Source organism: Sarcophilus harrisii, chromosome 3, assembly GCF_902635505.1.
Source record: "Sarcophilus harrisii chromosome 3, mSarHar1.11, whole genome shotgun sequence".
Classification (NCBI taxonomy): Eukaryota; Metazoa; Chordata; class Mammalia; order Dasyuromorphia; family Dasyuridae; genus Sarcophilus; species Sarcophilus harrisii.
In genome coordinates, this window is record NC_045428.1 from 281,260,436 (window position 1) to 281,332,524 (window position 72,089).

The following is a 72,089-nucleotide window of genomic DNA, read 5'->3' on the forward strand; positions in this document are numbered from 1 at the left end:
ACACATTTTGTAAATCTGTACATTTTTTCAAATATTGAATGCCTTATTTTTGAATTCTTTAGATTTTTAAATTGGAGAAAAGCACTTAAAAGTTTTTTATATATAAATATTACATGTAAAACTGTTAAATACATAACTTCAAAAAAAAATTTCTTCAGCAAAAAGTGTATGGCAGACATTCCATAATGGTGATTATTTTGATTTTTCTTAAACACATAGAGACATACACACATGGTTTTTTTGTCAGAAAATCTTCACCCTTACAATTTGGAATATCAACATATTTAAAAAAATAGCCAGTCTAGTGTAGGATTAAAATTTCCTTCTTTGTCAGTTGAGATTTTAAAGTAAACATCCATAATATCCTTGATTCTTTTTTAAAACAATGTTTTCTATTGTTGGTTGTTTGGTCAAAAGAGAGACTATTTAGAGTTCAAGTTTGATAAAAATGAAGTCCCTCATGTAATTCTATTAAAAGTTCGGCTTAATATAACCAGCTACACCCAGCAAAAGAACCCTAGGAGATGACTATTAACCACTACATAGAATTCCCAATCCCTCTGTTTTTGTCCTCCTGAATTTTTGATTTCCTTCACAGGCTAATTGTACACTATTTCAAAGTCCGATTCTTTTTGTACAGCAAAATAACTGTTTGGACATGTATACTTATATTATATTATTTATACTTTAACATATTTAACATGTATTGGTCAACCTGGCATTGGGGGGAGCAGATGGGAGGAAGGAGGGGAAAAATTGGAGCAAAAGGTTTGGCAATTGTCAACGCTGTAAAATCACCCAGGCATATAACTTGTAAATAAAAAGCTATAATAAAAAAGAAAGAAAGAAAAAAAAAAAAAAAAGAATGAATGGGTGAAACAACAAATCAAAGACACAATCAAAAATTTCATTCAAGAGAATGAATGTAATGAGACAACATACCAAAATTTGTGAAATGCAGCCAAAGTGGTAATAAGGGGAAATTTTATATCTCTAGATGCTTACTTGCATAAAATAGAGAAAGACCATATCAATAAATTGGGCTTGGACTAAAAATCTAGAAAAAGAAGAAATTAAAAAAACCCAATTAAATACCAAACTTGAACATCTAAAAATAAAAACAGAGAAAACAAAATTGAAACTAAAAAAAAAAAAAAAGAAAACTATTGCATTAATAAATAAAACTAAGAGTTAGTTTTATGAAAAAAAACCCAAAATAAATAAATCTTTATTTAATTTGATTAGAAAAAGGGAAGAGGACAATAAAATTGTTAGTCTGAAAAATGAAAAGGGAGAACTATGCACCAATGAATAGGAAACTAGAGCAATGATCAGGAGTTACTTTGCCCAAGTTTATGCCAATAAATTTGACAATCTAAGAGAAATGGAGGAATACCTACAAAAAATATAGACTGCCCAGATTAATAGAAGAGGAAATAAATTATTTAAATAGTCACATGTTAGAAAAAAAGAATTAATACAAGCTATTAATCAACTACCTAAGAAAAAATCTTCCAGAACAGATGGATTTACATGTGAATTCTACCAAATATTTAAAGAACAATTAACTCCAATAATATGTAAACTATTGGGAAAAATAGGGAATGAAGGATTCCTACCAAAGTCCTTTTAGGACACAGACATGCTACTGATATTATGAAGAAAACAGAGAAAGAAAATTATAGACCAATCTCCCTAATAAATATTGATGCAAAAATCTTGAATAAAATATTAGCAAAGAGATTACATATAATGGGCTGAAGCTCATGTTGATGCACTAAGGTCCCAAGCATATGAGGCTAAACAGCAATTGGACCATACTCTATTAATAAATACTTGGAGAAAGAATGGCCCTGCCCACTCTCTGTGCAAGTTTTGATGTGTTGTATAGAAAATGACATAGAGACAATTTTGGTGGGTGGAGAGAGAGGCAGAGAGACAGCTGGTCAAGCCATTCCCCCTTCACCTTCACAAAGAATAAAGATTGAGGATTTTCCCTTAGCCTGAATTCCTGACTCCAGCTGATTTTAAAATACTCAGTCATCACATTTGGTCCCCAATGTGGGAAGCAAGGACCCTACTTTCACTGAAGAAGTCTCTGGTAACCAGGAAATTAGGTGAGTATTTTAACAGACAAACAGGGAACTCACTTTGTTAAGGGCTAAACTAGTAACCTTTTCTGGCTGAAATGGGACAGATGTTAGGAAAAGATTCTCCTCCATCCCCACCCTGGAGTGGCTCTACAGAAAGCATGCTTAAGTTGATTGAAGGACAAGGGTTAATCATAACTTGGGAACAGATAGCGAGACTTCTGGGTACATTAAAATGTACCTCCCCTTGGTTCTTAGAGGAAGAGGAAATTTCTCCAGAAAACTGGACATTGGTAGGGCAACAGCTCTGTGCATACTACAATGAGAGAGGTCTTCGTTCAATTTCCATTGAAGCATTCTATGTATACAATATAATACAATTAGCATTTTAAAAATGCTATAAGTTATAGAAAAAAGAAAAGTTCTAGGAATAGCCAGATGAGGAAGCCTGAGGAAAAGGAGGAAGACAATGAACAGATTAATGACCATATCCCCACAGGATATGGAGATTTAAGTGAGGTTCAAGGGTGTGGTGACTTTCAGTCCCATGAGGCAAGTTCAATGCTGCCTGAGAAGCAATTAATTGACTCTCCTCCATCAACTCCAACTTCTGAGATGGAGGTAAGAGGGGCAGTGGGGGGGGGGGGGGGGGGAGGAGTGACAGCACCAGCACCTCCCCTTCAGCATGCAACCGCTCCTATGAGTAGATTACAAAAAGCACTACTAAAAGCCATGGTGGAAGGGAAAAATGTAAATGAGCTATGACCACACATTTTTCCTGTGATTCAACAGTTTAACTCTTCAGGTCAAGAAAGTAGAAAATTCGCTCCTTTTGATATAGAAATCCTCAAAGATCTGAAAAAGGATTGCACTCTTTATGGGGTTACATCAGATTATGTTAAGATGTTATTACAGAATTTGGTTTTTGAAATCTTAACCCCTAATGACTGGAAATCTATAGCAAGGGTATGCTTATAACCTGGACAAAACTTGTTGTGACTTTCTGAATATAGTGAGCTCTGTAGGATACAAAACCAACAAAATAGTCAAAGTGGAGTTCATACTGCAATCACCTGTGACCAATTAACAGGTGTAGGCTCTTATGCACATGTTGCAATACAGATTAATTACTCCATAGCAGCATAGGAGCAAATTGCTGCTAATGCTATCAAAGCGTGGGCTTCCTCCATAATAAAGACAAGAGTGAGGCCTTCACAAAGTTAACACAAGGGCCAAAAGAACCCTTTGCGGACTTTGTGGGACGTTTGCAGACAGCTATCACAAGAACTAATGGTGAAAATGCAGTAAAAGACATTTTGTTAAGGCAACTTGCTGAGGAAAATGCTAATGAGGTTTGCAGAAGAATTATAATAGGACTGTGCAAGGATACTCCTTTACAGGAGTTCATAAGATGCTGTGCCACAGTAGGCACAGATGCCTTTTATAGCAAAGGTATGATGCAGACTTCCCAAGATCCCAACAAGGGAAGACAGGTCCCTTCTGGCAAGAGACTTCCAGAGAGACTGGTCAATGCTTTCAGTGTGATAAAGTAGGGCATCTGAAAGCCCAATGTTGGTATAGAGACAGAATGAGAAAACAGGGTGGGAGAATAAGGCCCAATACCCCATGTCCAAAATGCAACAGAGGCTTCCTTTGGGCCTCAGAATGTAGACAGGTTCAGGGAAATGGGATGAGGGGCCCAGCCCCAGGGTCCCAGGCAAAAAACACTTGGGGCATGATGGCAGCCAATGGTGCACCTAGAGAGTACCTAGAAGTCCAATACCCCAATAGGATCAATCAGCCAGGAAGCCATATGATAGGAGAAAGGGATTTCACAATCAATCATACAGGAAGCAACCTGATGGGAAAAAGGGATTACAATGAGGGAGAATAGAGTTGTATGCAGCTGAGACAACTGAGATACCTCCTGGAGAGGTGAAATCTGTTCCTCTCCAGCCTATGGATCCCTTGCCTCCAGGCACAGTAAGCTTGACCATTTCATCTCTTTTTTGTACATACAAACAGTGTCCATCTAGACACAGATGTCAGAAACTGGGGAATGTATAGATAATATCCCAGTCACCAATACAGGCAGACAATGTGTGACTTATCACCCAGGAGAAATATTAGCATCAGGTTTACTCATACAGAATCCTAATAAGCAACTTGGTGATAGTCGCCAGATTCTGATTCCAGATCACAAAATCCAGCAATATACTGGACAGCAGTTGTGACAGCTGACTGACCTAAGTTCATGATCTATATAAATGGCCTACCATTGGAAGGATTGGTAGAAACAGGTGCAGATCATACAGTCATTAAAGGTGTCAATTGGCCCAGACACCTACATGTCTGGCATAGGAGGATCAATAGCAGCTGAAGTTAGTGCTACTCCTATGAGGTGGACTTTTGAAGGCAAAACAGGAGTTTTTATTTCTTTTATAGTTGAAAAAGTCCCCGTCAGTCTGTGGGGAAGAAACATTTTACAAAAATTAGGGTTAAAAATGAGTACTTTAGTTTTTTTAGGCAGGGTTGCTGTTGAAGGCCTGCCAACACTTTCACCTGTTCCTATCCAATGGAAAACTGATACACCAGAATGGATAGAAAAGTGGCTCTTAGGTAGTGATAAAACTCAGGCCTTATTAGATATAATACAGGAGCAACTTGACCAAGGACACTTACAATCTTCTCTAAGTCCTTGGAATTCCCCAGTATTTGTTGTAAAAAAAGAAATCTGGAAAATAGAGGATGTTGACTTATTTAAGAAAGGAAAATGAACAGATGGAAACTATGGGAATTCTTTAGCCTGGACTTCCATCTCCTACTCAGTTGCCTAGAGAATGGCTTCCTTGGGTTATAGACATTAAGGATTGTTTCTATTCTATCCCTCTGGATAAGGAGGATACACAAATGATTTGCCTTTTCAGTAGCCAGCATTAACTTAGCTGAGCCTTATAAAAGATATGAATGGACAGTTTTGCCACAGGGAATGGAAAACAGCCCTACTATGTGTCAAATGTATGTTGCTGCTGCTCTTGTTCCAGTAAGAAAAACATTTCCAAAAGTGATGTTATTACATTATTACATTACATTACATTACATCACTTGGGATGTGCACCCGAGGAACAAATGTTAGAAGCACATCTCTAAAAGGCCATAGAAACACTAAGGAATTACAAATTATACATAGCTCCAGAAAAAATTCAGACATGATCCTTTTCAATATTTAGGATATGAAGTATACCCTAAGGTAAGCGCTTACAGTACAAAAACTGACTTTAAGAACAGAGAAGCTAAACACCTTAAATGATTTTCAGAAATTGATAGGAGATATCCAATGGATGCGACCAGTGTTAGGTTTGACTACCTATGAAGTGCAACCATGATATGACATTTTAAGAGGAGACAGTGCTTTAAATTCACCACGTCAACTTACAAAAGAAGCTCAAAAGCCTTTGAGAGAAGTTGAACTGACTTTATCCAGTGTGGTTGAAAGAGTCACTCAAAAACTCTTGTCAAATGTATGTTGCTGCTGCTCTTGTTCCAGTAAGAAAAACATTTCCAAAAGTGATGTTATTACATTATTACATTACATTACATTACATCACTTGGGATGTGCACCCGAGGAACAAATGTTAGAAGCACATCTCTAAAAGGCCATAGAAACACTAAGGAATTACAAATTATACATAGCTCCAGAAAAAATTCAGACATGATCCTTTTCAATATTTAGGATATGAAGTATACCCTAAGGTAAGCGCTTACAGTACAAAAACTGACTTTAAGAACAGAGAAGCTAAACACCTTAAATGATTTTCAGAAATTGATAGGAGATATCCAATGGATGCGACCAGTGTTAGGTTTGACTACCTATGAAGTGCAACCATGATATGACATTTTAAGAGGAGACAGTGCTTTAAATTCACCACGTCAACTTACAAAAGAAGCTCAAAAGCCTTTGAGAGAAGTTGAACTGACTTTATCCAGTGTGGTTGAAAGAGTCACTCAAAAACTCTTGGAAATATCAGTTTTTGCTACAGAAGAAGCACCCACAGCCGTCTTTCATCAAGGAGACAGTGTGATAGAGTGGGTAAACCTCCTGGCACAACCAGAACAAATCCTTACTCTTACCCAGTGCTTGTGGCTAGAATTTTATTAAAGGCCATTAAGTGAACAGTATAATTATCTGGGATAAGACCTGAGAAGATATACACCTTTTATACTAATACATAAATTAATGTGAGCTGTGAGACCATCCCAGAGTGGCAAATTTTATTAGCCATGGCTCCAAATTTTACACATGGGTCTCCATTAAAGATAACCAGACTATTACATAATTGGTGATGGTTTCTTGAAGAAAAAGTTTCTAAAGTTCCTCTTAAAGGAGCAACTATCTTTATAGATGTATCCAAGCATAATATTTGTTCTGTATACTCTCATGACTTAACTATAAAGAGAGTAGGCAGAACTCCTTTTCAGTCCACTCAGCAGAATGAATTGTATGCAATCATTCTAGTTCTTACTTATTATCCAGGAGATATAAATATAATATCTGATTTGGCCTATTCAGTAGATGTGGTACAAAGAATTGCCACAGCGCAAATAAAATTTGTAACCTCTAATATATATCAGTTCTTTAAGAAACTTCAAGAGCAAGTGAGAAACCATCCAGGTAAGATTTATATTTTGCATGTCCACTCTCATAGTGGACTACCAGGTCCTACTTTTGATGGTGTTTCAAAGGGAGATAGCCTTCTAACTATGTTGGTTTTATTCACTCCTTTATTCCAAGAAGCCCAGCAATCTCATTTTAAATATCAGGCTGCTCAAGCTTTACATTTACAATTTGGAATAACAAGAGAAGAAACTAGGAGCATAGTGAAAGCCTGTACAGCTTGCCTTCCTTTCCACACTCCTACACTGCCTCCAGGGAAGAATGCTCTTGTTTTGATACCCAATGAAATTTGGCAAATGGATGTGACCCATTATAAAACTTTTGCTCACCTGTCTTTTATCCACGTTGTGGTAGACACCTTTTTGGGATTCACTTTTGCAATACCAGTAGCAAAAGAGACAGCCCAAGTGGTCACTGAATTCCTCATACAAGCATTTGCAATTATAGGTGTGCCACAAGCCATAAAAACAGATAATGGACCTGCATATACTTCTAAACATTTTCCACACTTTTGTGCACAGTATAAGATTTTACACACCACTGGCATACCTTTTAATCCTTAAGGACAGGCAATAGTAGAGAGGAGAAACAGAGACATTAAAACGCTCCTCCCAAAACAAAAGAAAGAGGAAGCCACAAGTAACCCTAGAGAACTTCTAAATCTAGCCCTTTATACTATTAACTTCTTGATTTTTGACAAAAATGCACTGGCCCCATCAGACAAGTTTTATAATCCACCAGAAGGGCAGTGTCCAGTGCAACCGGCTCCACTGTCTTTAGATAATTGCCAGGTGATGTGGAGAGACCCAGAAGTAGTGAATGGAAGGGACCAGATAGATTAACTGCTTGAAGGAGAGGGTTTGCTTGTACCTCTACAGGTGGAGAAGGAATCAGATGGGTGCCAACGAGCTGTATTTACCTTCTCCATCATAGAGAGACGGAGAAGACCTTTGAAATGAAGGAGAAGACCCAAGAAATATTGGGTGGTTCCATTGCTGATTGTGCCCATCACTGAAAGAGCATGGCAGTTATGGCATTTGACTCATGAACATCAAAAATTGTTGTACTTCAAAACCCTCAGGAATCTTTGAATTCTCTGAGACATAAGACATGAAATCCCTCAGGAATCATTGGCTTTTCTGAGAAATGATAAGACTGTTGCAGGACTTCAAAATCTGCTGGAATCATTGGATTCCCTAACACATTAAAGGACTTTTGCAGGATTTCAAAAACTTGGGGGGATCATTGGATTCCCTGACATGTGAAGAATGGACAATAGATTGGTTGGACTATCTCTTGGCTGCTGAAGATGGTGTATGTGTGACTGTTTTTTACATACCCTCCTTCTATGATTTCTGGAAATCTTTTACAACACCATGTTGATTTATATTGTTTGTTATACTGCTACTTGCATGTACAATTCATATTTGTTACAACACATCGAACCTGAACTGATTGTAGGGAGAGCCATCACTAATAGCCTTTTCATTATTGCTACATGCTTGTATAATACCTCTCATGCTAATGGGTTTATGCATACCGGTTTCTAATAAGAGCCTTCAGCCCAGAAACCCACTAGCAATCCCTATTTACCTTTGGTGCTTTTCATCTCTCTTTGTGAGATGTCAGGAAGGTCTTGATCATCTCCTTTTTAGTGCTTTCACCTCCCTGTCTGAGAAGTCAGGAGGAGAGTGATCACTTCCTTTTCGGTGCTTTCACCTCCTTTCCTGAGAAGTTAGGGAGGGTGTGATCACCTCCCCTTGGGGGCTCTGACCTCCCTGAGAAGTCAGGGATGGCATGACCACCTGTGCTCTAAAACAAAAGAAAGCAGGAGATATAATGGGCTGAAGCTTGAGTTGATGTGCTGAGGTCCCAAGCATGTGAGGCTAAATAGCAATTGGACTATACTCTATTAATATATGCCTGGAGAAAAAATGGTCCATCACACTCTCTGTGCACGTTTTGATGTGTTGTATAGGAAATGATGTAGAGATGATTTTGGTGGGTGGAGAGAGAGAGAATCAGAGAGATGGCTGGTCAGGTTCATGTCACAACTGCTCTCACTTCTTATCGCCATTTCTCCCTTTACCTCCGCAAAGAATAAAGATGGAGGATTTTCCCTTAACCTGAATTCCTGACCCAGGCTGATTTTAAAATACGCAGTCATCATAATTACAGACAATCTTCCCCAGGATAATACACCATAAACAAGTAAGATTTATACCAGGAATGCAGGGGTGGTTCAATATTAGGAAAACTATTAGGATAATTAACTATATACCAAATTAGCAAAAACTATATGATTATTTCAGTAAGTGCAGAAAAAGCATTTAGTATAATCCAACACCCATTCCTATTAAAATCATTTGGGAGTATAGGAATAAATGTACTTTTCCTTAAAATAGTGAGAAGCAACTATTTCACATCATCTGCAAGCATCATATGTAATGTGGATAAACTAGAAATATTCTCAATAAAATGAGTGGTGAAACAAGTCTGCCCACTATCAAAATTGCCATTTAATATTGTATATTGTATTACAAATGTTAGCTTTGGCAATGACAAAATAAAAAAAAGATTAAAGGAATTAGAGTAGGTAATGAGGAAAGCAAATTATCACTTTTTTCTGATGATATGATGGTTTACTTAGAGAAACCCAGAGAATCAACTAAAAAGCTATTAGAAATAATGCACAACTTTAGCAAAGTTGCAGGATATAAAATAAATCCACATAAATCATCAGCATTTTTATACAAAATCAAATAGCAACAGATACAAAGAGAAATTCAATTTAAAATAACTGTTGATAATATAAAATATTTGGGAATTTATCTACCAAGGGAAAGTAAGAAACTATATAAGGAAAACTACAAAACACTTTTGACACAAATAAAGTCAGATCTAAGCAATTGGAAATATATCAAGTGTTTGTTGACTGATAGAGTGAATATTATAAAAATTACAATATTCCCTAAACTAATCTATTTATTTAATGCTATACCAATCACACTCCCAAGGAATTATTTTTATTGAATTAGAAAAAATAACAACAAATTGCATCTGGAAGAACAAAAGGCCAATAATTTCAAGGGAATTAATGAAAAGAAAAGCAAATGAAGTTGCCCTAACTGTACCAGATATAAAACTATATTTTAAGGCAGTGGTCAATCAAAACCATTTGGTAGTGGCTAAGAAATAGAGAAGCTGTTCAGTAGAAACAGTGAATTAGGTTCATAGAGGAAATTAGCCAATGATTATAACAATTTAGTATTTGACAAATCCAAAGGCCCTACCTTTTGGGACAAGAATTCACTATTTGCCAAAAACTGCTGGGAAAAGTGGAAACTAGTATGGCATAAAGAAGGCATAGGACCACATCTAACACTGTATACCAAGATAAAGTCAAAATGGTTTCACGATCTAGCTATAAAGATGGAGACTATAAACAAATTAGAAGAACATAAGATAGTTTACCTCTCAAATTTGTGGAGGAAGAAGGAATTTGTGACCAAAGAACTAGAAATCATGAATGATCATAAAATTAGTAAGTTTGACTATATTAAGTTAAAATATTTTTCTACAAACAAAAGTAATGTAGACAAGATTAGAAGGGAAGCAATAATGTGGGAAAACATTTTTATATAGAAAGGATCTGATAAAGGAACTATTAATAAAATATATAGATAATTGACTCAAATTTATAATAGTTCAAGCCATTCTGCAAATGGTAAATAGTCAAAGGATAGGGAAAGACAATTTTCAGAGGAAGAAATTGAAACTATTTGTAGCCACATGAAAAGGTTCTCCAAATCACTATTGATTAGAGAAACTGCAAAATAAGACAACTGAGATACCAATATACACCTATCACATTGGTTAAGACGTCAGGAAAAGATAATGATCAATATTGGAGAGGATGCAGGAAAACTGGGACACTGATACCTTGTTGGTGGAATTGTAAATGGATCCAACTATTCTGGAGAGAAATTTGAAACTATTCTCAAAAAGTAATCAAACCATGTATACCCTTTGATTCAGCAGTGCTTCTACTGGGATTGTATCCCAAAGAGAACTATTTCTTTCTTTTTAATTTTTTTTATTATAGCTTTTTATTTAAAAGATATATGCATGGGTAATGTTTCTGCATTTTCAACTGCAAAACCTTTTGTCTCAATTTTCCCCCTCCTTCTCATCACCCCCTTCCGACGATGGCAGGTAGAACAATACATGTTAAATATGTTAAAGTATATGTTAAATACCATATATGTATACATATCTATATAAGTATATTGTGACACAAGAAGAATCAGACTTTGAAATAATGTAAAAATTAATCTGAGAAACAAATCAAAAATGCAAGGAGACAAAAACAGAGGGATTAGAAATGCTATGTAGTGGTTCACATTCATTTCCCATAGTTCTTTTGCTTGGTGTAGTTGGTTTTATTCATTATTGAACAAATGGAACTGATTTGGTTCATCTTATTGTTGAAGACAGCCACATCCATCAGAATTGATCATCATATAGTATTGTTGAAGTATATAATGATCTCCTGGTCCTGCTCATTTTAGCCAACATCAGTTCATGTAAGTCTCTCCAGGCTTTCTGAAATCATCCTGCTTGTCATTTCTTACAGAAAAATAATATTCCTTAACATTCATATACCACAATTTATTCAGTGACTTTTCAATTTCCAGTTTCTAGCCACTACAAAGAGGACAGCCACAAACATTCTTTCACATACAGGTCCCTTTCCCTTCTTTAAGATCTCTTTGGGATATAAGCCCAGTAATAACATTGCTAGATCAAAGGGTATACACAGTTTGATAATTTTTTGAGCATGGTTCCAAATGACTCTCCAGAATGCCTGGATGCATTCACAATTCCACCAACAATGTATCAGTGTCCCAGTTTTCCCACATCCCCTCCAGCATTCAGCAGTATCTTTTCCTGTCATCTCAGCCAATCTGACAGGTATGGAGGGGTATTACAGAGTTGTCTTAATTTGCATTTCTCTGATTAATAATGACTTGGAGCATCTTTTCATATGGCTAGAAATAGTTTCAATTTATTTGTCTGAGAATTGTCTGCTCATATCCATTGACCATTTATTAATTGGAGAAATAAATTCATTTCTTATAAATTAGATTCAATTCTCTATGTATTTTGGAATTGAGAACTCTATTAGAACCTTTGACTGTAAAAATGTTTTCCCATTTTATTGTTTCCCTTCTAATATTGTCTGCATTAGTTTTGTTTGTACAAAAGCTTTTCAATTTGATATAATCAAAACTTTCTATTTTGTCATAAATAATGATCTCTAGTTCTTCTTTGGTCACAAATTCATTCCTCCTTCACAGGTCTGAGAGGTAAACTATCCTATGTTCTTTTAACATATTTGTAATCTCATTCTTTATGCCTAGATCATGAACCCATTTTGACCTTATCTTGGTGAACGGTGTTAAGTGTGGGTCAATTTGTGCCATAATAAATTTCCAATTTTCCCAGCAGTTTTTGTCAAACAGTAAATCCTTATCCCAAAAGCTGGGGTCCTTGTGTTTGTCAAACCTAGATTTTAAATGTTATTGACTATTTTTTCTTGTGAACCTAACCTATTCCAGTGATCATTTAGTCTATTTCTTAGCCAATATCAAATGGTGTTGATGGTGGTGACCACTGCTTTATCATATAGTTTTAGGTCTGGTACAGCTAGGCCACCTTCATTTGATTTTTTTTTTCATTATTTCCCTTGAAAGTCTTGACCTTTTGTTCTTCCAGATGAATTTTGTTGTTATTTTTTTCTATGTCATTTAAATAGTTTTTTGGGAGTCTGATTGGTATAGCACTAAATAAATATATTAGTTTAGGTAGTATTGTCATCTTTATTATACTTGCTTGACCTATCCAAGAGCACTTAATATTTTTCCAGTTGGTTAGATCTGACTTTATTTCTATGGAAAGTGTTTTGTAGTTTTGCTCATATAGTTCCTGACTTACCATTGGCAAGTAGATTCCCAAATATTTTATACTATCAGCAATTACTTTAAATGGAATTTCACTTTTTAACTCTTAACTGTTGGAGTTTATTAGTGATATATAAGAATGCTGATTACTTATGTGGGTTTATTTTGAATCCTGCAAATTTGCTAAAAGTGTGGATTATTTCTAATACTTTTTTAGTAGAATCTCTGGGGTTCTCTAAGTATAGCATCATATCATCAGTAAAGAGTGATAATTTGGTTTCCTTATTACCTACTCTTATTCCCTCAATCTGTTTTTCAACTCTTATTGCTGAAGCTAGCATTTCTAATGCAATATTGAGTAGTAATGGTGATAGTGGGCAATCTTGTTTCACTCCTGATCATATTGGGGAGGGTTACTATTTATCCCCATTACATATGATGCTTACTCATAGTTTTATTTTTTTTATTTAATAGCCTTTTATTTACAGGATATATGCATGGGTAACTTTACAGCATTAACAACTGCCAAACCTATTGTTCAATTTTTTACCTCTTACCCCCCCACCCCCTCCCCTAGATGGCAGGATGACCAGTAGATGTTAAATATATTAAAATATAAATTAGATACACAATAAGTATACCTGACCAAAACGTTATTTTGCTGTACAAAAAGAATCAGACTCTGAAATATTGTACAATTAGCTTGTGAAGGAAATCAAAAATGCAGGTGTGCATAAATATAGGGATTGGGAATTCAATGTAATGGTTTTTAGTCATCTCCCAGAGTTCTTTTTCTGGGCATAGCTGGTTCAGTTCATTACTGCTCCATTGGAAATGATTTGGTTGATCTCGTTGCTGAGGATGGCCTGGTCCATCAGAACTGGTCATCATCTAGTATTGTTGTTGAAGTATATAATGATCTCCTGGTCCTGCCCATTTCACTCAGCATCAGTTCATGTAAATCTCTTCAGGTCTTTCTGAAATCATCCTGTTGGTCATTTCTTACAGAACAGTAATATTCCATAATATTCATATAACCACAATTTATTCAGCCATTCTCCAAATGATGGACATCCATTCAGTTTCCAGTTTTTAGCCACTACAAAAGGGCTGCCACAAACATTCGTGCCCATACAGGTCCCTTTCCGTTCTTTATAATCTCTTTGGGATATAATCCCAGTAGTAACACTGCTGGATCAAAGGGTATGCACAGTTTGATAACTTTTTTAGCATAGTTCCAAACTACTCTCCAAAATGGTTGGATTGGTCCACAACTCCACCAACAATGCATCAATGTCCCAGTTTTCCCGCATCCCCTCCAACAATCATCATTTTTTTTCCTGTCATCTTAGCCAATCTGACAGGTGTGTAATGGTATCTTAGAGTTGTCTTAATTTGCATTTCTCTGATTAATAATGACTTGGAGCATCTTTTCATATGACTAGAAATAGTTTCAATTTCTTCATCTGAGAATTGTCTGTTCATATCCTTTGACCATTTTCAATTGGAGAATGGCTTGATTTTTATAAATTAGAGTTAATTCTCTATATATTTTGGAAATGAGGTCTTTATCAGAACCTTTGACTGTAAAATATTTTCCCAGTTTATTGCTTCCTTCTAATCTTGTCTGCATTAGTTTTGTTTGTACAAAAACTTTTCAGTTTGGTATAATCGAAATTTTCTATTTTGTAATCAGTAATGATCTCTAGTTCTTCTTTGGTCATAAAGACCTTCCCCTTCCACAGGTCTGAGAGGTAAACTATCCTGTTTTCCTCTAATTTATTAATAATTTCATTCTTTATGCCTAGGTCATGAACCCATTTTGACCTTATCTTAGTGTATGGTGTTAAGTGTGGATCAATGCCTAGTTTCTGCCATATTAGTTTCCAATTTTCCCAGGAATTTTTATCAAACAGTAAGTTTTTATCCCAAAAGCTGGGATCTTTGGGTTTGTCAAAGACTAGGTTGCTATATTTGTTGATTGTTTTATCCCTTGAACCTAATCTATTCCACTGATCAAGTAATCTATTCCTTATCCAATACCAAATACTTTTGGTAACTGCTGCTCTATAATATAATTTTAGATCTGGTATAGCTAAGCCACCTTCATTTGATTTTTTTTTCATTAATTCCCTTGCAATTCTTGACCTTTTGCTTTTCCATATGAACTTTGTTGTTATTTTTTCTAGGTAATTAAAATAGTTTTTTGGGAGTCTGATTGGTATAGCCCTAAATAAATAGATTACTTTAGGTAATATTGTCATCTTTATTATATTTGCACGCCCTATCCAAGAGCATTTAATATTTTTCCAATTGGTTAGATCAGACTTAATTTGTGTGAAAAGTGGTCTGTAATTTTGCTCATAAAGTTTCTGATTTTCCCTTGGCAGATAGATTCCTAAATATTTTATATTATCAGTAGTTACTTAAAATGGAATTTCTCTTTGTATCTCTGACTGTTGGATTTTGTTAGTGATATATAAGAATGCTGATGACTTATGTGGGTTTATTTTATAACCAGCAACTTTGCTAAAGTTGTGGATTATTTCTAATAACTTTTTAGTAGAATCTCTGGGGTTCTCTAAGTATACCATCATATGATCAGCAAAGAGTGATAATTTGGTTTCCTCATTGCCTATTCTTATCCATTTAATCTCTTTCTTAGCTCTTATTGCTAAAGCTAGCGTTTCTAATACAATATTAAGTAGTAACGGTGATAGTGGGCAACCTTGTTTCACTCCAGATCTTATTGGGAATGGTTGCAGTTTGTCTCCATTACATATGATGCTTACTGATGGTTTTAAATAGATGCTGCTGATTATTTTAAGGAAAAGTCCATTTATTCCTATACTCTCAAGTGTTTTTAATAGGAATGGATGTTGGATTTTATCAAATGCTTTTTCTGCATCTATTGAGATGATCATATGGTTTTTGTTAATTTGGTTATTAATGTGGCCAATTATATTGATAGTTTTCCTATATTGAACCAGCCCTGCATTCCTGGTATAAATCCTACCTGATCATAGTGTATTATCTTGGAGATGATTTTCTGTAGTCTTTTTGCTAATATCTTATTTAAGATTTTAGCATCAATATTCATTAGGGAGATTGGTCTACAATTTTCTTTCTCTGTTTTCAGCCTACTTGGTTTAGGTATCAGTACCATGTCTGTGTCATAGAAGGAATGTGGTAGGACTCCTTCATTCCCTATTTTATCACATAATTTATATAGCATTGGGGCCAATTGTTCTTTAAATGTTTGGTAAAATTCACATGTAAATCCACCTGGTCCTGGTGATTTTTTCTTAGGGAGTTGTTTAATTGCCTGTTCTATTTCTTTTTCTGAAATGGGACTATTAAAGCAATTTACTTCCTCTTCTGTTAGTCTGATAAGTCTATATTTTTGGAGGTATTCATCCATTTCACTTAGGTTATCAGATTTATTGGCATAAAGTTGAGCAAAATAACTCCTTATTATTGCTCTAATTTCCTCTTCATTGGTGGAAAGTTTTCCCTTTTCATTTTTAAGACTACTAATTTCATTTTCCTCCCTCCTTTTTCTAATCAGATTTACCAAAGGCTTATCTATTTTATTGGCTTTTCATAGAACCAACTCTTAGTTTTATTAATTAGTTCGATAGTTTTTTACTTTCAATATTTTTAATTTCTCCTTTTAATTTTAGAATTTCCAATTTAGTATTTGATTGGGGGTTTTTAATTTGGTCTTTTTTTAGTTTTTTTAGTTGCAAGCCCAATTCATTAATCTTTTCTTTCTCTGTTTTATTCAAGTAAGCCTCTAAGGATATATAATTCCCTCTTATTACCGCTTTGGCTGCATCCCACAAATTTTGGTATAATGTCCCATCATTGTTATTATCTTGAGTGAAATTATTAATTGTATCTATAATTTGCTGCTTCACCCAATCACTCTTTAAGATGAGATTGTTTAGTTTCCAATTACTTTTTGGTCTATTTCCCCCTAACTTTTTGTTGAATGTAGTTTTTATTGCATCATGATATGAAAAGAAAGCATTTACTATTTCTGCTTTCTTGCATTTAATTTTGAGGTCTTTATGTCCTAATACATGGTCAATTTTTGAATACGTTCCATGAACTGCTGAGAAGAAAGTATATTCCTTCTATCTCCATTCAATTTTCTCCAAAGATCCAACATACCTAATTTTTCTAATATTCTATTTACTTCTTTAATTTCTTTCTTATTTGTTTTGTGGTTTAATTTGTCTAATTCTGAGAGTGCAAGGTTGAGATCTCCACTATTACAGTTTTGTTGTCTATTTCTTCTTGCAACTCTCTTAACTTCTCCTTTAGGAAGTTGGATGCCATACCACTTGGTGCATATATGTTTAATATTGATATTGCTTTGTTGTTTATGCTACCCTTTAGCAGGATGTAGTTTCCTTCCTTATCTCTTTTAATTAGATCAATTTTACTTTAGCTTGATCTGAGATAAGAATAGCTACCCTGCTTTTTGACTTCACCTGAAGCATAATAGATTTTGCTCCAGCCTTTTACCTTTACTCTATATGTATCTCCTGCTTTTAAATGTGTTTCTTGTAAACAACATATTGTAGGGTTCTGACTTTTGATCCAGTCTGCTATCTGCCTCCTCTTTATGGGGGAGTTCATCCCATTCACATTTACAGTTAGAATTACTAAATCTGTATTTCCTACCATCTTAATAACCCCAGATTATGCTTTACTTATTCTTGCCTCCCCCAACCCTCTTTCCCCCTTTTAAACGTATGTACCCCTCTTGTATCACGATGCTTACCCTCTTTATAATCCCTCCCTCCCCCCTTTGAGTCTTTTCCCTTCCTTCCCTTATTACTCTTTTTCTTTTCCCTTTTCCTCTCCGCGTTTTTAATGAGGCGAGAGAATTTTCTCTAAAACAAATGTCAATTATTTTTTCTTTGTGCCAACTCTGATGAGAGTAAGATTCACACAATGTTCCTCCCCCTCTCTAAATTCCCTTAGATATGATAAGTTTCCTTTCCCTCTTTGTGGGATGTGGTTTCCCTCATTTTATCCCTCCTTCCCACCTTATTCTGCCATCATCCCTTTTCCATATCTACTTCCCTTTTTTATGTTATATCAGTACAATCAAATTATACATGTATTCTTTTTGTATATCCACAACAGAAATACAGTTCTCTCTCAAGAGTTATTTTTACCTTTTCTGCATCTCTTGAGTTCTATGGTTGCAGATCAAATTTTTTGTTTAGTTCTGGTTTTTTCTTCAGAAACAAATGGAATTCATTTGTTTCATTAAATGTCCATCTTCTTCCCTGGAAGAAAATGCTCAGCTTAGCTGGGTATTTTATTCTTGGCTGCATCCCAAGTTCTTGTGACTTTCGGAATATCATATTCCAGGCCCTTCGTTCCTTTAATGTAGAGGCAGCCAGATCTTGGGTGATCTTTATTGTGGCACCTCGGTATTTAAATGGCTTTTTTTGGCTGCTTGTAAAATTTTTTCCTTAATCTGATAGTTCTGAAATTTGGCCACAATATTCCTTGGGGTTTTTATTTTAGGGTTTCTTTCAGAAGGTGTTCGATGAATTCTTTCAATGCCTATTTTACCTTCTGATTCTATTGCATCTGGGCAGTTCTCTTTGAGGATTTTTTGTAAAATAGTATCTAGGCTCTTTTTTTTCATCATAGTTTTCAGAAAGTCCAATAATCCTCAGATTATCTCTCCTAGATCTATTTTCCAAGTCTGTCGTTTTTGCAAGTAGATAATTCATGGTTTTTCCAGTTTGTCATTTTTTTGTTTTTGCTTGACTGATTCTTGCTGTCTCAATGAATCATTAGTTTCTATTTGTTCAGTTCTAATTTTTAAAAAATTATTTTCTTCATTAGCTTTTTTTACTTCTTTCTGTATATGTCCAATTGAGTTTTTAAATGTATTGTTTTGGTCTGTGGATAATTTTTCCATTTCACTAATTTTATTTTTTAGTGAATTATTTTCTTTTTCCAATTCGCAAATCCTACTTTCTAGTGAATTCTTTATTTTTTCTATTTCACCAATTTTATTTCCCTGCACTTCCTGGGAATTTTTTAACTTTTCCAATTCGTATTTCAGGAAGTTGTTGCTCTCTTGTAAGTCTTCTCTTTCCTTTCCCCAATTATCTTCTAACTCTCTTTTGAGACTTTTAATGGTCTCTTCTATGAGAGCATCATGTAAAGGAGGACAGTCTGATGCATTTTTGCTGTTTGCTGTCTCTTCAGGTTTGCTGACCTGCTCTTTTTCTCCATAGAAGCTGTTAATCGTTCTTTTCATCTTTTTATTCATGTTTTAAAGCCTTTAGTGTATGTCTCCTAGGCAAGGGGGTTACCAGCTTCCTCTGTAGAGCAGGGAAAAATGTAAACAGATTTCAGGCTCTGAGGTATGGGAGTGCTCTGAGTGAGAGTTTTCCCTTCCTCCAACAGGAAGTGGATTCAGCACTGGCTGAGCTATCAAACTGCTTAGTCGGGCTGAGTGGATTATCGATTGCCCTAGGCTAGAGACTAAGGGGTGAAAGTGTCACTGCCCCAGGCGGGAGCCTCTTGTGGGACTGTGAGTATTAGCAGCTGACTGCAGACTGCTGCAAACTCTGCCCCAGCGTCTCTGCCTGATGCAAATCGGCCCTGAAAAAGCTCTATGGCCCCAAGCCAAGCCCCGCACTGTGCAGATTGGAGGCTAACTCGGGCTGTGTCCTCCTGCCATGCAGGATCACAACTGCCCTAAGGAAAAGCCCCGTACTGTGGGTTGGGACTTCGAGCTTCTGCTGAGATCTGTGCTTTCACTTTCGGTTTGAGGCTCTCCTCAGAACCTAATTTCTCTCCCAGTCTGTGCTGATCTCCCCCCTGGCCCTGGAACAAACCTTTTTTTTTGGCGAGACTGCAGATTTTCTTCGGCTGGTGAGTTGTTCTACTTCTTATCTTTACGAATTGTAGCAGTCAAGACTATTTTTGAGGCTTGATATAATATTGATAAAGAGGGTAAGAGAAGAGCTTAGAAAGTAATGTGTGTCTTTTCCGCCATCTTGGCTCCGCCCCCTACTCATAGTTTTAAATAGATACTGCTGATAATTTTAAGGAAAAGTCAACTTATTCCCATATTCTCAACTGTTTTTAATAGGAATGTATGTTGGATTTTATCAAATGCTTTTAATGCATCTATTGAGATGATCATTCCTTTTTGTTAATTTGGTTTATAGTTAATTATACTTATTAGTTTTCCTAATATTGAACCAGCCCTTTATTCCTGGTATATATCCTACTTGGTCGTGGTGTATTATCCTCAGGAAGATTGTCTGTAATCTCTTTGCTAATATTTTATTCAAGATTTTTGCATCAATATTTATTAGAGAGATTGCTCTATAATTCTCTTTCTCTGTTTTCAACCTACTTGGCTTAGGTAAAAAGGACTATGTCTGTGTCATAAAAGGACTTTGGTAGGACTCTTTCATTCCCTATTTTTTCAAATAGTTTATATAACATTGGAGTTAATTGTTCTTTAAATCACTGGTAGAATCCACATGTAAAACTATCTGGTCCTAGGGATTTTTTCTTAGGGAGTTCATTAATAACTTGTTCTACTTCTTTTTCTAAAATGATACTATTTAACAATTTACTTCCTCCTCCTTTATCTGGGAAGCCTATATTTTTGAAGGTAGTCATCCATTTCAATTAGGTTATCAAATTTATTGGCATAAAGTTGGGCAAAGTAACTCCTAATTATTATTCTAATTTCCTCTTCATTGGTGGAAAGTTGTCCCTTTTCATTTTTAAGACTAACATTTTGATTTTCCTCTTTCCTTTTTCTAATCAGATTTACCAAAACTTTATTTTATTTTTTTCATAAGACCAACTCTTAGTTTTATTTATTAATTCAATAGTTTTTTTTTAATTTTCAATTTTATCAATAGTTAGTGTATGCTTGATTTTTATACTCATTTTTTTTAAGCCCTCATGGTCTGCCTTCAGGGCAAGGAAGTCACCAGCTTCCTCTGCAGAGCAGGGATAGATATATGGATAATAGCTGTTCTGCAAATGGGCTGCTAAGAGCAGCCAAGCTGTGGAGATGCACTGGGAATAGTCCCACACAGTGGAAGTGTCTCTGTCCTGGGAATAGCCTAGCTATGTGGATCAGTGGCTGTCCTTGGGCTAGTGGCTAAACAGTGAAAGTATGACTGACCCTGGCAGAATTCCTCTGTGTGTGATTAGTGGCTGCCCTGAGAAAAGCCCTACACAAGAAGTGTTTCTGAAAATGTCACTTTCAGTACTGTGAAGGTGTAGCCAGATCCTGTTAGATTCTGGAATTTCTAGCGTATACTCTATCTTTGGCCTTTTTGTATCTTTTCTGCTGATCTACTGCTTTACAACCAAAGCAGAGCAGCAAACTTGTGGTAGAGTCCTCCCTGTAAAATCTCCACAAGTGTGGAGACCACCCATGCCCCATCTGCTCAATGTACTAACCTCTGATTCTGCCTCCCTGCCTGCACTGGCCTGCTCCTGTCTATCAGGACACACCTTTTCTGGTGATTTCTCAGATTATCTTCTTCTGGTAAGCTATAGTACATCCAATATTTGTGTATTTTCCATTCAAACACTATTTTTGAGGCTGAATTTGGTAATTAGTAGTGAGGGTATGAGAAGAGCTTAGAATGCCACGTGTGTTTTCTCTGCCATCTTGGCTCCTCCCCAAAGAAATCTTAATAGAGGGGAAGGGATCCACATATGCAAAAATGTTTGTGACAGCCATCTTTGTAGTGACTTGAAACTGGAAACTGAATAGATGCCCATAAATTGGAGAATGGTTGAATAAATGATGATATATTACATTCCTTTGTGACAAACTTGATCTATTTGGGCACCATTCTCCCCTCTCTGAAATTATCCTGCTGGACATTTCTTACAAAATAATACACAACATATATAATATATATATATATATATATATATAATATATAATATATATATTATATATATATAAATATAATATAAATATAATTCATTGTTATTAAAGGAGATAATATAGACAAAGAAAGCTGTCAGTCTTGAATTATTCTATATGTCCTATAACTAAATAATAAATTTCTCTTGAATCTCAATTGCATGGGAAAGAGGATAAAAAACATTACAAAACAAATCAGAATAACAGCAGCTAATAAAAACTTTGATAATCTCCTGCATTTATATTTCTCACTGGGGAGAATGGTGCCCAAATAGATCAAGTTTGTCACAAAGGAATGTAAAGAAATATTATATTTTGATTTGTTTTGTATCTGATCTGTGGCAGAGCATTCCAAGCTAGCATTGTTCTGATCAGCAACAGATACACATAACAGACATAGAGTGATGGCATTTCTGTGTGTGTGTGTGTTTGTGCACTTTTCATATATACATAAATAGATGGTAGATATAGATATGCATATATATGTTGTATATTTACATACACATGTATACATACAGAGGCAGAGGGAGTTTATAAGACAGTTAAGTTGAATTAGGTTAGTATAAAACCACCAATAAGAGCATAGAAGGATACAGCTTGAAGTAGTAAGGAAGATATAATTCATATAGATACTGACTACCTTACAAATGAAGGAGTAGTGAAATAGCAACCATAATTCTTGAAAGTGAATTCAGTCTTGCTCTATTCCTTACTCATTCAATCTGTGTTATTATTGTATAATCTAACCTCTAATTCCTTCCAGCTACAAGTGTTTTTTACATTTGTTGCATATTTACAGAGCATACTGATTGTCCATCATGAAAAAAAGATACTTTTTTTTTTCATACCAGGAATGGTACTTCAGAAATGCATTAGTTTGCACTGCCAAAAAGTAATTAAGTAATGAGATCATTATAACAACTACAGGAACCAAGTTAATGTTTGTGAAGCTAGAGGAAGTAATTGGAGGATAGGAAATGAGAAAGAAGACTCCCCAAAATAATTTTAAATGAAAGTTAGAAAAATAGCCTTAAACTGATTGACTATGAAAATATCAGATTTACGAGTCTTAATCTAAAGGACAGCAATAAAACTGGAAAAAATGTTGACATATCAAGGAAAAGCCAAACATCTAGGATATTTCACTTGTGAATAAGTAGTGAATATAATTCAGTCACATTGGGCAAATTCATTAATGTTTCCAGTTAACCAAAAACTAAATATCATAAATAGCAATTGAATCTGCATATCTTTTCTCTGCTGTAGTGCTAATGAAAAAACACAATTAATAACTATGTCTTATTCCTCTATCTTTCTGCAAATTGTGTCATTTTTCTTGTATAACAGACAGTGTTTATTTATTTATTTGAAGAAAAATAGTATCAATAAAAACTCTCAGCCTGTATTTTATTTTTCTTTGTTGAAAACAACAAGATAAGTAGACAGCCTTAAAGGATTCATCCAAAGTCCTCTCAAATGCTATTTTCTCCATGAAGCCTTCCTGATTTTCTCTCTTAAATATGTAATAACCTATTCTCCCTCAAATCACACAAAGCCTTTTTATTAGATACTTTTCTGTGGAACTTAATTATTATCATGTATTATAGTTATTAACAGGATTCTGGCCATAGAGTTCTATACTCAAGTAGGAAGTGAAATTCTGGGGAACTTGCTTCTGGCAAGTCAGGAGTAAATGAATGGAAGCTTCCTGATACTCAGTTTGATATATACCCAAACAATCTGTAACTAACTAACTTGTTCAAATTAGGATTTTTGAGCATGCACTCGACTGGCAGGAGGAAGACTGTAGACAGTGGTAGCATCATAAACTTCAAACGAACAAAATATCAAAAGCACCAAAATGAAACTGTGACTTGACACTGGTAAGTGGTAAAGTTCCAGGAGACTTGTTTGACTCAGAATAGGTAAGGCAGTGCTATAATCAATCATGCCAGAAGTATAAAAATTCCAGAAGTAAATGATAACAAAGTTTTCTGTAGAAATTAATTTAAATTGGGGCCCACTTCTCCCAGGGGCTGAGGTGGTATAGGAGAGAGTGTGTATTTCCAGGTGGTGAGAGTAAATTTGCTTTTTGTTCTTTCTACATCTTCAAAGTAAAAACCCCTTTGTAATTTAGTATACATTTATGTTAATTTGCTTAAATGAAATTGTATTGCTAATTATTGACAATATTAGTGGGGTTATTCCAACATGGGGATATAAACTCATAGAATTACTAAAAATGACCCCTTACTTGAGGCTATCTATATAATCCCTAGAAAGAAATATAACTGATATCACTCCGAAAATGTGAGTCCAGAGTCCAATTACAAAGTCATGTATGTGCCTATCATTCCTTATTAATCAAAGCTCCATGACCTAAGGTTTAAATCTTCCCTAATAAAGATTATAGTGCTCTATAAATAGTAGATAATAGGATTGTTAAAATTACTAATATTTTCCATTATAAATTCTTGAATAAAATTCATATTCTTTTTTTAATCACCAGCTCTTCTACTAGTATTCCTTCTACAAAGCCAGACCAGAAAACAACTTTAAAGAAAAAAATAAGAAACGAAAAAAATAGAAAAATCAATGAACCTGAAAAAGTGAAAATATAAGTAGTCATATCCTTCACCATTTTAACAAATAATTCAAATGGGAATGACTTCTCATTTCTAGTTTTTTTTTTTTTTGTAATTTTATAACATTCATTTTTGATTGCAGTTTTTCTTTCTCTTTGCATTATTATACTCATTCAGTATGTTCTTTTCTTGTTTGCCATATACATCTTCCTGCAATTTCCTGCAACCATAATATTCCTCATTTCTTATAACACAGTGATAATTCCTTTATATACCTATATTTTAAATTACGGAATTAAAACAGCTCACATTTTATATGAAAGAATAGAGTTACAAACAAACACCTTAGATTGTAGATAGTACCAAAAATGTCATAGCATTTTATAGATAAACAATTTTGGGCTGATTGTTAAGTAAATTAACTGTCACACTAAAAAGTGGCAGAGCTGGGAATTAAACCTATGTCTTCAGACTCTGAGCTCAGTACTTTTAACCTTGAATTGCTTATATTTATACTGTGCTTTATATAACTCACTTTACAAACTTTATGAAGTGAAATTAAATTAGCTTACCTTATTAATTAATATTAAATTACCTAACATTATCTCATTAATTAGATAGAGTAGTAAGACATTAATAAATAGATTAGTTAGATATACATATAAATACCTATAAGGAAAACAAAGTAGAAATAAAAAAAAAAAGAATTAATACTCTAAGAACCTCTTATTACTTGACTATACCACTTTCCTGAACATGACATCTTAGCCTCAGAGACTGTCATATAGGAAATATACCATATACCAATAATTCTCTCTCCTGGGGGAGATCTTTTTAGTATTTAATTTCCTATATTTTAGGATATAATAAACATAAATTGATTTAATTTATTGTGCTTATTGATGACAAGGTTTATGGATTGAGAGAAAAGAAGAAAATAAAGATAATAATAGTGAAACAGGGAAAAAAGTATGATAAAAGTATTGATAATTATTTTCTAAGTATATTGAAAAGAATGAAAAAAAGTACATAGAGAAACAAAACTTTGGAACTACTTAACTATTATATATGTAATATACATGAGAAATGTATGTCTACATGGATAGCTTAAACGTATGAATAAAATGGATTGTATAGAAGTAAAAACAAGTAGCTCACAAATAATAATGATGAATGATTTTGGAATTTTACTAATCCCTCTTCAAGAAAATGTTAATTTCATTTTAGGGAGCAGAAAAACAGACAGAATCAGATTCCTTCCCAGAAATGTATTGACTTAGATTTATATTAGTCCCCTCAAACATCACTGATCAAGGGGTATGAGTTTTGAGGGAAATTTAGAAGGAAGGCAATCCAAAATTTTTGCCTATAATAGTGTGGCTTTTTCCCAGTAAAAATATTAGTTAAATATAAAGTCCACTGCAAATATCTAATAGCAAGTAAACTCATTTATAAAATCAAATAGAAAGAGGTAGATTATAAAAATTATAATATACTAAAATACATAAGAATAAATTAACTTTGTAGATGAAAGTAAGATGCAATGTCCCCTCAGATTAATAGAAATGCCCCAGTCTCAGTCAAAAGGAGAGTCACCCTAATCTGTAACGAGGCAAACTAGAAATCAGGGCCAAGTTAAAGAGTCAATTATTTTTTTACCTGTCTCCAGCTTTTAAGTATCTTTTTTTCAAGTCTTACCCCAAAAATGTCTTGAACTAATGAACATCTCTATCTCTAAAGAAGCTGTGGGGGGATCAACTACATGATGCAGTGGATAGAGCATCAGCCCTGAAGGGAGGAGTACCCGAGTTCAAATCTGGTCTCAGACACTTAACACTTCCTAGCTGTGTGACCCTGGGCAAGTCACTTAACCCAAATTGCCTCAGAAAAAATAAAATTAGGACACACTTCTATTGTGTCCTTCACAAAAGAATTCTGCATTGTATTATGGGAAAAGCTTCATCATATTGATTGGACAACAACAATTATTATACTAATTAAATCTTACTTTATGACTAGAAATTGTATGAATTGGACCGGATTGAAATTTAAGTCTTCCTGATTAAGTCCAATGCTCTATGCATACTCTTCCACCTAGATGGAAACACTTCCTCCTCCAAAGGTAAACAGCATTACAGGAGTTGAAGAGAAGGTGGACAGTCTGGATGACTCCAGATTAAAGGATAAGTGGGAACAGAAATGGAAGAAGAAAGTTTCACAAACTTATAATTATAGCAGAAATTTCCCCTGAAATAAATAATGCATAGTTATTTACACCAATGAGTTTATAGATCAAGGCAAAAACAAACTATTAAATTTTCCTCAAAGAAAACTAGGTAGAAATGAAATTATGATTCTTGCTAACTTTTCTTTCAAAATATGTTATATGTTGTGTGACAGAAGTTCTGTATTAGATAAGTGCTCCAATTATTCATACAAGAATAAATGTATTTAGAACAAGTAGTCTAAAAACCATTACATTAAACTCCCAATCCCTATATTTATGCCCACCTGCATTTTTGATTTCTTTCACAAGCTAATTGTACAATATTTCAGAGTCTGATTCTTTTTGTACAGCAAAATAACGGTTTGGTCATGTATACTTATTGTGTATCTAATTTATATTTTAATATATTTAATATCTACTGGTCATCCTGCCATCTGGGGGAGGGGATAGGGGGTAAGAGATGAAAAATTGGAACAAGAGGTTTGGCAATTGTTAATGCTGCAAAGTTACCCATGCATATAACCTGTAAATAAAAGGCTATTAAATAAATAAATTTAATAATAAAAAAGAAAAAAATGAAAATTAAAACAGATTCTGAGATATCATCTCACAACTATCTGATTGACTAAGATGACAGTAAAAGACAATGATATATGCTGAATGGTTTGGGGGAAAACTGGGACACTAATGCATTGTTGGTGAAGTTCTGAAATGATCAAACTATTCTGAAGAGCAATTTGGTACTATGTTCAAAGGGCTATAAAACAGTGCATAATCTTTTTTTTTTATAGTCCAAAGTTTTTATTATCTCTTTTTTTTTTTTAATTTAATATACTCCAACTGATGGTCCATTCTCCAACTGATGGACATCCATTCAGTTTCCAGTTTTTAGCCACTACAAAAAGGGCTGCCACAAACATTCGTGCCCATACAGGTCCCTTTCCCTTCTTTATAATCTCTTTGGGATATAATCCCAGTAGTAACACTGCTGGATCAAAGGGTATGCACAGTTTGATAACTTTTTGAGCATAGTTCCAAACTACTCTCCAAAATGGTTGGATTGGTCCACAACTCCACCAACAATGCATCAATGTCCCAGTTTTCCCGCATCCCCTCCAACAATCATCATTTTTTTTTCCTGTCATCTTAGCCAATCTGACAGGTGTGTAATGGTATCTTAGAGTTGTCTTAATTTGCATTTCTCTGATTAATAATGACTTGGAGCATCTTTTCATATGACTAGAAATAGTTTCAATTTCTTCATCTGAGAATTGTCTGTTCATATCCTTTGACCATTTTTCAATTGGAGAATGGCTTGATTTTTTATAAATTAGAGTTAATTCTCTATATATTTTGGAAATGAGGCCTTTATCAGAACCTTTGACTGTAAAAATATTTTCCCAGTTTATTGCTTCCCTTCTAATCTTGTCTGCAGTAATTTTGTTTATACAAAAACTTTTCAGTTTGGTATAATCGAAATTTTCTATTTTGTGATCAGTAATGATCTCTAGTTCTGCTTTGGTCATAAAGCCCTTTCCCTTCCACAGGTCTGAGAGGTAAACTATCCTATGTTCCTCTAATTTATTAATAATTTCATTCTTTATGCCTTGGTCATGAACCCATTTTGATCTTATCTTTGTGTACAGTGTTAAGTGTGAGTCAATGCCTCATTTCTGCCATACTAATTTCCAATTTTCCCAGCAATTTTTATTAAACAGTGAGTTCTTGTCCCAAAAGCTGGGTTTTTTTGGGTTTGTCAAATACTAGATTATTAAAGTTATTGGCTGTTTTGTCCTTTGAACTTAACCTATTCCACTGATCAATTAGTCTGTTTCTTAGCCAGTACCAAATGGTTTTGGTAACTGCTGCTTTATAATTAATTTTAGATCTGGTACAGGTAGGCCACCTTTATTTGATTTTTTTCATTAATTCCCATGAAATTCTTGACTTATTGTTTTTCCATATGCACTTTGTTGTTGTTTTTTTCTAGCTGAATAAAACAGTTTTTTGGGAGTCAGATCGGTATAGTATTAAATAAACATTAGGTAGTACTGTCATCTTTATTATATTTGCTCACCCAATCCAAGAGCATTTAATATTTTTCCAATTGATTAGATCTAATGTTATTTCTGTGGAAAAAGTTTTGTGGTTTTGCTCATATAGTTTCTGATTTTCCCTTGGCAGATAGATTCCTAAATATTTTATACTGTCAGTAGTTACTTTAAATGGAATTTCTCTTTTTAACTCTAACTGTTGGATTTTGTTAGTGATATATAAGAATGCTGGTGACTTATGTGAGTTTATTTTGTATCCTGCAAATTTTCTAAAGTTGTGGATTATTTCTAATAGCTTTTCCATAGAATCTCTGGGGTACTCTAAGTATAGCATCAGCAAAGAGTGATAATTTGGTTTCCTCATTACCTACTCTAATTCCTTTAATTTCCTTCTCAGTTCTTATTGCCAAAGCTAGCATTTCTAATACAATATTGAATAGTAATGTTGATAGAGAGCAACCTTGTTTCACTCCTGATCTGACTGGGAATGGTTCCAGTTTATCCCCATTACGTATACCTATACATAAAACTGATAGTTTTAAATAGATGCTACTCTTTATTTTAAGGAAAAGACCATTTATTCCTATACTCTCAAGTATTTTTAAAAGAAATGGATGTTGGATTTTATCAAATGCTTTTTATGCATCTATTGAGATGATCATATGGTTTTTGTTAATTTGGTTATTAATATGGACAAGTATACTAATATTTTTCCTAATATTGAAGCAGCCCTGCATTCCTATTATAAATCTTACTTGATTATGGTATATTATGCTGGGGATATTTTCTTTAGTCTTTTTGCTAATATTTTGTTTAAGATTTTAGCATCAATATCCATTAGGGAAATTGGCCTATAATTTCTTTTCTCTGTTTTCAACCTATCTGGTTTAGGTAGTGCCATGTCTGTGTCATGAAAGGAATTTGGTAGGACTCCGTCATTCCCTACTTTTTCAATAGTTTATATACCATTGAGGTTAATTGTTTTTGAAATGTTTGGTAGAATTCTCATGTAAATTTGTCTGGTCCTGGGAATTTTTTCTTAGGGAGTTCATTAATATCTTTTTCTATTTCTTTTTCTGTGTTGGGACTATTTGTGCGATTTACTTTCCTCCTTTGTTAATCTGGGACACTTATATTTTTGGAAATAGTCATCCATTTCACTTAGATTATCAAATGTATTGGCATAAAGTTGGGCAAAGTAACTCCTTATTATTACTCTAATTCCATTTTCATTGGTGGAAACTTCCCCCTTTTTATCATAAAGACTAACAATTGATTTTCTTCTTGCCTTTTTCTGATCAGATTTACCAAAGGTTTATCTATTTTATTGTTTTGTTCATAAAACAAACTCTTAGTTTTATTTATTAATTAGTTTTTTTTTTACTTTTCATAATAATTCATTTCTCCTTTTAATTTTAGAATTTCAAGTTTAGTATTTGATTGGGGATTTTTAATTTGGTCTTTTTCTAGCTTTTTAAGTTGCAAGCCCAATTCATTGATCTTCTCTTTCACTATTTTATTCAAGTAAGCCTCTAAAGATATAAAATTTCCCTTTATTACCACTTTGGCTGCATCCCACAAATTTTGGTATGATGTCTCATCATTGTCATTATCCTGAGTGAAATTATTAATTGTGTCTATAATTTGCTGTTTCACCCAATCATTCTTTAAGATGTGCTTATTTAGTTTCCAATTACTTTTTGGTCTATTTATCCCTAACTTTTTGTTGAATGTAGTTTTTATTGCATTATGATCTGAAAAGAAAGCATTTACTATTTCTGCCTTTCTGCATTTAATTTTGAAGTCTTTATGTCCGAATATGTGGTCAAGTTTTGTATAGCTTCCATGAACTTCTGAGAAAAAAGTATACTCCTTTCTGTCACCATTCATTTTTCTCCAAAGATCTATCATATTTATTTTTTCTAATATTCTATTTACTTATTTAATTTCCTTCTTATTTGTTTTATGGTTTGATTTATCTAATTCTGAGAGTGCAAGACTGAAATTTCCCATTATTATAGTTTTGTTGTCTATTACTTTTTGCAACTCCCTTAACTTCTCCTTTAGGAAGTTAGATATACCACTTGGTGAATATGTGTTTATTATTGATATTGCTTCATTGTCTATAGTACCCTTTAGGAAGATATAGTTTCCTTCCTTATCTCTTTTAATTAAATCTATTTTTGCTTTTGCTTGATCTGAAATAAGGATGGCTACCCCTGCTTTTTTTTACTTTACCTGAAGCATAATAGAATCTGCTCCAGACTGTTACCTTTACTCTGTATGTATCTTCCTGCTTTAAATGTGTTTCTCATAAATAACATATGGTAGGGTTATGACTTTTGATACATTTAGCCATCTGTCTCCGCTTTATTGTAGAGTTCATCCCATTCCCATTTACAGTTAAAAATGACTAATTCTGTATTTCCTACCATTATAATATCCCTGGATTGTGCCTTTCTTTTTTTTTTTTATTTTTGCCTTCCCTCCCCCATCCCCTTCCCTAGTATTAAACTCATGGGCCCTACTTGCATCACACAGCTCTCCCTCTTTATGATCCCTCCCATTTACCTTTAAATCCCTTCCCCTTTCTTATACCCTTTCCTTATTACTCTTTTTTCCTTTTCCCTTTTCCCCTCCCACTTTTTTAATGAGGTAAGAGAAGATTCTCTGTGAAATAAATATGCCAATTATTTTCTATTTGAGTTAACTCTGATGAGAGTAAGATTCACAAAATGTTCCTCACCCTCTATAAGTTCCCTCAGGTTTGATAGGTTTCCTTTGCCTCATCATGGTATGTAGTTTTTTCTTTTTATCTCCCCTTTTCCCTTTTTCTGACAGTGTCCCCTTTCCATTTCTACGTCCCTTTTTATGTTATATCAGTAAAATCAAATTATACATGTAGTTTTTATGTATAACCACAACAGAAATACAATTCTCAAGAGTTCCTTTTACCTTTTTTTGCTTCTCTTTAGTCCTATGGTTGGAGATCAAATTTTTTTGTTTAAATTTTTTTTTTTCCTTAGAAACCAATGGAATTCATAGGTTTCATTAAATGTCCATCTTCCATGGGGAAAAAATGCTCAGTTTAGTTGGGTAGTTTATTCTTGGCTGCATTCCAAGTTGTTTTGCCTTTTGGAATATCAAATTCCAAACCCTTGGATAATTTAATACTGAGGCAGCCAGATCTTGAGTGACCCTAATTGTGGCACCTTGGTATTTGAATTGTTTTTTCCTCGTTGCTTGTAATATTTTTTTTTCTTTAGTCAGATAGTTCTGAAATTTGGCCACAATATTCCTTTGAATTTTTGTTTTAGCGTCTTTTTCAGAAGATGTTCGATGAATTCTTTCAACTCCCATTTTATCTTCTGGTTCTATTACTTCTGGGTAGTTCTCTTTGATGATTTCCTATAATATAGTATGTAGGCTCTTTTTTTCATCATAATTTTTGGGAAGTTCAATGATCCTCAGGTTATCTCTCCTAGATCTATTTTCTAGGTCTATTGTTTTTCCAAGAAAATATTTGACATTTTTCCCTAATCTTTCATATTTTTGGTTTTGCTTGACTGATTCTTGATGTCTCAATGAATTAGTCATTTCTATTTGTTCAGTTCTGATGTTTATTGAGTTATTTTCTTCATTAGCTTTTTTTTACTTCTTTTTTTCTATGTCCAATTGAATTTTTTAATGAGTTGTTTTGCTCTATGTATTTTTTTCCATTTCACTAATTTTTTAGTGAGTTATTTTCTTTTTCCAAGTCACAAATGCTACTTTCTTGGCTATTCTTTACCTTTTCCAACTCATAAATTGTGTTTCCCTGAACTTTTTGGGAATTTTTTACCTTTTCCAATTCACATTTCTGGAAGTTGTTGCTCTCTTGCATAGTTTCTCTTTCCTTTCCCCATTTTTCTTCTAGTTTTATTTTAAGGTTTTTAATAGTCTCTTCTAGGAGAGCCTTTTGTGTTGGGAACCAACAATTATCTGGGGACTGTCTGCTATTCATCTTCTTGGGGTTGAAAACCTGCTCTCTTTCTGTGTAGAAGCTATCAATTGTCCTTTTGATTTTTTTACTCATTTTGTTAAAGCCTTTCGGGTCAGCCTTCAGGGTCTGCCTTGAAGGCTAAGAGGTTACCAGGTTTCTCTGCAGAGCAAGGATAGGTGTATGGAAAGGTAGCTGTCCTGCCAATGGGGCTACAAAGAGCAGTGAGATATGGGAGTGCTCTGGGAAAGAGTTCCCCCACTGGAAGTAATTCAAACCTGCAGGGCCAAGGTGGGAAAGTGCCCTGAAAAGAATCCAGCTGTGCAAGTTAAGGACTGCCCTGGGGCTAGAAGTTGGGCAGTAAAAGTGTCACTACCCCAGGCCAAAGCCTGCTGTGGGACTGTGAGTATTAGGGGCTGACCAGTGAATAGTCCCACAGGGACCAGAAATTTCCCTGCCCAGGGAAGCAAGGTAGCTCTGAAAAAGTTCTATTGCCCCGGGCTGAGCCCCACACTGTGCAGATTAGAGACTGCCCCAGGCTGTTCCCCACTGCTGTGCAAATTTGTAACTGCCCTCCACAAGAGCCCTGTACTGTAGGATGTGGCTGTAGGGCTGTGTTACGGTCTGTGCTGAGTCACTTCCGGTTTTGGGTTGGTATAGCCAGATCTTGTTAGGATCTGGCATTTTTTAGAGAATACCCTCTGTCTTTGGCTTTAATTTCTCTGCCCATTTACTGCTTTATAATTAAGGCAGGGCAGTTAGCCTAAGGGAGAGTCATCTCTAGCCACAAAGGTCACCCCTGCCCGTGGTATGCTTCAGACTCTAATCTCTCCCTGACTCTGCTGGTCTGTTCCTGGCCCCTCAGGACAAACCTTTGCTAGTTATCTTCCAGATTATATTCAGCTGGTAAGATGTTGTGCATCTAAACTTCATTGGTTTTACCAATCAATGCTATTTTTGAGGCTGAATTCAATAGTTGGTCATGAGGGCATGAAAGGAGCTTAGAAAGTTGCATGTGCCTTCTCCAGCATCTTGGCTCTGCCCCTATTTGTCTTTTTTATTAAAATTAACCAAAGTCATCTATTTTATTCTGATTTTCATAAACCAACTCTTAGTTTGTTTATTATTTCAATAGTTTTCTTATTTTCATTTTTATTATGATCTTTGAATTTCAGAATTTCTAATTTGATACTTAAAAGGGGAAGGTATTTTTCCCCTTGCTTTTTTAGTTGCATACCCTATTCATTGATTTCCTATTTATTTATTTTATTCATGTAAATATTTAGTATAGAAAATTTCCCCAAATAACTGCATTGGCTGCATCCCCTATGTTTTGATATATTATTTCATTATTGTCATTCTTTTGGATAAAATTATTGATTGTTTATAAGATGTTTTGTTGTTTGAATCACTCATTATTTAGGATTAGATTATTTAATTTCCAATAAATGTTTGGTTTATTTTTCCATGGACCTGTATTACATGTAATTTTTCATTGCATCATCATCTGTAAAAGTGTTATTTACTATTGCTGCCTTTCTGCATTTGATTAGGAGGTTTTTGTACCCTATTATATGGTCATTTTTGTTGTTGTTTTTGTTGTTGTTGTTGTTTCCGTGTACCACAAAGAAAATTTTCCTTTCTACTTCCATTCAAAACTCCCCAGATCCATATCTTTTCTATGATTTTATTCATATCAACTTTTTCTTGTTTATTTTGTGGTTAGATTTATGTGATTCTGAGATATGAAGGTTGATATCCCTGCTAGTATATTTTTGCTCTTACTTCCTGTAACTCATTAAATTCTCCCTTAAGGATATATATGCTATACAATTTGTTGCATATATGTTTAGTATTCATATTACTGCATTCTCAATGATACATTTTTGCAAGGTATAATTTCCTCCCTTATCTCTTTCATTAATCCCATTTTTGATTTTGCTTTATCTAAGATGAAGATGGTTGCCCCTGCTTGATTTTTTTCCTTTTTTTTTTTTTAACTTTAGATCAAGCATAATAGATCCTGTTTCCAACCTTTACTTTTATTCTGCATGTATCTCTCTTCTTCAAATGCTTTTCTTGGAAACAACATAGTGCACGTTTCTGGTTTTTAATCTACTCTGACATCTATTTCTGGATTTTTTGGAGATTACATCCCCTTCACATTCGGTCATGAGTACCAATTGTGTATTTCTTTGCACCCTATTTCCCCTGCACATTTATACTTTTTCTCTTTAGTCTCAATCTCTCTTCCCCCGTAAAATAATGAGTTTATACTCAATGACATCCGTGAAAGTATAAGGGGTATAGTTTAATTATTTTTGTAATTTTTCTGCGTCAAGAAATTGCCATGATGAGGGGAAACAATTATTTGGTATAAAAGCAATAGAATGAATGAGAAAGGAAGAAAAGAAGCAACTTTCCTGCTTACGAAATATTTTTCCCAAAGAGATCTGGATTTAAAATCGTAGACTTTGTGGGTTTTTCCCTTAACATCCTAGTGTAAGGCTCACATAATACTGTGACTAGAGTAATGGACTTGAAGCTCTGATCTTGTAGTAATAGGGCCTGAATTTGAGAGCTGATTCAACTGCAAAGTAGTTACTATTTAATTGCCTGGAGTACCATTTAAAATGCTCTTAGGTTCATACTTTTAATTGCAGAAAGATTTTTTAAAGAGAGTTAAAATTAAAAGGATTAATAATAATACATATAACTTGCTATCATAATTTAGAACTGCAAAAATGGAATGCAATGATTTGTTTTAACAACAAATCAGATAATTAAATGCATTGACCCAAAACAAAGATAATGCTTTATTCTGTTGGCAATCATAGGACACAATTTTCTAAATGAAATTTTGAAATGTATAAATGGTGAGATCAAAAACACTGGATTATACATATCAAATAAACTTGGTGAAAATTAACCTTAATGCAAATATTAATCTGATTAAAAATGACTATAAATGGAATTACCTCACTTCTTGCAGGTGACAGTAGCTATTATAGGAATGGATTTGACCCTAAAGAAACTTTATGTTTCAGTATATTGATGATAACTATACAATTCATTATTTTTTAAGCTCAATAAAAATTTCCCTTGTCCCTTCTTTAAGATATTTAAGAAAATATTGCTACAATGAAATATTTCAGCTTTTAGCAACTACAATAAGTAAATTGAAATAAATATCTTCATTTTAGGAACTGAAAATGTAGGTATATGCCAAGGGCCATCAATTGAAACCTGCCCAGTTATAGAGACTTTTTTATTTTTAGAATTATTTAGTGCTTTTTAAAACCATTACTACTATTTGCTGTAACTGGAGCAAAGCCAAAGTAGGAAGTATGCAGAACTGCCTCATGGTTCAAAAAATCACTGGCAAGTTTGCTTCATCCCAGGATAATTAACAAAGGCCATATAAAGGGCTAAGACTCTATTTATTCTGTTTATTATATGCTGTAATAAGTTTACATAAGCCACTAATAGAATCATGGAATTTTCTATATATTTTTTAGTCCCTTAGACTTTTCAAAGAGCAGAGGCTTGAACAAGTACATATAACTTGCATTCTAATGCCACTTTTCCTACTGTCCTCTTATTCCTCTACACAAAATCTCATATCTAGGGTCTCCTTGCTATTCCTTTTACTGGCTGTCTCTCAACAAGTCTCACCTAAATTCCTATCTTGTTCAAGAATTTTTCTCTTCCTCTTTATTCTTAGTGTCTTTCCTCTAAGATTATCTTGACTATAATTTTTTATGTAAAGTTGCTTGCATATAGAATTCTAGCTTCTTTTTTGTAATTTATTATTATTATTATGGCATTTTATTTACAAGATATGTGCATGGGTAATTTTTCAGCATTGAAAATTGCAAAACCTTTTGTTCCAATTTTCCCTTCCTTCCCCTGCCCCCCTCCCCTAGATGGCAGGTTGACCAATACATGTTAAATATGTTAAATTATATATTAAATACAATATATGTATACATGTCCATACAATTATTTTGTGTACAAAAAGAATAAGACTTTGAAATAGTGTACAATTAGCTTGTGAAGGAAATCAAAAATGCAGGCAGACAAAAATAGAGGGATTGGGAATTCTATGTAATGGTTCATACTCCTTTCTCAGAGTTCTTTTGCTGGGTATAGCTGCTTTAAATCATTACTGCTCTATTGGAACTGATTTGGTTCATCTCATTGTTGAAGAGGACCACATCATCAGAATTGATCATCATCTACTATTGCTGTTGAAGTATATAATGGTCTCCTGGTCCTGCTCATTTCACTCAACATCAGTTCATGTAAGTCTCTCCAAGCTTGGTCATTTCTTACAGAACAATAATATTCCATAACATTCATATACCACAATTTATTCAGCCATTCTCCAATTGATGGGCATCCACTCAGTTTCCAGTTTCTAGCCACTACAAAGAGGGTTGCCACAAACATAGAATGCTAGCTTCTTGAGAGCATGGATTCACCCACACACACATACTCTATATCCCTAGACCTTAGGATATAGTAGCCATTTAATCAATCGTTGTTCAATGACTGATTTGTTTAAAGACATTCATCCAGTTAACCAGTTAATATACCTCTTTCAAAGTGTGGTAGAATTTTAATTATAAATGGCACATAACTGGCCTTTTGATTTTAAAGAGCTGATACAATATCTATGTCAAACTTTATATGATAATTTTTTAATGTTTCTTGTTTGCTTCTTATAACATTTACTCTTTTCTTTAGATAATTAGACAGATGTCTTTCAGCTTGCTGTTTACATTGTCACCAGGAGACAGAACCCTAATATGCTTTTTTTATATTGTAGATAACTACCAAAGATTTCCAGGAATAAATCACATTATGCCAGTGCAATGTGTAAAAAAATAATAGGAGAGCAAAATATTAGATAATAATAAGAAACTGATTAGAAAAGAATGGACTATGGATGATTAAAGAATACTGGTATAGGGCAGACAACCTTCTTACCAATTTTAGAATGCAACCCACATTTATTAGTCTTATGTTGAATCCCTTTATTTTTCTTTTCTCTTATGATCTTAAGGGACATGACTTTCCTACTATCTTTTTACTGGCAATCTTCTATTGAATTAGTTGTTAGTCTATACTTCAGACTTCATCCATCACACCAAGCTCTTCATTTTGAAGGATCATATAATCCTGGAAATTCAAATTTGGAAATACCCTGTAACCTTAAAATTTTCCTTCTGAATTGCTTCCTTATCCCCAAATCTCCATTTTAGATGTCTCGGTGAAAGACATCTCATCAGTCTTCATGATCCTTCAATATAAACCCTTCCATCATGGCCCCTCTTCATCTATTTACCCTAATTCTCACAGTTCTGTAGCCTTTTAATATTGTCTTAGCTAAAAAGAATGTAAGCTTCCTGAAAGCAAGGGTGTCTTTCTACATATGTCTTGACATTACTTGGCCAACACACCTGTCTCATAATAAGCTCTTAATAATTACCTGTTGAGTGATTGAATGACCAAAAACATTCTTTTGTATAATAATCCTCAATTTCCAGGTGTACTTTGCCAAATTTTAACCATATATTTCTGTCTCTGAAACAAGAACATGATTGTTTCTTTTAAACATTTTATGCAGATAATTACAGGGACATAGAAGTTTTAAAGGGGCATCCACTTTGTTCAGTTCTGATTGTATTTTTTGTTTTATATATTCACTTCTTCTACATTTCCTTTTGTGAATATTTATATTTTACTTCTTTGCAGATGGTATTGTAGAGGGCTGAAACTATTGAGTCAATGCGCTGAGGTCAGGACTGCCAAGCACTTGAGGCTAACTACCGATTGGACAATACTCTATGGACAAATGCGTGGAAAATGGTACTTCCCACTATCATTGCTGACTCAAAGACTGACATAGACAGAGGATTGTAGGAGGGACTAGGGGTTGGAGAAGACTGGCCAGGGTCACACTTTGACAAGGGAGAAGGAAGGTCACAGAGATTCTGCTTCAATCTTGTTCAATCCTTCATCTAAAGACCAAGAATAAAGATCAAGGACTTTTGCTTATCCTGACTCTGGCTGATTCTAAGGTATCCAGGGTGTGAGTGCGGTCGTCATATTTGGTATCATATCACATCTCACTGCCATATGATAATGCCAATATAATATTGCTATTAAGAACATCTATCTTCATGGGAAATTGGGACTTTAAAGGAATTTTACTAGCTCCAAATAAAGAATCTTGTATGTGTTAAGCTCTGTCCCTAACTCATTGTCCATGCATTCCATATTTCCTTGATATGCACACTGATTAAAAAAACTCTATAATTTCTCCATCCAAATATGTGTTGTAAAATTGGCATTAGAGATGCTTATATTTTATCTTTCCTATACAGATCACATGAAATATTTCTTTGAGTAATTACAGATCTCCCTCATAAAGTTTTATGATATTTTGTGGTTGATGCAGTCAGCATAATGTCATTCACATAGAGAAACAACTACAGTATCATACTATCCAGAAGAAATCCCTTTTCAACTTGTCCCTACACTAAATATCCTTTCATACTAATGAACACCTCTGGTAAGCAAGAATCTCCCAGTTGAATCCCTTATCAGATCTTTATGATCTGAGAATAATTCAATAGTTATTTCTATTGTTATCCATGTGATATACTGTTGCATAGGTCCTGCTTTGTTTAAAAAGAGTTTGCAATGTAGTATTTTTTTAAATAAAGAAAATATAGCAATCAATAAAATTTAGCACCATTAGATTTTATATCATCTATATCCTTCAGTCAAAAGGAAGATAATAAAGATGTGGTTCCTTGATGAATGTCAATTGCAAGAAACTGATGATACCCTACTAATTCTTTCTTTGAGAATGAACTTGATTTTTCTATAGCTGATACTTCTAATGTTTGTGTGTATGTCAGAAAAAAGACATATAGATCAGAGTAGTCATTTATGTACTACCAATAATTTTAACAGTAATAATATAGTGATTTATTTTTTCATTTTTGTGGCAATCACTACTCCATTGAATATTTTCTTCATCAGTTTTTCAGTGCTCTTACATAGGTTCAACTTCAGCATATCTATCTTAATTTCATTAAGTCTGAGTATTTTTCCTTTAATTATTGTCTTTATTGACATTTCTGCATCCTCTAGAAGTACATCTAGAGCTGCATGTTATAGAGTTAGTTTGACAATTTTATTCATCTTAATGAAAAAAAGTCTTGTACATTTTTCCATTTTTCCCATTTAAAAAAAATCTGCATAGGAAGAACCAAGTTGGAAAGGAGAAGATAGTCCATCTCCTGCATTCTCCCCAGCTTCCCTTAGAATCAATGCTAGATTAAGCCTCTAATTGGATATTGGAAAGACAGAATTTACAAACAGTGTAAGGTATATATACCAGTTTAAGCTATCTTGGAAATGCTTCAGAAAGGCTTCTCTCAATTGGACAGGGAGGAACCAGACAAGGGTGGTATGGAAAGATTTAACATGAGGAGGCCTAGCACGGAAAACTATTAGAGAGCTCTTAGTCAGAGTACAGCAGCATTGCCTACTTTGTCCTAATTGTGAAGTTCAGTGGATCAGCATCCCAGCTATGAGATCTGCAAGTCAACAAGAGACAGCAAATTGTGAGCCTCTAAACCCCAACATAACAGGCAGGTCTTGATCAGGCCAGCTCAGTAAAGTGAGAAAGACTACAGCACCACCAATCCCAGTGAGGTCAGTGAGAGGCCCCTGTTCCCCTGACAAAGAAGTTTAGGGCAATCTCCACTGTACCCTAGGAGTTTAGCTCAACTTTTAAAAATAAACAAAAAAGCAAAAAGAGTTTTGAATATAGATATTATGGAGAAAGGGAAGATCAAAACATAAACCCATAAAAGGACAGGCAAAATGCTCACAGATGAAGCAAAGAGGGATATAAACTGGTTGCAAACTCAAAAGACTCTCTTGGAAGAGCTCAAAAAGGATCTTAAAAGAGAGATAGGAAAAAATGGGAAAAAGAAATGAAAAACATGCAGAAGAATTATGAAAGTTTTGGAGAAAACAGTCAATAGCCTAGAAAAAGGAAGCATAGTAATTGTAGAAAACAACTCTTTAAAAATAGAACTGGAGAAATAGAAAAAAATCCATTAAACAAAACAATTTATTTAAAATGATAATTTGCAAAAAGAGGTAAAAGAACTAGCTAAAGAAAATAATGCACTAAAAATTAGAATTGGATAAATGGAAGTGAATGTTTGAGACTGGACAACATGTTTCAAGAAATCATCAAGAAAAACTTTCTTGATGTCTTAGAACCAGAGGATAAAATTATCATTGAAAGAATCTACCAATCACCTCTTCAAAAAGATCCCCAAATTATAATTCTAGGTAATATTGTAGCTAAATTGCAGAATTATCAGATTAAAGAAAAAATACTGCAGTCAGAAAGAAAAAAAAATATAGAGAAGCCAAAATAAAGATTATCTAGCGTCTAGCAGCTTTCACATAAAAGTATATGAGGCCCCAAATATGATATTCCAGAAGGCAATTGGCCTTAGAGTAAACCAAGAATCAACTACTCAACAAATAAACATTATTTTTCAGGGGGAAAGATGGATATTCATTCAAATAGGAGATTTTTCACTCATTTATGATGGAAAGAGCAGAACTGAACAAAAATTTTGATTTTCAAATAGAAGACTCAAGAGAAGAATGAAAACATATTTAGTGAGAGAAAATTTTTTTCTTAAGTCTTTGTCTTCTATACATCTAAATCCTTAAATGTCCTTGGAATAACATTACTAGATTGGATTTTTTTCGAAGCATATTTTTAACCATCTTCTGCTTCTCTATGTGCTTTATGATACAGACATTATAATTATCTGTCATTATTCATAAAATTTTATGATCACATATACATTATAATCCATTGTTGCTTTTGGCAAATATTTGTTTAGCAACTAAGTGGAATGTTTTCTGAATGAGACACTTTCTGGGTCATTTTATTATTATTATTATTATGGCAATTAAGTTACCTCAGTTAAAGTTTGTAGAAAAAATTACAATTAGCATGCATATCATATATATTGTCAATTCATCATTTTCAATTGTGAATTTTTTTAATAGTTTATGACTAAGTTGTTCTAATTACACATCATGGTTTATTTCATTTTTTCTTCTGTTTTTTTTTTCAAATATTGACCTTAAGTCTCATGAATTTAGTGTTTCAATGTACACAGCTTGTTCAAAAATAACTCAGATGATTTTTTTTAGAATAAAATCTATTTAGTCTTTATGGTATTATATGGTATTTATTATGCCCATCATTTCCTGTTCTACAAAGGTATGAGGTTTCTTTATCTTTATCTGCTTTCACTACTTTCTTAACCAAGCTTTCCAATATATTCCACCCATCCTTATATTTGAAGTAAATTCAGGAAATCCATAGGGATTATTGACTTAAATTATGAGTTTTGTCAAATTATTTGCAGAAATTCTATACCATATTATCTTCACCAATTGATTTGGTATATAAGCTGAAATTATTTTCACTATAACCTTTTTAAAACAAAGACATTTTAAGACAAATAAGCATATTTAAAGAAATAATGTTTTATGTTGTTGTTTTTTTGTAACACATTGAATACCACTTTACATGTCTTTTTACCTTCTCCAGAAAATATCAATTATTCTACTATTTAATATTTTCCCCAGTTACATTCAAAACATATATATATATATATATATATATATATTTCTAAGTTTTTTTAGTTTTATGTTCTATCCTTTATCCCCACCTATAATGAAGAACTCATTTGTGAAGTTAGGCAAAACAATATTAGTCCTAGAGTCTCCAGCTCTAATCTTGCTCAAAGCTCAAAATCTTGCTTCAATACTTGTTGTATGTGCTCAAGTAAAGCAAAATAAATAAATAAATAAAAAATAAAACCTCTTATTTTTTTCATTTACAAAGTGGGCATAATTGTTTATACAACTCAATTTTCAAAGTTTTATGAGAATATGTGTTCTGTGAATCTTAAAGTGATATTTAAAAATTAGTGATTATCCCTTAGGTCACTATCTGGGAAGAATTTAACTGATTTCTATCTAGTCAAATTTATAAGATGGAAAAGTTATGCATAACTTTGTATGAAAATTCTTACCAAAAGTACAAAGTAGCTTGTTCTCTGAACACAATTATATTTGGGGGAAAGAGAAAAGAAAAGGTGACATTATATAAGCAGGATTCCTCCAGCCTAAAATAGGTTTCTGAAGTTCAATAATTTTGGCCTTTATGATTTTTTCAGAACCATCTTATGTCATTTATGTTCCTTAATCTTCATTAACCCTTTTTAAAATTAGGTTCATAAATGTTTACATCTGGTAATGTTTTTGCTCTGATTCCATTTCTTTCTTTTTTTTTTTCAGTAAATAAACATTTAAGTGCTTGCAACAGCAATAATACAATAGCAACATTGACAAAGACAAAGAAAAAAACTGTAAATAAGGAGTTTACATTCTAATGGAGAAAACAATACACAACAGCTAGCCTAAAAGGAAGAAAGCTAACTAAGAGGACATGATGAAGTCTGGTCCAAAAAAGTTTAGTGGGTGGAAATTAAGAGTTTCTAGAAGTACTCTTTAAATGGAGGCTTTGGGAGTTTTTTACTCTGCCTCACTAGTCCTCAAATTAGAGGGACAGAAGGTATTGAGGATATCAATGCAATCTCTAGAGACTGAGTGTCTTGATAATGAGGCTCCTAGGGGCATGGTGGTGTCCACTCTAAAGGAACATAGATTGGTAGGAAATGAAGAGATGACCAAGACCTCTCTTTAAAAACAGAAATCCTGGTGTAGCATTACATTAATTGGAATTCTTTTATCTTTTGAAATTATTCATTTTTGTAATGTTGTTATTGTATAATTCGTTTTCCTGCTTCTGCTTACTTCATTTTATATCAGTTCATACAAGTCTAGCCAGATTTTTCTGAAACTAGCTTTTTCATCATTTTTATAGCATGCTATTCCACTACAATTAAATATCATGATTTGTTTATCAATTCCCCCAGTGATTTTGGGAGAAGCTAGTTGATGTGGTGCCTCCTCTATATTTCTAGTTTATCATTTTGTTATTACAAAAATAGTTGCTTTATTTCATTTTTCCTTGTTGATTCTTTCCCTCTCTCTTATTCTCCCAAGAGAATAAACATAATAGCCATATATTTGTGTCAATGGATATGTATAGTTTATCAACTTTTTTTTTTTTTTTTAATTTAATAGCCTTTTATTTACAGGATATATACATGGGTAACTTTACAGCATTAACAATTGCCAAACCTCTTGTTCCAATTTTTCACCTCTTACCCCCCCACCCCCTCCCCTAAATGGCAGGATGACCAGTAGATGTTAAATATATTAAAATATAACTTAGATACATAATAAGTATACATGACCAAAACATTATTTTGCTGTACAAAAAGAATCAGACTCTGAATTATTGTACAATTAGCTTGTGAAGGAAATCAAAAATGCAGGTGTGCATAAATATAGGGATTGGGAATTCAATGTAATGGTTTTTAGTCATCCCCCAGAGTTCTTTTTCTGGGGCATAGCTAGTTCAGTTCATTACTGCTCCATTAGAAATGATTTGGTTGATCTCGTTGCTGAGGATGGCCTGATCCATCAGAACTGGTCATCATCTAGTATTGTTGTTGAAGTATATAATGATCTCCTGGTCCTGCTCATTTCACTCAGCATCAGTTCGTGTAAGTCTCTCCAGGCCTTTCTGAAATCATCCTGTTGGTCATTTCTTACAGAACAGTAATATTCCATAATTTTCATATACCACAATTTATTCAGCCATTCTCCAACTGATGGACATCCATTCAGTTTCCAGTTTCTAGCCACTACAAAAAGGGCTGCCACAAACATTCGTGCACATACAGGTCCCTTTCCCTTCTTTATAATCTCTTTGGGATATAATCCCAGTAGTAACACTGCTGGATCAAAGGGTATGCACAGTTTGATAACTTTTTGAGCATAGTTCCAAACTACTCTCCAAAATGGTTGGATTCGTTCACAACTCCACCAACAATGCATCAATGTCCCAGTTTTCCCGCATCCCCTCCAACAATCATCATTATTTTTTCCTGTCATCTTAGCCAATCTGACAGGTGTGTAGTGGTATCTTAGAGTTGTCTTAATTTGCATTTCTCTGATTAATAATGACTTGGAGCATCTTTTCATATGACTAGAAATAGTTTCAATTTCTTCATCTGAGAATTGTCTGTTCATATCCTTTGACCATTTTTCAATTGGAGAATGGCTTGATTTTTTATAAATTAGAGTTAATTCTCTATATATTTTGGAAATGAGGCCTTTATCAGAACCTTTGACTGTAAAAATATTTTCCCAGTTTATTGCTTCCCTTCTAATCTTGTCTGCATTAGTTTTGTTTGTACAAAAACTTTTCAGTTTGGTATAATCGAAATTTTCTATTTTGTGATCAGTAATGATCTCTAGTTCTGCTTTGGTCATAAAGACCTTCCCCTTCCACAGGTCTGAGAGGTAAACTATCCTATGTTCCTCTAATTTATTAATAATTTCATTCTTTATGCCTAGGTCATGAACCCATTTTGACCTTATCTTGGTGTACGGCGTTAAGTATGGATCAATGCCTAGTTTCTGCCATATTAGTTTCCAATTTTCCCAGCAATTTTTATCAAACAGTAAGTTCTTATCCCAAAAGCTGGGATCTTTGGGTTTGTCAAAGACTAGGTTGCTATATTTGTTGACTGTTTTATCCCTTGAACCTAATCTATTCCACTGATCAACTAATCTATTCCTTAGCCAATACCAAATAGTTTTGGTAACTGCTGCTCTATAATATAATTTTAGATCTGGTACAGCTAAGCCACCTTCATTTGATTTTTTTTTCATTAATTCCCTTGAAATTCTTGACCTTTTGTTTTTCCATATGAACTTTGTTGTTATTTTTTCTAGGTCATTAAAATAGTTTTTTGGGAGTCTGATTGGTATAGCGCTAAATAAATAGATTAGTTTAGGTAATATTGTCATCTTTATTATATTTGCTCGCCCTATCCAAGAGCATTTAATATTTTTCCAATTGGTTAGATCAGACTTAATTTGTGTGAAAAGTGGTCTGTAATTTTGCTCATAAAGTTTCTGATTTTCCCTTGGCAGATAGATTCCTAAATATTTTATATTATCAGTAGTTACTTTAAATGGAATTTCTCTTTGTAACTCTGACTGTTGGATTTTGTTAGTGATATATAAGAATGCTGATGACTTATGTGGGTTTATTTTATAACCAGCAACTTTGCTAAAGTTGTGGATTATTTCTAATAACTTTTTAGCAGAATCTCTGGGGTTCTCTAAGTATACCATCATGTCATCGGCAAAGAGTGATAATTTGGCTTCCTCATTGCCTATTCTTATTCCTTTAATCTCTTTCTCAGCTCTTATTGCTATAGCTAGCGTTTCTAATACAATATTAAATAGTAACGGTGATAGTGGGCAACCTTGTTTCACTCCAGATCTTATTGGGAATGGTTGCAGTTTGTCTCCATTACATATGATGCTTACTGATGGTTTTAAATAGATGCTGCTGATTATTTTAAGGAAAAGTCCATTTATTCCTATACTCTCAAGTGTTTTTAATAGGAATGGATGTTGGATTTTATCAAATGCTTTTTCTGCATCTATTGAGATGATCATATGGTTTTTGTTAATTTGGTTATTAACATGGCCAATTATATTGATAGTTTTCCTAATATTGAACCAGCCCTGCATTCCTGGTATAAATCCTACTTGATCATAGTGTATTATCTTGGAGATGATTTTCTGTAGTCTTTTTGCTAATATCTTATTTAAGATTTTAGCATCAATATTCATTAGGGAGATTGGTCTATAATTTTCTTTCTCTGTTTTCAGCCTACCTGGTTTAGGTATCAGTACCATGTCTGTGTCATAGAAGGAATTTGGTAGGACTCCTTCATTCCCTATTTTATCAAATAATTTATATAGCATTGGGGCCAATTGTTCTTTAAATGTTTGGTAAAATTCACATGTAAATCCATCTGGTCCTGGGGATTTTTTCTTAGGGAGTTGTTTAATTGCCTGTTCTATTTCTTTTTCTGAAATGGGACTATTCAAGCAATTTACTTCCTCCTCTGTTAGTCTGGGAAGTCTATATTTTTGGAGGTAGTCATCCATTTCACTTAGGTTATCAAATTTATTGGCATAAAGTTGAGCAAAATAACTCCTTATTATTTCTCTAATTTCCTCTTCATTGGTGGAAAGTTCTCCCTTTTCATTTTTAAGACTACTAATTTCATTTTCCTCCCTCCTTTTTCTAATCAGATTTACCAAAGGCTTATCTATTTTATTGGCTTTTTCATAGAACCAACTCTTAGTTTTATTAATTAGTTCAATAGTTTTTTTACTTTCAATATTTTTAATTTCTCCTTTTAATTTTAGAATTTCCAATTTAGTATTTGATTGGGGGTTTTTAATTTGGTCTTTTTTTAGTTTTTTTAGTTGCAAGCCCAATTCATTAATCTTTTCTTTCTCTGTTTTATTCAAGTAAGCCTCTAAGGATATAAAATTCCCTCTTATTACCGCTTTGGCTGCATCCCACAAATTTTGGTATGATGTCTCATCATTGTCATTATCTTGAGTGAAATTATTAATTGTATCTATAATTTGCTGCTTCACCCAATCATTCTTTAAGATGAGATTGTTTAGTTTCCAATTACTTTTTGGTCTATTTCCCCCTAACTTTTTGTTGAATGTAGTTTTTATTGCATCATGATCTGAAAAGAAAGCATTTACTATTTCTGCTTTCTTGCATTTAATTTTGAGGTCTTTATGTCCTAATATATGGTCAATTTTTGAATAGGTTCCATGAACTGCTGAGAAGAAAGTATATTCCCTTCTATCTCCATTCAATTTTCTCCAAAGATCCAACATACCTAATTTTTCTAATATTCTATTTACTTCTTTAATTTCTTTCTTATTTGTTTTGTGGTTTGATTTGTCTAATTCTGAGAGTGCAAGGTTGAGATCTCCTACTATTACAGTTTTGTTGTCTATTTCTTCTTGCAACTCTCTTAACTTCTCCTTTAGGAAGTTGAGTGCCATACCACTTGGTGCATATATGTTTAATATTGATATTGCTTCGTTGTTTATGCTACCCTTTAGCAGGATGTAGTTTCCTTCCTTATCTCTTTTAATTAGATCAATTTTTACTTTTGCTTGATCTGAGATAAGGATGGCTACCCCTGCTTTTTTGACTTCACCTGAAGCATAATAGATTTTGCTCCAGCCTTTTACCTTTACTCTATATGTATCCCCCTGCTTTAAATGTGTTTCTTGTAAACAACATATTGTAGGGTTCTGACTTTTGATCCAGTCTGCTATCTGCCTCCTCTTTATGGGGGAGTTCATCCCATTCACATTTACGGTTAGAATTACTAAATCTGTATTTCCTGCCATCCTAATAACCCCAGATTGTGCTTTACTTATTCTTGCCTCCCCCAACCCTCTTTCCCCCTTTTAAACTTATGTACCCCTCTTGTATCACGATACTTATCCTCTTTATAATCCCTCCCTCCCCCCCTTTGAGTCTTTCCCCCTTCCTTCCCTTATTACTCTTTTTCTTTTCCCTTTTCCTCTCCCCCGTTTTTAATGAGGCGAGAGAGAATTTTCTCTAAAACAAATGTCAATTATTTTTTCTTTGAGCCAACTCTGATGAGAGTAAGATTCACACAATGTTCCTCCCCCTCTCTAAATTCCCTCAGATATGATAAGTTTCCTTAGCCTCTTTGTGGGATGTGGTTTCCCTCTTTTTATCCCTCCTTCCCACCTTATTCTGCCATCATCCCTTTTCCATATCTACTTCCCTTTTTTATGTTATATCAGTACAATCAAATTATACATGTATTCTTTTTGTATATCCACAACAGAAATACAATTCTCAAGAGTTATTTTTACCTTTTCTGCATCTCTTGAGTTCTATTCTTGGAGATCAAATTTTTTGTTTAGTTCTGGTTTTTTCTTCAGAAACAAATGGAATTCATTTGTTTCATTAAATGTCCATCTTCTTCCCTGGAAGAAAATGCTCAGCTTAGCTGGGTAGTTTATTCTTGGCTGCATCCCAAGTTCTTGTGCCTTTCGGAATATCATATTCCAGGCCCTTCTTTCCTTTAATGTAGAGGCAGCCAGATCTTGGGTGATCCTTATTGTGGCACCTCGGTATTTAAATGGTTTTTTTTTGGCTGCTTGTAAAATTTTTTCCTTAATCTGATAGTTCTGAAATTTTGCCACAATATTCCTTGGGGTTTTTATTTTAGGGTTTCTTTCAGAAGGTGTTCGATGAATTCTTTCAATGCCTATTTTACCTTCTGATTCTATTACATCTGGGCAGTTCTCTTTGATGATTTCTTGTAAAATAGTATCTAGGCTCTTTTTTTCATCATAGTTTTCAGAAAGTCCAATAATCCTCAGATTATCTCTCCTAGATCTATTTTCCAAGTCTGTCGTTTTTGCAAGTAGATAATTCATGGTTTTTTCCAGTTTGTCATTTTTTTGTTTTTGCTTGACTGATTCTTGCTGTCTCAATGAATCATTAGTTTCTATTTGTTCAGTTCTAATTTTTAAAGAATTATTTTCTTCATTAGCTTTTTTTACTTCTTTCTGTATATGTCCAATTGAGTTTTTGAATGTATTGTTTTGGTCTGTGGAATTTTTTTCCATTTCACTAATTTTTTTTTTTAGTGAATTATTTTCTTTTTCCAATTCACAGATCCTACTTTCTTGCGTGTTCTTTGTCTTTTCCAATTCACGGATCCTACTTTCTTGCGAGTTCTTTGTCTTTTCCAATTCACAAATCCTACTTTCTAGTGAATTCTTTATTTTTTCCAATTCACAATTCTTACTTTCCTGAGATTTTTTTACTTTTTCCAATTCGTATTTCAGGAAGTTGTTGCTCTCTTGTAAGGCTTCTCTTTCCTTTCCCCATTTATCTTCTAACTCTCTTTTGAGACTTTTAATGGTCTCTTCTATGAGAGCATCATGTAAAGGAGGACAGTCTGATGCATTTTTGCTGTTTGAGGTCTCTTCAGGTTTGCTGACCTGCTCTTTTTCTGCATAGAAGCTGTCGATCGTTCTTTTCATCTTTTTATTCATGTTTTAAAGCCTTTAGGGTAGGTCTCCTAGGCAAGGGGGTTACCAGCTTCCTCTGCAGAGCAGGGAAAGATGTAAACCGATTTCCGGCTCCGAGGTATGGGAGTGCTCTGAGTGAGAGTTTTCCCTTCCCCCAACAGGAAGTGGATTCAGCACTGGCCGAGCTATCAAACTGCTTAGTAGGGCTGAGTGGATTATCGATTGCCCTAGGCTAGAGACTAAGTGGTGAAAGTGTCACTGCCCCAGGCCGGAGCCTCTTGTGGGACTGTGAGTATTAGCAGCTGAGCGCAGACCGCAGACCCCCCGGAACTCTGCCCCAGTGTCTCTGCCCGATGCAAATCGGCCCTGGAAAAGCTCTATGGCCCCCAAGCTGAGCTCCCCACTGTGCAGATTGGAGGCTAACCCGGGCTGCGTCCTCCTGCCGTGCAGGATCACAACTGCCCCAAGGAAAAGCCCTGTACTGCGGGTTGGGGCTGCGCGCTTGTGCTGAGATCTGTGCTTTCACCCTCGGTTTGAGACTCTCCTCGGAACCTAATTTCTCTCCCTGTCTGCGCCGATCTCCCCCCTGGCCCCGTAACCAACCTTTTTTGGCGAGACTGCAGATTTTCTTTGGCAGGTGAGTTGTTCTACTTCTTATCTTTCCGAATTGTAGCAGTCAAGACTATTTTTGAGGCTCGATATAATATTGGTAACGAGGGTAAGAGAAGAGCTTAGAAAGTCGCGTGTGTCTTCTCCGCCATCTTGGCTCCGCCCCCCGAAATAATCAGTTTATCAACTTTTGGGACAAAGTTCCAAATTGCTTTATAGGAGGGCTATACCAATTTACAACTTTAATAGTGTGCTCAGAAATGCACATCTTTTTAATGCCAGACAATGGTGTTCTCTATTAAAATGGATTCATTTTGCATAAGGTCGAGGTGAATGTTATAGTGAAGGTTCACAGATTTCAGTGAGGCTTCATAGACTTTAAAGAATAGCAACATCCTGAGAATGTAGTATCACATAACACATAAATGTCTGGTCTCCCTTTTTATTGTAGTCTATCTTTCACCTATTAGTCTTTCCTTCTCCACTAAATTGTGAATTCCATGAAAACAAGGGCTATTTTTACTCTGCTTTCTATATCTTCCCCAGTGTCCAGTAAAGAGTTAAATACATTGAAGGTGATCAGTAACTGCTTAAAGCAGGAGTTCTTCACCATTTTTTTAAATCATGGATTCCTTTGGCAGTCTGGTGAAGCCTATAGACTCCTTCTCCAGAACAAGGTTTTTTAAATGTATAAAATAAGATATATAGAATTAACAAATACATCAATTATTAAATATAGCAAACAAAATTAAAAAGAAAAAAAAAGTTCCTGTTACTGGATACAAGATAAGAACCACTGACAAAGGATTAAAAGAATCAGAAATGGAAGGAAACTTGTAGATCATAGTCTAACCATTTGATTTTGCAAATGACAACATAGAGGCCCAGACAAGTAACGATTTGATCATAATTACATAAGGAGTAAATTGTAGACCAGTATTTCAAATCTGTTTTTCTGAACTATGACTCAAAATCTGGTACTTTTAATTTTTTTTTTCACTATGCCACTGCTGATAATTTAAAAATGGTACATATATTGCAAATATTCAATGATCCATTTCTAATTAGATGTTTGTTTGTGATAAATGACACTATATATATTTTTTTTTTCCTAAAGTGCCTACATGTAGGGATCTGGGTCTAATAACAATGAATTTTAGAGATTGGTGATAATTATACTTGCTCTCCTAAACCCCAGGTTTCTAAAATCATTTAAAAATATAATTAAAAATACTAAATGTAATAAATTGTACATTCATGCATACACACATACATTTACATATACATTTACACACATAGACACACACAGAAGCACACACGCACACACACACATATATATATATATATATATATATAAAACTATATTACAATATTTCCTAATAAGAAGAAATGTTATTTCTTCTTTGAGCCAAATACCATGGCAAAGGTTTAAACAATTCTCATTCACCTCCCTTCATTTTCTCTGTAGTAACAAGTATTTTGTACTTCTTCTTGTGAGATAATTTACCAAAATTTCCTCCCTGTGTTTCGTTCAGAACATTCTTTTTTCCATATAGTTTCATTTCTTTATATCATCACATCAAAGTCACTTATATTCTCATCCTCTTTTTATGTGTATATCTTCTAAATGCCCCAATAAAAATGCAGTTCTCAAGACATACAAATGTTATCTTCCCATCTAAGGATATAAACAGTTTAACATTTAAACAACATATATTTTACTTTTTTTGTTAATGTTTCTATGCTTCTCTTGAATCTTGTATTTTAGAATCTAATTTTCCTATTTAGTTCTGATCTTTCTATCAGAAATGATTGAAAGTCCCCTATTTATTAAATGCTTATCTTTTCTCTTGAAATATTACACCCGACTTTGCTGAGTAGTTGGTTCTTGGTTATATTTCAAGTTCTTTACCTTCCAGAATATCATATTCCAGCCTCTATGATCCTTTAATATAGAAGCTGGCAAGTCCTATATAATCCAGAGTACAACTCCTTGATTTTTGAATTGCTTCTTTCTGATTGTCCATAACATTTTCTCCTTGACCTAGTAATTCTAGTATTTGGCTACAATATTCCTTGGAGTTTTAATTTTGGGAACTTTTTTACATTAGTAATTACATAATATTTACATTTCAGGTTACATAATCAACAAGGTAGCAGATTAGATCTTTTTGACACACTTCAATACTTCTCACAACTCTCCAAAATAATATTTATCCATAAGAGGTAAATTAACTGCAGTAGTTTCTACAACTAAAATTATTAGAGAATATAACAAGGTAAAAATGAGATGAATCAATAGCAAAGATAGCTAATGTCTAACTGCTCATCAGAACCCCATCACCTATGGGCTCCTGGACTATAGCAGGACAGCATTCATTCCTCTGCTTTAATTTGGCAAGGATATTTTTAGGCTTTTTTTTTTTTTTTGATGGAGGGTGGTATGATTTGGGAGGCCACAGAAGGCCAACAAGCACAGTACTGTACAAACAAAATAACCAAATGAATAACATAGTTGTTCTTTCTTTGAAATTTGGAATGTGAATAGCTTTCAGAAGTGTTTAGATAAATTAAAATTTATAATGTGAATTTTCATTCAATGAGTACTAGATGCTTCTACATGTGCTAAGAAAACATACTTACAAAATTGAGAAGACACACACACACACACATACACACATACACACACATAGAAAAAAAAAATCTTCAGAAACAGCCAAACTAAGACAAGAATAATAGAGATCAAGGATAATCTAATCTTAGGAAAGACAACAGAACTAGCTGCAAAGAAAGTATCAAATAAATCTTCTAATCATAAAGGATTCACAAGAGAATTATATCAAAATTAAAGAAACAATATAAATTCTATAAGAGTATTCAGAAATTTGACAAAAAAGCACTATATCCAAATCCTTGTCTGAAAGGGCTATTATTGTAGCTGTTATGATGTTGCCATTGTTAATTAGTTCTTGTAAGACGAGTCATTTAGTATAAGGCTTATAAAGTCTTACTACCTAATCAGAGATATAATAATTGATAACTATAGATTTGTCAGCATTGTTTTTTAAAAAAAAACTGCTTTCAAATGCACAAAGGAAATAAATCTAATAAAGCATTCAATATGATGAAATGTTATTTATATTAGGGAGGAAAGCATGATTCAACTTTAGGAAAACAATTTATATTTAAAACCAAAATTTTCCAAAACTTTATAAATTTATGAATAGTCTTTAAAGATTCTTTGCAAAATGCTATATACATTTATGCTAAAAACCCAAAAAACCTATAAAGATATTTCTTTAAAAGTTATGATGTAAAAGATCTAAACTAAATAAACAAAAAAACCCCAGTATCATAAGTTATGATGATATGAAAGGATTCACTTCCAGTCAACATAAAGGTAAATCAAATATCTCCACTCTGCCCAACATTACTTGATATAGTTCTAGAAATATTACCAAAGGAAATAAGAAAAGAGAAAGAAATTAATTGAAGTAAAGAGGAGATACAATTATTTCTCTTTGCTAACAGCCTTATAGTTAATTTAGATAATCGTAAGCCATCAATCAAGATATTAATTGAGGTAATTAATATTTGCAAGAAAACTGAAGAAATTATAAGGAAAAAGAAGAAAATCAATATTATATAAAGAATTAGAAAATCTAGATATGAATAATAGAAATGGAAATATCTTTCAAAATTTAGATAAAATATATTAAATACTTTGGGTCATACTACCAAATCACAGAATACATTTGTAAATTCAATTACAGAATGCTCTTTGAGGAAATAAGTTAGATAGCTGGAGGAATAATCAGGAATATATTACTATACTGTCATTTTTATATTTTTGATAGACCTGGTTAGTAGCAATTTGGTTCTGTTTCCAAGACTGCAGAAAAGAGGTAATGCATCATTTCTCATTCCCATTTTTATTCTTCTTTGTTCATTTTTATTTTTTTTAAATCCAGAGTATTAAAATTATATAATGATTTATAGAAAATTTTTTCCTCCTAGATTCCAGAGTGTATTTTTCCAGTGACAGTGGCAAACACCAGTAGTCAGCATGTCTTCCTGCTTTATTCCTTACTTCATATCAAGTTTCAGACTTATGGAATAAACTTACTACTATTAGCATACATTTTCCATATTATTTCATAATGTTTACTTTTGTTTGACAAATAACTTGATAGAAAATATTCAAGGTCCAGCTTTATGCTATGTTTTTTCCATACTCAGTTCAATTGAATGACCATTTTTAAACATCTAATGAATACAAATAATTCTTTCAGTCATTGAATGTATAAAGGTAGATGGGAAATTTACTGAACTCATGGAATTTAAATTTTATGGATTGAGTTCCTAGAAAAAGTTAGTTGAGTCTTCCCTATATACAAATAAGTAAAGGATAAACAAAATAAAAGATGAAAACATGTTTAAGTAGGCAGAAAGAAGTCAGAAAAGACCACACTGAGAAAATCAAATATATTGAATCTTAAAGTAAACAACAACAAAAAGATTTTAAGGGGTTGCTGTGAGGAACATATTAATCATAATTGAATCTTCAAGGGAACATTAAGGAAAAAGGATGATGTATCAACTTTTAAGACTTGTCAGTATTACAGTTTAGTTGGAATATATAATTTGGAATATATATATATATATATATATATATATATATATATATATATGTTGGAATACATAATACTTGTGTTTTAATAACAAAAACCTGCTAAGCTCAGGGGTCAGGACAACATCTTTTATTCTTTTATTTTATTTTTCACTTAGGGGTCTTTCTTTGTTGTGTACTTTTCAGCTAGTTTCACTCCTGGAGAAGACTGGTCTCCAAATGGAGCAATTAAGTTTTTTTTTTTTTTTTTCACACTCTTCAGCTCTGTAAGCCTTCTCCATAAAACCCTAGAACATGAGAGAAAATTTGCTTTAAGATTTATTTTGATATCTCAAAAATAAAAAGTGATAATATAATGAAAGTAATATAATTGAAATGAATAGGATAAATATTTATTTCCTAAAGGCAAAAAAATTTCTCAATATCAAAATATTTATAAGCATAAATTGACAGACTTTATTTAGTTCAATAAAGAGTATCACTAACCACTTATATTCAACTGGGAAATCAATATTTAAAACTATCTAAACAATAAACAAATTTTAACAATAACACTTGGGGATATTATATTTTACCCTGGATTGGCACCATTTCCCTAAAAATCTATGTCTTCTGACAAGACGGGCCAATGGAGTATAGGCAGGACTTATCATCTCTAATAGGAGAGGAATAGTTATCAATATTCCTAAAGTAGAACTAGTACTAACTAAGGAGCCAGTATTGCTGAAGTTATTAAATTCACAAAGTCACCTCTAAGTCTGGGGACATTCATCTCAAAAACAATATTCATTCACCTAAGATCAAGAAAGAAGAAACACAGTAAAGTGTATCCAAATGCAACCTAGTTCTCCCTAAGCAGAACATAGGTTTAATTTCCATTGATTTCATTTCTGTCTGAGTAAGAAGAGCACTGTATTTCCTCATTTCTCACAGAAGAGCTATTTGTCACCTAGAGAATTCAAAAGAAAATAAGGAAAGTTGAAAGTCACCCCTTTTCTAAAAATTTACTGATCTTTTAAAGACTCTTCCTTATCAAAAGCCAATACTGTAAGTGCTTTATCTATTTGAAACATCAAGTGTCCTAAGTACCCAGTAATGAACATGACTGGACAAAAGCACCCAGATTTTTGTCATCTCTAAAGTACACTGAAGTACTCATCTGACAAATGTATATAGTTGGAATCAAAATGTTTAGTCAATGCTATGTTCAACTCCTCCCCCCACCCCCAGTAACACTATAAAATAAAGGTGGAAGGAAAGAAATTGAGAAGTCACTCAATCAATATGCATTGATTTAGCACTTCTTAATTACCAAGCTATGTTCTAAGGTCTGGGAATTAAAAAAAAAAAAAAGGTGACTATAGTCCCTGCCCTAAAGGGGTTCACCATATAATAGACCAGAGAAGAAACAAACATTTACAAATAAGGAAAAGGAAAATTAAGAAGGCTACAGATTAAGGAGTTCCTTAAATAGGAAGTTTTTTTTAGCAGCTGTGGTGATAAGGTAGGTACAGTTTGCTAGTGTTTTGGGAATAATTCTAGATTGCTCTCCAGAATAGTTGGATCATTTCACAAATCCATTAACAAAGCATTAGTGTTCCAGTTTTCCTACATCCCATTCAACATTTTTCATAATTTTTTCCTGATATCTTAGCAAATCTAAGAAATGTGAGGTTGTAACTCAGAGTTGTTTTACTGTGCATTTCTCTAATAAATAGCGATTTAGAGAATTTTTGATATTAGTATAGATGACTTTAATTTCATCATCCGAAAAGTGCTTATTTGTTCATATCCTTTGACCATTTATCAAGTAGGGAATGGCTAGTATTCTTTTTTTTTTATTATTATAGTAACTTTTTATTGACAGAATCCATGCCAGGGTAATTTTTTTTTACAACATTATCCCTTGAACTCACTTCTGTTCCTATTTTTCCCTCCCACCCTCCACCCCCTCCCCTAGATAGCAAGCAGTCCTATATATGTTGAATATGTCCTAGTATATCCTAGATACAATGTATGTGTGCAGATCCAAACAGTTTTCTTGTTGCATAGGGAGAATTGAATTCAGAAGGTAGAAATAGCCCAGGAAGAAAAACAAAAATGCAAACAGTTTACCTTCATTTCCCAGTGTTTTTTTTTTTCTTTGGGTGTAGCTGCTTCTGTCCATCATTGATCAATTGAAACTGAATTAGGTCTCTTTGTCAAAGAAATCCACTTCCATCAGATTACATCTTCATACAGTATTGTTGTTGATGTGTATAATGATCTCTTGGTTCTGCTCATTTCACTTAGAATCAGTTCATGTAATTCTCTCCAAGCTTCTCTGTATTCATCTTCTTACAGAACAATAATATTCCATACATTCATATACCACAATTTGCCCAACCATTCTCCAATTGATGGGCATCCGCTCAATTTCCAGCTTCTGAATGGCTAGTATTCTTATAAATTTGATACAATTCTTTATATATTTTGGAAAAGAGACCTTTATCAAAAACATCAGCTGTAATGCTCTTTTTGTCCCTTTTCTTCTTTGTCCCTGTTTGGGTGCCAAAATGTAATGTTCTCTTTTGGGTTTTCTTGGGATCTCTGGGAGCAGCCTTCCTTTCAGTTCAGTAATCACAAGTACAGCCAGGTGTTAAAGTCCAAATCTTTTTTTGTCTCCTTCAAAGTCTGTCTCCTTTCTTGGGGCCCGGTTAGCTTTCTTAGAGGTCTACTTCTCTCATTGGTTCCAAGAGCTCCTGCTGTCAGTCCTTTGCCTCTCCCAGCTTCTGCCTCTGGTTCCCTCTGAATGTCTCTCAATCTCCCTGACTGAGACTTCTAGTTTATATCCTCCACACTGAGTACAAACCAATCATTATATCACTAGGAAACCATCATTTGTTGTAAGATTAAATCAGTGCTAAACTAGATTTAACCATTGTTTCATCAATTCAACTTAGTACCTTGTTTCAAGTTCTGGCCCATAACATCTCCTTGTAGGATTAAATCAATCATACTGAACCACACTAAATTAGATAACTATAGTCTCTATCAATTCGACTGACTTAGTACCTTGTAAAAATCCTTTGTTTCAAGTTCAGAGTTCTGGCCCATTATAACCATCTGTAAAGATGTTTTTCCCAGCTACGTGATTCCCTTTTAATCTTGTTCCTGTTGGTTTTATTTGTGCAAGATCTTCTTAATTTAATGTAATCAAATTTATCCATTTTGCCTTTCATAATATTTTTAGTTCTTCTTTGGTCCCTTCTCCCAAAGTTCTGATAGGTAATTTATCCCTTGCTATCCTAATTTTTTTTATGTTACCATACATTATGCCCAGATAATGTGCCCATTTTGACCTTATTTTGGTAGGAGGTATAAAATGTAGAACCAGTGTGAATTTACCATGTGCATATAACTCTTGAAGGTTATTTATACAGAAGGCTATTTATTTATTCTCTAATATATTTTCAGACACAAGCTAGTGTGTATTTAGCTTTCAGAAGACTTTTGCAGAAGGCTTACCAGAGAGATTCTAACAAAATTACTTAGCTGGCTGAGTATAATATGAAATAGAACATAAATATGTAAACATATTAAGGGTTATAATCCATAATTACTATTTCAGTTGGTACATTGCACACATATACACATACACACATCCCTTGGGCATAAAATTTCTCTAATTCAAACTAAATGGAAATGTCAGGTTAATTTCTTGAAAAATGCAAGTTGTAGAATATTCCCAAAGAAGTGTAGTCATGTCCTTGAAGAAATATAAAAATATAAATGATGAGTAATTAATATACAATTGCTTATACATATATATGTTTATATATATATATATACTTTTTATTTTATTGAAATTTTTTTTCAAAATATATGCAAGGATAAATTTTCAACATTGAGCACTGAAAATTTCAATTTTTCCCTCCTTTCCCCTCACCATGTAAGGTGAGGATTTAATCCTCAAATCTCACATATATTTTATTATCTTTAAGGTTCTAAGTCACATTTTAATTTTCTAAGATAAAAAGTCAACAATTTCTAGGTATAATTTTTGTATTATACATGGTGGCATGTAATCCAATATATAAATACACTTTTAAAATGCTTGGGTTTCTTAAAATATTTCATCTTAAAATTTCAAATATTAACTCTGTCACTCTTGTTTTATCTGCTTTCTATGTACATATTTTATTAAGGAAAAACTTAGCTCAAATCTTATCCAAATTACCTTAAATTCTGAATTAATAGACTTGTATATCTTTTCTCTCTTCTTAAGGTCATATCGAGACACTTAAAGTAATAAAATGGGTCATTCATTAAACTAGCTTCCAAGCCGGGGATTTTATCATGCATATACTTGATTCTCTGTAAAGTTTCCCTATTGTTTATTCTAATACTTCATTGTGATAGAGAAGTGATGTGAATTCTTGAAACTTATTTGAGTAGTACAGAAAATCATGAGCACATACATATACACTTACATATATGTATATAAACATGCATGTATCATTATACAGATATTTTATTACATACATGTCATATGTCTGTTTCAACTTGGTAGATATTAATGTGAGGAGTTGTTTGTATATGTAGAGTACTGTGTATGAAGTACTCTGAAAGTTCTGATTTTAGAAGTTGTTTATGATACTGAGAGATTATATCACTTTCCCTGGGTGAATAACATTCAGATGGGAAACAGATATGAGACTCATTCTTTATCTATTACACACTCCTTTACTCCTCTGCTTTCTGTTTGTCTGCCTATCTTTGCCTCTATTTATGCATCTCTATCTTTCTCTCTGTGTGTCTCACACTATTTCTCTCTTCTCTCAATTTATGTGTGTAATTGTTTATATATCTGCATCCTACTCTCTCTTCACTGAATTATATGTAATTTGATTTTGCATGCTACACATACAAAATGGTTTATAATTATGAATCTATCTATGCTTTGTTCATATATACAAGCATGTGGACATTCCTTAAGTGAAAATATCTAAATGCTTTGCAGATTGTAGTTAGAAGTGGTGATATAAGAAATTAAGAAGATTTTGAAAATTTGAGTCACCATCTGTTACAGAGGAGTTTGGGTATAAAGCTCTAATTGACGAAGGAATGTAAAATATTTTAACTTACTGATCCCCCAGGGAAAAGGCAACATCTTTTATCCGCTAGCCATTCACATGAGAACCAATGCAGTTCAGACCCTTCTCATAACACACTTAGAGTTTTGCAATACTATCTGTTCTACCTACTTCGAATTTCTTTTTACTCAAATCCTTCTTCTGTCCATATGCCAAAATAATTTTATTGAACACAAGTCTAACTATATTACCTACTTACTCACTAACTTGTAATGACTCCAAATTGTCTCTAGAATCAAATATGAAATTCTCATTTTGGCATTTAAGGTTATATTCAACCTTAATATTCCCTATGTTTCCTTTTTTGTGTTATTTGGTTTTATACTTTACTTTTCCAATCCACTTATTCTAAGATCAATTAATGTTTGCCCACATTACTATTTTTTCACACATTTAGTTTAAGTTGAGAGATGAAGCTAGAAGGTTGCAGGAAATTAAGAACAGTAAGAGGAGAAAAAATGAAGCTATATAATGCAAATTAATTTCTCAAGGAATTTAGCTTTCTTTATAAGAAGAGAAATATAGCAAGATAGCTTGCAGGAATATTGAGATCAAATGAAAATTCTTTAAGAATGGGGAAAACATGGATACACTAAAAGGCAACAGGGATGAATATAGTAATATTGCAGATTACTGAATTAATGAGGATGATAATAGGGACAAATTGCTAGATAAGACAGTAGAGGTTAAGATCATTTATGCATGTATCATTGGTTGACCTCCGCAAGGGGAAGGACCATATCTTCATATGAAACAAAAATGAATTAAGAGTTAGTGGGGTGTGATGTTTGATTAATATAAGTTGGGAAGGTAGGGGGAAAAGAAGGTTCTTTGTGAATGTTTTAATATGTTTTAAATATTAGGCAATGTCCTTAACAGAAAGGTTGAGAGGAATGAATATAATGTGACCATTGAGGAGAGATGAGAAATTTTGGAATACATACTTTGGATAGTACAGTAATGAATCAATCAAGAAAGAAAATAAGACTTATATTGTTACTATGAGGGCCCATATTAGATAACACATTTATAATGTGCCCCCCAGTCTAATATGATTTTATGATTTTCTTCATTGCATTTCATCAGTACTCGAATAGAAGTGAAAGAGGACTTAAGTGGTGGTGATCCAGTTAGAATTTGGCAAAATGTCATTGGAAATAGCACAAAGACAAAAGTGGAAGATACTTAAACTGGTTCTTCAAGGATCAAAATCAACAAAGAAATAGCCAGTTTCAGAGGGCTGACTTAGAAAGTAATTGAAGGTAGAGATCAAAATGGAGGACACAATGAAAATGAAGAATAGGTTTAGGCATCCTACAATGTAGAACAAAAAAATGATAGAAATATTTTGATAAGATAACAAATTTCAGAATTCATGACCATGGAAATTGAATATGCAGGTTGATGGAAAAATCAAGGGGATGACAATAAACAACTGAAATAACAGAGTAAGTAGAATATAATTTTAATGTCTTGCCAATGTTTTCCTATTTATCCTCTATATATTCTGTTTACACAGTTATTGCCATGTTAACTCCCTTAGAATAAGGAATATATTTCTCCTTGTATTCCCAGTGCTTAGCTCAGTGGCTGATACATAGCAGCCACTTAATGCATGTCTACTCTTTGAAAATATAATTTCCTTGTGGACAGGAACTTTTAAAATAAATAAAGCAATGTCTTTTAATCTCCATTATGTACTATTATGTCTTGTACCTAGTAGGCCTAGAATAAATGCTATTGGACAGAATTAAAGGAGGGAAACCTTGTCCTTAATCTTTCTAGATTCTAAGCTTAAATGTCACTATTCCCTTGAATGAAAAGATAATTATAGACTGCAATAAAGATCTCCATATTCATAGGAAACACATAGCTTAGACCAGTCACAGAGGAAATTGCCATAAGGGCTCCACAGCTGATAGCCCACCAAACCTTTCTGCCTTTTTACTCGGCTAAATGTAGCACTTTGATATTAAAGTGCAGATATACAAAAGGAAGAGATTTCCTCATCCCTTCTTGAAACTGCTGAGAATTTCCTTTTGCTGACTTATAACAGGCAGTCTTATACACTGTTTTCCAAAGTTCCCCAACAAAGATAGAATTAGAAAGGAATTAAAAGATAACACCAAAAATTATACTTAGAAATTGTTGACTTTTTATCTTAGAAAATTAAAATGTGACTTAGAACCTTAAAGATAATAAAATATATGTGAGATTTGAGGACTCAAGGGTGTTGGAATATAAAGTGTTAATTTAGAAAAAGAATAGTCAAGCAACTTACACTTTTTTCCTTTGAGTTCTATAACTAAACTCAAAACTCAAAGCTGCTAAATGCCATTTATTCTGTGATAAAAACATGGCTTTGTAAAAGACTTTAGAAATGTATACAAGACCATTAAATTTAAGTTACTCCTTAGAAATGTTTCTTTGAGTTTATATCTTTAAGTAAATAAGGAGAAAAGAGATTAAATTTCTCTCAAAGAAAGACAATTTTTAATATAGTAAAAACAATTCAGAGGTTTAATAAACTATGAAACTTTCAGGTTTGAAAACTTATGGAAGATAACATGAAAGTCATGAAGACCCTATACCAGCAGACATGGAAAACATTGATGGCTATGGATAACAGAACCTAAGGGTGTGAGCAGATGACCTTACAATTATTGATTTTGAAATGAAAATTCACCCAAATGTCATTATACCCTTTCATTTTATAAATGAGGAAAATGAATTGGCAAATGTCAGAATTGGGATTCAAACCCTCATAATACAAATTCATTCTTGTATTTACCATAATGCCTCCTTTGAGCAGCAGAAGTAACAAACAGTAGAGAGTAAATGTTGCCTTAGAAAATACTGGAGGAGATAGAGCAAAGACGGTGAAGTGAAGGGAGAGTCCCCCCTAGTGTTCCCACAAACATTGCAAATTTCTCCACATAATAACTATTAACAAATTTTAGGGCATCAGAAGATACAAAAATATGGAATCAAACATTTTCTGCCCAAAGACAACTTAGGAGGTCAATAGGATAATTTTGTGGCATCAGGGTGGGAATCTAGCACACAGTTCCCTCCAGCAGAGAGCCTGACCATCCCAGTCCCAGTCCCTACCACAGTAAAGACAGAAAAGGCCTTGAGACCTCTGAATCCAGCAGCAGTACTGGTGGTTTCTTGATTCCACTAAAAAATATTAGGAAGATGCACAGAAAAGGTTTGTCACTTGGGTGAGAGGACTTTGGGAAACCAGCAAACCAAGAAAGGGCATGGTGATGGGGAAGGCAGCTTCCTGGGGTTTCAGTCCATGAAGTTTTCTTCATTAGCACTGAGAAGGGCCCTGTTTTTTCTCCTTTATTCTCAAAGAGATCCTGTACATCAGGGAGGTGATGCTATGACAGGCAAGTAAATTGGATTCAAGTGATGAAGGGTTGAACACACTAGATCTTACAATTACTGTAGGGCAGCTCACAGATCCAGGGCAGAAAAGAGTATTTGTGGACAGGTCCCTATTAAGAAGTCTGAAAAGATCTGCACAGAATCCCCAGAGCCAAGGACAGAGTGCCCTCCACCCTGGAAACAGACCCATACTTTAGCAAAGAGTTAAAAGGCCACATCATACTAATGCCCTCAAAGTGTGGAATCTTTTATACTTTCCATATCTTCTCACTGTAGTGATGATGTAGTAGATGATCTTTTTTAAAATGATTATGTGAGCTCCTTAAGACATGTATGATTTTGCTAAGCATTTTTTTTTTTTGCAGAGACAATTGGGGTTAAGTGACTTGCCCAGGGTCACATAGCTAGGAAGTATTAAATGTCTGAGACCAGATTTGAACTCAGGTCCTCCTGACTTCAGGTCTGGTGGTCTGATGGAATATCCACTGTGGCACCTAGCTGCCCCAATTGAGTTATTTTAATAAAGATTACAACTTCCCCCCCCCAAGTCAGTTCATAAAAATAACTCAAGTGATCAGGCACCTCTACGTTAAATCAAGTCAGAACTTATTAGGAAGTCTACCTAATATCTTCTTTTCCTGCTGAGACATGAGACACAGTTTTAAAAGGCAAAATTTCAGTACCAGACTCCACAGGGATCAGCATTTAAATGTGCTGGCAGTACTAAATGAAAGATGCTTTGTGAAGGAATTTGACCTCTATTCCTATGGTCTTCACTGTTAAGGAGTGTTACAATTATTTTTTCCACAGCACAAATCATATTTTGATGACTGACAGTGATATAGAGGTGATCCTGAGTGTCAGGGTACTATGTCAGCTAAGCATAAGTTTAAACAGGTCAAATCAAACTGTTTATACTTTAAGGACAAGCCTGGCAAAGCTAATATGTTTGTCCAAATATTGTAGTTCAGAGTTATTAAGAAAGGGCATGATAATTAGAGGGCTGGCTCCTAGGGGTATTTATGTTTATATTTATCTTTATATTCACACATGTGTGTATGTATGTATGTACACAAACACACACACATATATATATAATGATATTCAATGACAATAGAGATGCTTTTTCATGCATATTGTATGTGCTTATATGTGTGTGTGTGTGTGTGTGTGTGTGTAGAATATACATATACACATATACACACATATACACATCACATAAATATCATTTCTGCCTATGTCTACAGAAATAGGGATTTCCTGTATGTTTTCATTAGTAAAGAAATAAGGAACTTATCACAATTAATATACTGCTCTCTTTAAAATTCATCATTTTAGAGCAAGTGTTCTGAATGAGGTTCAGAATTAGAAGTGGGAGGGTAGAGTTTATCAATTGTTTCATTTGTGTTTGACTTTCCATGACCCCATTTGGGGTTTCTGGAGTGGTTTGTTATTTCCTATTCTAGCTCATTTTACAGATGAGGAAACTGAGACAAAAACTTATACAGGTTCACATAGCTGGTTTGTCTCTGAGACTAGATTTGACTTCATGAATTTGTATCTTACTGATTCTAGGTCCAACTTTCTATCCATCACGCCTTCTAACTTCACCTAGATAACTGAATTTCAGTGAGTTAATTTCCTTTATATTTTTTCTGCATTTTATATTCTGTATTAAAATATCAAAAGATCCATAAGTTTGTTACATAGTCAAAGAGATCAATCACCATCCTCATTGATATTATCATCATCAACACTAACTTTATATAATATCTACTATGTGCCAGATACTTTGGTGATAGTTTCATAAATATTATCTCATGTGATCTTCTCAATAACATGGGAGTATAACACTGTCAATATGTATTTTAGAAATGATGGAAGTGAGACATACAGGTTAACTAATTCACCCAAAAATAAACAGCTAATAAGTATCTGAGGCCAAATTTGATTTCAGGTCTTCCTGATTTCAGAATTATTGTAAATATAATAAATCAGTGCTGAAATAAAGATTATTTAGTGGAAACAGTTCCCTCAGTAAAGAAGCTCTCTTTATCAATGCAGGTTAATGTATTCTCTGAAAATTATAACCTTAGAGATTTATCTAGAGCACTGAGAGATAAAATTATTTCTCTAGGTACAAGTATTCAGAGGCAGGATATGGATCAACAACTTCTTGGTACTTACTTTAGTGCTCTCTCTACTATTCCATGCTGCTTCCATTCTGTCTATCACATAGAGAGACAATGAAAGATGAATAGATAGATAGATGTGAAAGGTTTTTCTCACTAAAGAAAATACATATTATTTCTGCAGTGGTCGAAGGAGTGCCAACACAGGTAAATGTTTGAGGTAGGACTTAGACTCTGGCACTGATAATTTCAAGTCAATTTGCTAACAGAAAACCACACATTTTAATATTTATTATCATAATTTGGCAAGTATAATCTGATTCAGACCTACTTTTTCAGATGTATAAATTGTTCTTCTTCACAAATTATATAATCTAACCAAATTTATCTAGTTCTATTCCTCACACATGAAGTTCTATCTCTACTCTCTATACACAGTTGTTGGCCAATCCTGAAGTGTACACCCTCCTTTTCTTCTTGTTTAAGTATATTTAGTTTCTTACCAGCTTCTCATGAGAACTTTCCTAATTCCCATAACTTTTTTGTGTATGTGCATGCATGTACATATATGCATGTATAACGCATGATTATAGATAGTTATAGCTATATTATGATTATATATAATATGCTGTATATGATATATGTGTAATTAGATGTTAATATACTTTTATATTTTATATATTATGCTATTGCAGACATGCTTACGTTTATATATGTGTATATATAAAAATATCTTTTATATGTTTACATGTTTTCTCTTCCTATTGAGATGTGTAATTTTCTTAAGAGTAGAGAATGCTTTATTTTTGTCTTTTCACAATAATTTATTATCATGCCTGACAGATCCTTGGTTTTTCTCAATACTTCAATATATTTCAGATTTTGATTTGAATTCTTCCTCCAATCATTTAAACTCTAGTCCATTCATCTTGTGAGACTTTGTTCATAACCATCTGTAAACTCCCCAGATGAGTCTACTAAACTTGCTGGCATCCTCTTGTAGTTTGCTTATCTTTATGTTAATACCAATATAAATAGGATTTGTTATCTGATACATTATTAGTTATGTTAAAGTTCAGCATAATTCTCTCTTCTATAGTTCTTTTTTTCTAATGAGCTCTACTCTTTATATGGCCTCCCATTGCACCACATGAAACAAATAAAAATTCCACATGCCTCTCAGACATTATTTTCAAGTGAGAATGATATATTCAGAATTTGGACATTTTGTGTCTTATTATGAAGATACACACATCCCACTTAAACTAAAAAAATAACGACTTAAATATATCTTATTCTAAAATGAGAAAAGGTAAATTAAGTCATCTAATCATAAAGTTGGGACTGGAAGAAAGAACCTTGAAGATGATCTAGTTCCATTACCTTGTTTTACATAGAGGAAAATTAAGGCTTTAAGAGGCATGATGATTTGTCTAATAGCAGACATGAAGTAATAGCCATGTCTTCAATTCAGAACTTTTGATTCCAGATTTTATTATATTTCTATTTTGCCACATTGCCTTAGGATTGTAGGTGCTAAACTAAACATTGTTTTGTTTTCAAATTCCCCATCTATGATACTCTGCAGAGAAAATACAGAACAATATAATAAGCTAATTGATTTACAATTATCACTTTGGATTCAGGGTTGAAAGGGAGCATATTAATGGTTAATTATCATGTTATTCATAGAAAGAATTGAGCAGTAAGCTTAATTTACTACTAAAGAATTTGAAATAACTGATTTTGTGTCATGTAATTGACATTTTACCTTTTGTTCCTAACATGTGAAATAACTTGGAGAAAACTATGTAATCCATTGGTAGGTAAGTTTCTTCATCCTTTTGATATCAGGAGGATGAAATTATGCTTTTAAAGCATTTTATATTCCTTTCCCAAAATGAGAATAAATAAATAAGAGGGCATGATATCAGAGCAAAATACAATAATTTACAACAAACTACAATCCTCTGAGACAGGAAAGTGATACGCAAAATGTAAACTGAGATGGAATTTATAGTAAAATATGGTATGCCCAAGGGAAGTCTATTCTGTGGGTGGATATAAGCACTTTTAATTCCATTCACTAAACATTTATTAAGCATTGACTATGTGCAATATTTTTTAGAGTAGTTGTATAAATAGTATGCATAATGAAAAATTGAAATCATGCATTGAAGATATTTACTTAAGAAAATTCAGAATCTACTGTTCCCAAACTGTTATACCTTATCTGAACATGAGGCAACTGCACAAGTTCTCTAGTTTTCTATAGATTATTATTTTTTTGGCTGCAGTTACTCTTAGAATATTGCTAGATAGCTAAATGGATTAACTTCTGGCTTCAACTCAGGAAAACTTTTAGTTTAAATCTTGCCTCAACAACTTACTATCTGTGTGACTTAGTTTTTTCATGTCTAAATAGAGATGATGATAATTCCTATTTCGTATAGTTTTTATGCATTTATGAGATAATTTATGTAAATTATTATGCGAAAATTAAGTGATATGTGTTATTTTTTCATTATATATGTATATATATATATATATTTTTCATTCAACTTTACAAACAGTCCCCAAATTAAAAATTAAAGACCATTTGCAAGTTCATTTGAGCTTAGATTATACTAAGAAATTGAGTTTCCTAAGCTTGCCTACAAAAGACTATTTAAATCATGAAGTAGATGAAATATATACAGAATAATTAATTTAGCTCATCATAACTTTAATTTGACCATTTACATTAATTCATTCATTCAACAAGTACTTAATGAGCACTCATTGCATGCCAAATAATATGTTTAACTTCATGACAAACAAAAAGAATATAAAACACAGTCCCTTATTACTTGGGTTTACTATGCCCTGAAAGAGATGGCTTGTAGACAAAGAAACAGAACATGACACAGTACAAATGCAATGTAAGCTTCAGATATATTGTTTATCAGAAACTGAGAGGTCATGGTGGACTGCAAGTAAGGAAAGGAGCATTCAGATAAGCAGATGTCAAATAAAACACAAAGAAGAAAAGCATTTAAAGGACAGTATATTATTTTCACTAGAATAAAGGATCCATATCAATTAATTTCCAAGAAGAAGACTGGAAAATTGGTTTGGATTGTTAACTGGGAATGATTCTAAGTACTATGCTATGGACATTGAACTTTCTTCATGGTCTAATAGAGAACCCAAATTGTATCCCTCATATTTTAAATTATCTGACTTTCCTAATAATAGTCAAGAGTTTATCTTTCCATTTTGACAATGTCCAGGAATAAAGAAGAGATTTTGTTTCTCATCTTTACATAAGAGGGTTGACTGAAATTTTCTGCTTCAGTTTTTCCAGATTATTTTTCCCCCCTGAAGGATGTATGATGAAATCACCTCTATGTCAAACTACTACAAGTTTGGTAATAGTTTTGCTGTTTTTTGACAGTATGTTTGGACAATTCACTCCTTCTGTGGGGGAGATGTTTCTGGGTTCACATATTAGGCTTTTCTTTTTCTTATGTTCACATTCTTCATAACACTGACAAAATGCAAGATTTCTTAACTTTTTCCTGGATCTTTTTTAGAAATATCTTCATGTATCTTTACATATGAGACAGCTTGTCTCCAAAATCATGAACAGCTTGCTCTCAGAAAAGAGTTACTTCTCAAGTGTGCTTGGCAGAGAATACCTGTGATTCTGTGGACAATCTCATTATTCGAATCAGTTTGAAAAACAATGACAACTTACTTTTGTCTAATAACTTCGGGCATTACCTAATCATCTCATTGACACTTATCAGAGCTTTCTGAAATGGTGACAACTACAATCTAAGATGTAAAATGGAATAAAGAAGCTCTAGCATACAATGACAATCTTAAGATTTCCCAGAAAAGCAAAGCTAGACAGAAGAACTATGTCTATTGGGATTTGTCTAATTCTGAGAAATATCAGTGTCGTGACTGAATTTTTCTATTTTGAATAATCTTTTCCTATTGAATATGGTTATTTGCATGTGTTTAGAATCATATACCACAAGACTTCTAATTGTCAATTTGCTTCACTGAAATATATCAAAATTTATCCATCTTGCTTCTCTTTTGTTACTCATCCAAATATTCCCCCAAATCTACTAATATCCTAGGAGACTATTTCAAATTCTCATTCCATTATATTCTAATGCAATAATTTTCAACCCACTCCACTAACTTTATTTCCCTTCTCTTCCTTTAATTTACTCTGGGCCTGTCATATACCAGGTACTGGGCTAAATGCTGGAGACAGAAAGGAAAAAAAAAAAAAAAAAAAAAAAACTAGTCACTACCTTCAAACAATGAACCACAATGGAATATGATGGTCATGTACATGTGATGATTAATCCTAATGTGTTCTATTTGCCCTGTCAGACTTTATTTTCTGATTATATGTTTATCTTTTTTTTTTAATAGCCTTTTATTTACAGGATATATACATGGGTAACTTTACAGCATTAACAATTGCCAAACCTCTTGTTCCAATTTTTCACCTCGTACCCCCCCACCCCCTCCCCTAGATGGCAGGATGATCAGTAGATGTTAAATATATTAAAATATAAATTAGATACACAATAAGTATACCTGACCAAAACGTTATTTTGCTGTAGAAAAGAGTCAGACTCTGAAATATTGTACAATTAGCTTGTGAAGGAAATCAAAAATGCAGGTGTGCATAAATATAGGGATTGGGAATTCAATGTAATGATTTTTAGTCATCTCCCATAGTTCTTTTTCTGGGCATAGCTAGTTCAGTTCATTACTGCTCCATTAGAAATGATTTGGTTGATCTCGTTGCTGAGAAGGGCCTGATCCATCAGAACTGGTCATCATATAGTATTGTTGTTGAAGTATATAATGATCTCCTGGTCCTGCTCATTTCACTCAGCATCAGTTCATGTAAGTCTCTACAGGCCTTTCTGAAATTATCCTGTTGGTCATTTCTTACAGAACAGTAATATTCCATAATTTTCATATACCAGAATTTATTAAACCATTCTCCAACTGATGGACATCCATTCAGTTTCCAGTTTTTAGCCACTAAAAAAAGGGCTGCCACAAAAATTGGTGCACATACAGGTCCCTTTCCCTTCTTTATAATCTCTTTGGGATATAATCCCAGTAGTAACACTGCTGGATCAAAGGTATGCACAGTTTGATAACTTTTGAGCATAGTTCCAAACTACTCTCCAAAATGGTTGGATTCGTTCACAACTCCACCAACAATGCATCAATGTCCCAGTTTTCCCACATCCCTCCAACAATCATCATTATTTTTCCTGTCATCTTAGCCAATCTGACAGGTGTGTAGTGGTATCTTAGAGTTGTCTTAATTTGCATTTCTCTGATTAATAATGACTTGGAGCATCTTTTTATATAACTAGAAATAGTTTCAATTTCTTCATCTGAGAATTGTCTGTTCATATCCTTTGACCATTTTCAATTGGAGAATGGCTTGATTTTTATAAATTAGAGTTAATTCTCTATATATTTTGGAAATGAGGCCTTTATCAGAACCTTTGACTGTAAAAATATTTTCCCAGTTTATTGCTTCCCTTCTAATCTTGTCTGCATTAGTTTTGTTTGTACAAAAATATTTCAGTTTGGTATAATCGAAATTTTCTATTTTGTGATCAGTAATGATCTCTAGTTCTGCTAGGTCATAAAGACGTTCCCCTTCCACAGGTCTGAGAGGTAAACTATCCTATGTTCTTCTAATTTGTTAATAATTTCATTCTTTATGCCTAGGTCATGAACCCATTTTGACCTTATCTAGGTGTATGGCGTTAAGTATGGATCAATGCCTAGTTTCTGCCATATTAGTTTCCAATTTTCCCAGCAATTTTTATCAAACAGTAAGTTCTTATCCCAAAAGCTGGGATCTTTGGGTTTGATCAAAGACTAGGTTGCTATATTTGTTGACTGTTTTATCCCTTGAACCTAATCTATTCCACTGATCAACTAATCTATTCCTTAGCCAATACCAAATAGTTTTGGTAACTGCTGCTCTATAATATAATTTTAGATCTGGTACAGCTAAGCCACCATCATTTGATTTTTTTCATTAATTCCCTTGAAATTCTTGACCTTTTGTTTTCCATATGAACTTTGTTGTTATTTTTCTAGGTCATTAAAATAGTTTTTGGGAGTCTGATTGGTATAGCGCTAAATAAATAGATTAGTTTAGGTAATACTGTCATCTTTATTATATTTGCTCGCCCTATCCAAGAGCATTTAATATTTTTCAATTGGTTAGATCAGACTTAATTTGTGTGAAAAGTGGTCTGTAATTTTGCTCATAAAGTTTCTGATTTTCCCTTGGCAGATAGATTCCTAAATATTTTATATTATCAGTAGTTACTTTAAATGGAATTTCTTTGTAACTCTGACTGTTGGATTTTGTTAGTGATATATAAGAATGCTGATGACTTATGTGGGTTTATTTTATAACCAGCAACT

At 33.5% G+C, this 72,089-nt stretch overlaps 1 pseudogene across 1 annotated transcript in view; it reads left to right on the top strand.

Moving 5' to 3' along the window:
* Positions 1-20, top strand: part of LOC100915894 — an 890-nt pseudogene extending 870 nt beyond the window's left edge. Inside the window, exon 1 of the transcript XR_001121348.2 lies at positions 1-20. This exon is cut by the window's left edge and continues 870 nt beyond it. The product of XR_001121348.2 is annotated as a ubiquitin-conjugating enzyme E2 B pseudogene (transcript).
* Positions 21-72,089: the final 72,069 nt, after the last annotated feature.